The following is a 72,089-nucleotide window of genomic DNA, read 5'->3' on the forward strand; positions in this document are numbered from 1 at the left end:
TAGAGCACTATTGGCTGCTGGAAGAGCTGAATGAACAGGGAGACTCATATGACCCCTACCATGAAGACTTGCAGTTGGGGTACGGGCACTAGAATAATGGCCCGACTCTCGAGACCTCTTGGCCTCCCTCTTCTCTCTCTCCCTAGCATGCATACCCTCAATCCTCCTACCAATGCTCACTACCTGCTAATAAGAAATATCCATCTCCAACTCACGAGCCATGCTAGATCTGATGATGGGAATAAGACCCTCAATAAACCGGCGAACCTTCTCGCGAACAGTAGAAACCAAGGTTGGTGCATGCCTAGCCAATCTGGTGTAACAGACAGCATACTCTGAAACAGTCATAGCACCCGGGCGCAAATGCTCAAACTCTGCACGCCATGCGTCCCTGAGGCTCTGAGGAATAAACTCTCTTAGGAACAGATCTAAGAACTGGGTCCAAGTCAGTGAAGCAGCCTCGTCTGGACTGTCTAACTCATAGGTACGCCAGCACTCATAGGCGGCTCCCCGAAGCTAGAAAGCAGTAAAGGAAACCTTGCTCGATCCTGATATACCCCTAGTGTAAAGAATACGGTGGTACTCCTCCAGAAATCCCAAGGCATCATCTGATGCTAGTCCACTGAATACCAGAGGATCATACTTCTTGAAACCTCTCAAGTCTCAAATGCTCATCCTCTGAAGCAGCTGCCCCGTCCTCAGGCTGAACTGGCACTGCAGGCGGTGCTGGAATGATCTCTAGGACCTAATAAATATGCACTCGCTGCTCAGGAATGCAGGCGGCGGGAGTCTGTGCTCCTCCCCCGGCCTAGGATGTGGCTGCAGCAAGGGGAAGCAACCCTGCCTGAGCCAAGGTGGTGTACATGCACATGAACTGCGCTAGAGTCTCTTAGAGAGCTGGAGTAGTAGTAGAAGTAGGCGTGTAAGGTTCATGGACTCCTGCTGGATCCACTGGTGGTACCTCAACGTGCGCGTCCTCGGCCTCTACCTCGGCCCCGGCCTCTAACGACTATAGTAGGGGCACGAGGGCATAATCATCTCGAGTAGCACATGTCGTCACCATCTATGAGAGAATAGAAGACAGAAGTTTAGGATGGTGATGTCAAAATATTGCACGACAAGGAAATCAAATAAAGTGGATATTTTCCTAACAATTACATAGCCTCTCGTAGATGAGTACAGACGTCTCCGTACCGATCAGAGAGACTCTAATAAATCGGCTTGTGTTCCGTGACTTCTATGAACCTAGAGCTCTGATACCAACTTGTCACGACCCTAGTTCGCCCTCCATGAACCGTCGTGATAGCACCTAATCTCTATGACTAGGTAAGCCTAACAAGTGTGGAAAATAAATAGAAAACTTGCGGAAATGTAAATAAAAGCCGAGATTAACCAAAGGAAAAAGATATATAAAATGTCGCTCGGCATATATATCTCAACATCTCAATAATTCTACAACACTATCCCAAAACTCGGAAACTCACGAGAACACAAGCTGAGAGAAACACTACATAGTTTTAATCTTCGGAATGTCTAACAAGAACAAAAAACGTACGGAAGGCTAAATACTAAATGCTGAAATAAATAGAGACTCCTCGGTCTGCTGACGCGGCAGATATACCTCGAAGTCCCGTAGAATCGCCTTGCCTCAAGAGTGGTAAGACTGAGTAGAGGTACCTGGATATGCACATGAAAATTATGCGCAAAAAGGGCATGAGTACACCACAGCGGTACACAGTATGTCAAGCCTAACCTCGGTCGGATAGTGATGAGGAAGGTCAGGACCCTACTGAGGTTAAATAAAATATAAGAGTTAACAGTATGAAATAAAGCAGTATAATTAAGTGCAACAATAAGAAAATATCATAAAATGGAAGGAATAACAACAACAACTAGCACAAGACCCCAAATCACGGAAGGATATACAGCTCAAGACATTAAATAATAACCGGGGCACCTCCCAGGATACCGTCCTGTAGTCCCAATTACATATATGTCCAAAAGACCTCCCGGGATTCCGTCTAGTAGTCCAACTATCAATGAGCAGGGATCTACCGGAATCCGATCTGTAGTCCCAAATGTAAATACCCAGTACTGGGGAATCTACCAGGTGTATTCCCGTAGTTCCATATAATTGTACAGGGGGATCTACCGGGAATCTAACCCATATTCCCAAAGTAAACAGACAAGGGGGAGATACCGGAATCCCACATCTGTAGTCCCAATATAAATACACAAACAACAGCAAGAAGATATTCAGAACTGAAATTTCATATCAATGCATCAAGTAATTCTAGCCTAGCATGCTGCACTGAGTTCAGGTAAATCAGCTTGAACAATTAAGGCAATAGAATCAATTAGACATGCTTTCCTAGGCTAACAACAGGTTTAATAGCACAAGTAATGAAAGCAGGAAAAAGGAACATACTAGTAAATACTTAATGTAAAATGGATTTCTCAACAGTTTGCACAAGTACGCACTCGTCACCTCACGTACAAGGCATTTCAGTTGCCAAATATACAAATCCTAAGGGGAAAGTCCCCCACACAAGGTTAGACAAGTCACTTACCTGAACCGGCTCAAAAATCAAATCGAAACCACGCTTTGGCCATGAGTATCCAACACCAAATGGCCCAAATCTATTCAATTCAATTGCATATTGTAAATAACACCTCAAGTAATTGATTCTACGATTTAATTCAAAGCTAATACGTGAAATTAGGTAGAATGACCAAAACGTCCCTCGGGCCCACGTCTCGAAATCGGGTGAAATTTACATTTTCAGAAACCTCGTACTCCCACGAGTCCGACCATACTAAAATTATCCAAATCCGATGTCAAAATACCCTATCAAAACCCAATCCCTTGGTCTAAGAACTTTTCCCCCAATTTTCCGCCAAAATTCCGAAATTAAGGATGAATTAACGTAAAGATTCATGGAAATTAGTCTAAACTGAGTAAGAATCACTTACCCAAGTCACCAGGTGAAAATCCCCACAAAAATCATGATCTCCCGAGCTCCCAAGTCCAAAATATGAATTATGGTCTAAACCCTCAATTTTGGGTTTTAAATTTTGCCCAGGTATTTTGTACATCGCAATCGCGAAGAGTAAAAATGAGGGACTCCTGAAATGGCCTATGCGAACGTGACATAATGCATGCGATCACAAAAGAGTAAAAGGTGGCCTTACGCGATCGTGGTTGAAGCCACACGAACGCGAAGGGAAAAAAGGACCACTGAGTCACTGGCTCATGTTTCTACTATGCGAACGCGAAGATGGGAATACGAACGCGAAGAAGAGAGGGCCAGACTTCTGCGATCGTGAGCCAAGTCATGCAATCACGAAGAGAAAATTAGACCCTTTCCGAAAATACACTACGTGAATGCGGGGGAAGGGTTGTGATCGCGATGAAGGAAACCAGATACCAGATTTTCTGCAATTCTACAAGTTCCAAAATTGACTCGTTGAGCATCCGAAACACAATCGAGCCCCCCGTGACCTCAACCAAACCTACCAAAAAATCTTAAAACATCATTTAAACTTGTTTCAACTTTCGGAATGCTACATACAACATCAAACACCTACTTTTCATTGAATTCAAGCTTAAAAATTCCAAAAACTCTAAAAACACATTTTCGATCAAAAAGTCTATCAAACCTCGTCCGAATGACCTAAAACTTTTCTTGCACATCCCAAATGACATAACGAAACTACTGCAACTCTCGAAATTCCATTCCAACCCTCGAATCAAAATCTCACTATCGAACCGAAATTTTCCAAAATTCAACTTTCGGCATTTCAAGCCTAAATTAGCTATAGACCTCCAAACACAATACGAACACGCTCATAACCCCAAAATCGCCCAACGGAGCTAATGGAATCATCAGAATTCCATTCTTAGGTCGTCTTCACACTGTTTCGACTACGGTCAATTTTTCAACACTTAAGCTCTCATTTAGGGACTAAGTGTCCCAAAACTCTCCGAAACTCAAAACCGAACATCCCTGCAAATCAAATTAGCAAAATTAAACTTAGGGAAAGCAGTTAATAGGGGATCGAGGCATTAATTCTTAAGATGACCGGTCGTGTCGTCACAGTACACCCCCAGTGAGCGCGGGTACCCATTGTGATGTGAGATATAGCCTGAGGGTCTGGTATTGTTCTATGTGATTGCCCGAGGGGCTGGTATTGTTTTGAGATATTGCCCGAGGGGTGGATTTGTTGACATTATGCCGATGGGCGAACCTTATGTGCTTATCTTTCTTATATGCCTGTCAATTACCTGTTAAATTGTGTATTTGTGCCCGATGGGCGGATTTCTGTGCTTATCAGCACTAGTTGTTCTGCATTCATTTGCGTAACTATTGAAAATGTCATTTTCAAAGAAGTTTAAACTGAGCTAAGATGTTTTAAGGATTTTACAGCTTTATTGCTTTCTTACTGGTTTTTGAACTGCTTCTATACAGCATGTGGATGATATTTTCGTGATTTCTTACCATTCAGACTTTAGTTATGATTATTACTCACTGGGGTAACCACTTTACTCCCTACACCTTGTGTGCAGATTTAGGTATTTCTACACCTGGTAGAGGGTTTTGGCTAATCGAAGGTAGAGTTATCGGAGTTTAACAAGGTAGCTGCCGGCATTCGCAGCACTACTTTTCTCCCTCTTTACTTCATTAGTCTGTATTTTGTACACTTCAAACTTTCAGTTATATTTAGACCCTAGTAGATGCTCGTGACTTGTGACACCCCGATGTCGGGCTGTATTTATTTCTGTAGTATTCATTTAAACTCATATTATGCAATATTTGATTAATTGAAAAGGCATTAAATTGACTTATTAAAATTATTTAATTGAATTTGGGAATTGTGTCAGATGGCCTTGTCTTCACGAGAGGCGCCATCATGACCGAGTCCGATTTGGGGTCGTGACAAGTTGGTATCAGAGCCTAGGTTACATAGATCTCATGAGTCATAAGTAAGTTTAGTAGAGTCTCGCGGATCAGTATGGAGACGTCTGTATTTATCCTCGAGAGGCTGCAGAACCTTTAGGAAAACTTCACATTCTTGAATTCTTATCGTGCGTCCTTTGATTCAGCTTGAAATGTAACTCTTTGAATTCCTTACACGCATTCGTGTGCGCACATGAGCTCACAGTATCAGATGTGCGTCGATGGCTTGTGATTCCCTGATCGAGGGGTGAGATGTGATCTTTGTGAGTTGATGTTGGTCCAGTCTATAGGACTTGAGGCCGGATCTTTGCCTATAGCTTGAGCACCGAGGTACTGATTGTGTGACAAGTGTTTTTGAACTTATATGTTCGGTAGTGTCCCTATTAGTGGAAGTGACGGTTGGATGACTATGTGATGAGTATGTTAGTACTGCGAGATATATCCATATGATTTGGAATCGACGAGAAGGGTCTGCTGGAGGATAGAAGAACTATTAGGTGCTTGAATTCCATTTTGATTCGAGGTATAGTTGGGAGTGAAGTAAATCTCATGTTGTGGTATGAGTTCAGACTCAGGGAGACTAAGTGACTGCGTAATGTTTATGACGGTGGAAGGTATACAGAAATGTTAGTTGGAGGCAAAGTAGGTGGGTTATCTCCTGCGAAGTGTTTTGAGGTTGTGTGATCCTTATGTTGTCTGTTAGAAGATCTCACTTACAAGTGAAATATATGTGTTTAAATTTATATTTGGGTCGCGTAAGAGAGTAGGCTTGACTATTGTGAGAGTGAATGCGAATTTGCAGAAGATTTAAAGTACCAGATTGTCTGTATTTTATGAGCTTATGAAGGATCGAGTTTAATATCACTATGGTATTATGGCAGCAATAGTGTATATGCGTTATGAGTTATTGAGTATGTTTTGATCTATGACTCCGGGCCAAGTGGGGGAGTTTGTTATTGATTAGTTGATTGCACGGTTATGTGCTATGTCGATTCCAGTTTGAGGCATCTAAAGTGAATCAGTTATGGCCTGCGGAGATTGAGACCGAGGATGGTTCGAGTAAAGTAAAATTCTTAACAAAGGTTATAGGATGTTTCACCGGTGTGTGAGAATCACGGGATGTCTTGAGTCGTTGTTGGTAAAGGATGCTCGGTGCATAGAGTAGAAAGTTCCTTGGTTGTAATGGAATGATATCACATTCTACGGTGTCAGAGTACTAATGAGGCACGGGTTGTTCAGTTCGTTTGATAAGGCTAATTGCAATTTGAGTAGAGTGGATAACTCTCGAGAATGGTTCTAATGGGTTCAAGATTTTACATGTATCAGTTGGGTATCTTCAAGTTGTATAGGTGGCTAGATACTGAGCTTTCATTGGAAGATGTCAAGACTTGTGGTATTTTCTATATTAACTATGGGAGTCTATATATCAGTATCAGGAAGGTAAAGGTAATAGCTTTGGACACGTAGGAAGTCTCTTCAAGGTAAGCATTTTGAATGTGGTGCTGTTGGGAACATCTAGAGAGTATTCTGCGACTTATGGACCATAGGACGGTCTGGTTTTATGCTTGGGTATCGTGTGGTAATTCTGGGTTGAGGAATTGCGATGTTACGGAAAGAAGGACTATCAAGTTGAAGGTAAATCAGAAGGGAGCTCGAATAGATAGAATAGCTTGGTAGTGGACCAGATCGGTATGGTAAGGATATGATTAGTTCATTGGGTGTTTTACGAGGTAATAAGTTTCTACAGGTATTTCGCGGCAGTGCTCTTGGGTTTTAGTGGCCAGCGTAGGTTGGTTTAGTTAGGAGGATTCAGTCCTAACAGACTTGTTTGTGCAAAGGGGAGTCGGAGACTTCTTGTTGATTTCTACCGTGGCTAGAGATGTATATTTTCTACTGGCATGACGAGCGTGTGATGTATAGTGATTTTCTTCCAGATGGGTTCAATGGAAAGTCTTGGTTGGTTGAGTACATAGTTGCTAGTGGCTCGGAAGGGATATGAAGTCCTCATGTTATCCTAGGATGGTAAGGTATATGCAGTATGTTGTGGAGGATTGAGATTGCATGTGTAAGGCTACGGTTCAGTTCTGAACGGAAGGTCATAAAATTCTTAGGCAGCACGGGCAGTTTCAGATGATTAAAGAAATGAGCTCCAGATGATTAGGGGAATGATCTTCAGATGATTAAGGAAATAGTATTGCTAATAGGAGTTATTTGAGGAGGGTATATGTTTCAGAAAAGGCAATGTGATTAAGTTGATGGTACTTCGGTAGTATTGCGGTGCCTTCTTGTTAGATCGACTGCTCATATTCGAGTTTGCTTGGTGGTACAGAGGAATTGTAGAGTATCTTTTGTGGAATGATTGGGTATTTGAGGTGTGGTATGCATTCAGACGGCAGAATTGGGATCAGGTATGTTGATTCATGTGCCATATGGATTTGGAGACGGAAAGTTCTCACATTCAAGCTATATTGTAGTTGTGAGTTGTGTGTATCAGCACTGTTTAGCGACTATCAGGGTTTGGAGACCCGAGCGGATCTTTTGTGCTTGGTATGTTAGATTTTGGATGTGATATTGGGTTCAGACTAGTTGTCTCCGTGTTGTGTCATTCTGGACTGTTGCACTAAGGCGGCGTTGTTGGCTATACTGGAAATGCCACATATTGAGTGGCGAGGTTCGATGGATTATGTCCTAGTGGAGTGGTTTTATATTTCAAAGACCCAACGGACGGTTGGGAAGGACTATTTTTCTTATTTGGGCTTTCATGATGGATATCAATGTAGAGGCTTCTACCATTGATTCAGTTCCGGTGGTGAGGGACTTTTCGGATGTGTTTCTTGTGGCCGGGCATGTCGTCGGGCAGGGTTGTTGATTTCGATATTGATTTGATGTCAGGCACCGTATCGTATGGCACCGGCAGAGTTAAAGGAGTGGAAAGAGCAGCTTCAGGATTTTCTTGATAAGGAGTTCGTTGGCAAGCCAATGTGGATGCATGTTCTAACTTGTGTCGGCTTGGTTGGCTCCAAATTGTATTGTTGAGAGATGTGTTGATTCGTCTGTTATTGAGCTTATTAGTAATCTGGAGAGACATATGGGTTACCTTTTTGTATTGTGAGGCGTTAGGATTTGTTGGTTATCGGTACATGTGATGCGGTGTTATTGGGGTCTCTCAGTAGGATTCGAGCGGGAGGAGTATTGGATATTGCTTGGCGGATGGCGCATCGGTTATGTCATTTCAGGTTGTGTGGTGTTATGTATTTGCTTTACTGTGGGTATGATGAGTTGCTTTGGTTCTAGACACCAAATTGCGCGTGGTTATCGATTTCAAGCATAGTAACCTGAGGTGTTTCATATGGAGCAGTATTTGGATAGGATCGCGCATCGCAGCGAAGTTATGTGGGGGTATGACCTTGCGGGTTAGATTCGTATGTTTTGTTCCTATGATGTAAGACGGGTTCTCAGCCTTGTGTTGTGGTGGTACTGGTGAGCTTGAGGTACAACTCTTTCATTTGAGTCATTTTTCATAATTTGAGTATGTTCGGACTGTTGCTTATAGGTGCACGTATTGCGCAAGCGGTGTCTTAGTCTGTATTGAGGTGTCATGTCACCAGAGTAGTTGTGTTGGATTAGATGAGATCATTGGGATCTTTAATGAATACTACGGACTCGATCGCATCATGTTGGAAGGATAATATCGAGATCCGGCTCAGAAATTTGCTATAGTCTTTGCCAAAGGAGAGGTGACTTCATGAATGATTGATTTGAGAAAAGGGGTTATGGTTTACTGCGTGTTTCATTATCATTGGCACCATATGGAAGTGTTGGAATGAGACCTTAGTGATAAGAGTTTTTCTATTGGTATTCGAGTGTTGTGTGCTGCTATTGTGATTAGAAGTTATCATTACAAGTGTTTGAGTTATGTGGTATATCAGGTGATTGCACCTGAGATAGCAGGTATGGGTTATTACAGCTTATTCGGGCTTGTGCAGAGTATAAATGTGAGATTTGGATTTTGTGGATGGTTTCAGGAGTGGAAATGTGGTTCTGAGATTTATGGGCTAGGTTTGATTGTGAAATTTCAGTTGCATTATGTTATTGGACCTATATGAGATAAGGTGACGTGGGATCACCCCCGGGTATATGCATGGTAAGGTTATTCAGCGATTGGTTGGCTTTTGGAATAACTCTGGGCACGTTCGAGGACGAACGTATGTTTAAGTGGAGGAGGATATAACGACCCGACTGGTCGTTTTGAGTTTTGCACTTTGATCATCATCTCTCGGGCATGACTTGCCCCGTGTGATATATTATGACTTATCTAAATCGTTGGTTTTGGTTTTCAGGGAAATCGGAATGAATTTGGAAGAATAGTTCTCAGTTTGTAGCTTGAAATTTGAAAGGTTTGACCAAGATTTGACTTGTTTGTATATGATCTCGGATCAGAATTTTTATGATTTGGTTAGCTCCATTGGGTGATTTGGAACTTAGGAGCGTGATCGGAATGCATTTTGGAAGTCCGTGGCTTGAATTGACGAAATTGAGATTTTGGTGTTTCCCAGTTGATAGGTGAGATTTTGATATAGAGGTCGGAATGAAATTTCGGAAGTTGCAGTAGTTCCGTTGTGTCATTTGGGATGTGTGTGCAAACTTTCAGGTCATTCGGACGTGGTTTGGTTGGGTTTTTGATCAAAAGCGGAAATTGGAAGATTTTAGAAAGTTTGGCTTGAATCCGATGTGTTTTGGGTGATTTGATGTTGTTTGAGGTGTTTTGATGATTGGAACAAGTTTGAATAAGGTTTTAGGATATGTTGGTGCCTTTGGTTGAGGTCCTGGGGGCCTCGGGTGAGTTTCGAGTGGTCAATCGGATCATTTTGAAGTTGGAAAAATTGCAGAAGTTGCAGGTTCAGCTGTTGCAGGTTTTTACTCTTCGCTTTCGCGAAGAGTCAGTGGAGGTCAGTGGAAGTTTAGCCTTCGCGTTCGCGTGTGAGGCTCCGCGTTTGCAAAAGGCTGGATGCTCGTGCATCGCGTTCGCTAGATGGAAGTCGCGTTTGTGTAGGGTCTTTTCGATCAGCTGGTCTGAGGTCGTATTTGTTCTTCGCGTTCGCGAGAGGTAGTGTGCGATCGCGATGGTCGTGTCGCGTTCACATAGAGGAAAAATTGGTCAAAGTAAAATTGTGCTTCCCGAACGCGAGGGCTTGAACGCGTTCGCGAAGAAGGAAATAATGCCTGGGCAGAATGTTTTTAAATTCGTCTTGTCCGTGAGGATTGGGTTTATTTACTCCATAGTTGGTCATTTTTGGATATTTTTGAAGGATATTAAGAGGGATTTAAGGGGAATCGTTGGGAGGTAAGATTCTTGGACTTAAAACCCGATTATTATGTGAATTCCATCTAGAAATCATGGAAATTAAGCTAAAAATTGAAGAGCTAGGGCTTGGAAATTTGGACTTTTGATTGAGGATCTGGAGGACCATTTGGGGTCGGATTTGAGAAATTTTGATATGTATGAACTTGTGGGAAGATAAGGAATCTATTGGTAAAAATTTCTGATTTTTGAGATGTGGGCCCGAGAGACGGGTTTTGGTAATTTCGGGATTTGTGCCCTTTATTAATTGTTTTTGCTTGGGCTTCGTTCCCTTAGCATATTTTGACGTCCTAGTTCTGATTTTGGATAGATTCGACGCGTGTGGAGGCCGATTCGAGGGCAAAGACGTCGCAAGCTAGAGATTTAGCCGGTTCGAGGTGAGTAATAATTGTAAATGATGTTTTGAGGGTTCGAAACCCCGGATTGCACATCGTAGTGCTATATTGAGGTGAGGCACATGCTAGATGACGAGCGTGGGGTCGTGCACTATTGGGGATTGTGATTTAGTCCATCTCGATTGACTATTTTACCGCGTATTTGACTGAAATTTATTTGCTATCATCATTATTTGGGTTGAATGCCAAATTTGGGGCCTCGTACCAACTATTTGAACCCTTCGGGGATTTATATTGATATTTCCTCACTGTTTTGACTTTATACTTGAACTCAGTCATGTGATTTTTCACTGTTTTTCAAAGATCAGCCATGTTTATTCAGTTTTAATACTTAAATAATATTTTAAATAATATTTTGGGCTGAGCGTCATGTTTTACTGATGCCAGAGTGGCTTATGTGATTTTTGAATAAGTAAGGCCGAGGGCCTGTATTGTGAGGATACTTTTGGGTCAGGCTGCACGCTGCAGCAGTGAGATACTGGTTATGATAATGAGGCCGAGGGCCAAAGATTGTGCGCCACGAGGTGGCTTGATATTGATATGAGGCCGGGAGCCTATTTATGATGCCACGAGATGGCTTGATATTGTGTTTGGGCCGTAAGGGGCCCCTCCCGGAGTCTGTACACCCCCAGTGAGCGCGGGTACCCATTGTGATGTGAGATATAGCCCGAGGGGATGGTATTGTTCTATGTGATTGCCTGAGGGGCTGGTATTACTTTGAGATATTGCCCGAGGGGCGGATTTGTTGACATTGTGCCCGAGGGGCGAACCTTATGTGCTTATCTTTCTTATTTGCCTGTCAATTACCTGTTTAATTGTGTATTTGTGCCCTAGGGGCGTATTTCTGTGCTTATCTGCACTAGTTGTTCTACATTCATTTGCGTAATCGTTGAAAAAGTCATTTTCAAAGAAGTTTAAACTGAGCTAAGATGTTTTAAGGATTTTACAGTTTCATTGCTTTCTTACTGGTTTTTGAACTGCTTATATACATGTGGATGCACTTTTCGTGATTTCTTACCATTCACACTTTAGTTATGATTATTACTCACTAAGTTGGAGTACTCACTTTACTCCCTGCACCTTGTGTGCAGATTTAGGTATTTCTACACCCGGTAGAGGGTTTTGGCTGATCGGAGGCGGAGTCATCGGAGTTTAGCAAAGTAGCTGCTGGTGTTCGCAGCACTGCTTTTCTCCCTCTTTACTTCATTAGTCTGTATTTTGTACACTTCAGACTTTCAGTTGTATTTAGACCCTAGTAGATGCTCGTGACTTGTGACACCCCGATGTCGGGTTGTATTTATTTCCGCAGTGTTCATTTAAATTCATATTATGCAATATCTGATTAATTGAAAAGGAATTAAATTGACTTATTAAAATTATTGAATTGAATTTGAGAATTGTGTCGGCTGGCCTTGACTTCACGAGAGACGCCATCACGATCGGGTCCAGTTTGGGGTTGTGACAGTTCCATTAGCTCCGTTGGGTGATTTCGGGCTTAGGGACATGTTCGGATGGTGATTGGGAGGTCCATAGCCAATCTAGGCTTGAAATTCCGAAAGGTCGAATTTTGAAGTTTCCGGTTCGATAGTGAGATTTTGATCCGAGAGTCTAAATGGAATTCTGGAAGTTGGAGTAGCTGTGTAGTGTTGAATGTGATGTGTGTGCAAAATTTCAGGTCATTCGGACGAGGGTTGATAGACTTTTTAATCGAAAACGTAATTTTGAGAATTTTGGAGCTCTTAGGCTTAAATCTATGGTTAATTGGAGGTTTTGATGTTGTTTTAGGTGTTTTAAGGATTGGTACAAGTTTGGATAGTGGCTTGTAACTTGTTGGTGCCTTTTCTTGAGGTCCCGGAGGCCTCGAGATGATTTCGGATGGTTGACGGGAAGATTTTGGAATTTAAGTTGCAGCTTCAGCTGCTGGTTCTGTCATAACTGCACTTGCGGTTTGGGTTCCGTCGGTGCAGTGCCGCAAAAGCGGCTAAGTGGCCATAGAAGCGAAATTTAGCCATCTCTTCAGGAACCGCAGATGCGGGGAAAAGTTTGCAGAAGCAGAACTGCTCCTGTTGTTAAAGCTCCACAAATACGGAAATTGGACCTTAAGTGTAAGTCACAGATACGACCCCTTGTTCCGCATATGCAGGACCGCAGAAGCGGTCCCAAGGACGTAGATGCGAAAGCTACTAAGCAGATTATTTTAAAAAGGGTTCCGCAACTTTGGGGTTTATTTCACCATTTTTATCACGGCCTGGGAGCTTTTGGGACGATTTGATAAAGGGATTTCAAGGTTCATTGAGGCAAGGAATTTGGACCTAAAACTCATTTCTATGCTATTATTTCACGGATTAGAGCTAGAAATCATGAAAATTAAGGGTGAAATTTTGGGGAAACTAGGGCTTAGTATTGGAAACGTTTGAGTAATGATTTGAGGGACCATTTGACGTCCGATTTTGGTAATTTTGGTATGCATGAACTCGTGAGAGTGTGAGGATTCTAAAAATATAAATTTTACCCGATTCCGAGACATGGGCCTGAGGGGCATTTTGGTCATTTTACCTAATTTCGCGTATTAGCTTAGAATTTAATTGTAGAATCAGTTGATTGAAGTGTTATTTATATTATAAAATTAAATTGAATAGATTTGGGCCATTTGGAGTCGAGTACTCGTGACAAGAACGTGGTCTCAGGCTGATTTGAGTCGGTTTGAGGTAAGTAGCTTGTCTAACCTTGTGTGGGAGACCTTCCCCTTAGATTGGTATATTTGGTATTTGAAACACCTTGTACGTAAGGTGATGAGTGCGTACTTGTGCAAATTATTGGAAATCCGGTTTTCATTAAGTATTTACTAGTATGTTTCCTTTCCTGCTTTTATTACTTGTACTATTAAGCCTGTGTTAGCTTAGGAAAGCATGTTTAAGTGTTTTAAATGTTTTATTTGTTCAACTTGCTTTACCTGAACTCTGTGCAACATGCTAGGCTAGAATTATTTGTTGCCTTAATATGAAACTTCCATTTCTGAATATTTTCTTGCTGCTGCTGTGTATTTATATTGGGACTACGGATGTGGGATTCCGGTAACTCCCCCTTGCCTGTTTATTTTGGGTCTATGGATGTGGGATTCCGATAGCTCCCCCTTGCTTGTTTATTTTGGGACTACGGATGTGGGATTCCAGTAGATCCCCCTGCACAGTTATATAGAACTACAGGAATGCACCCGGTAGATTCTCCTAGTACTAGGTATTTATATTTGGGACTACGGAACGGGATTCCAGTAGATCCCCACGCACTATAAATTAAACTACGGGACGGTATCCCGGGAGGCCTATCGGATATGTGGATTTGTGACTACAGGACGGTATCCTGGGAGATCCCTGATTTGTTACTATTGGTACTGAGCTGTATTTCCTTCCGTGTTTACTCTGCTTCTGTTTAGTTGTTGTTGTCCTGTATATCCTGTTTATTTCACTGTTGTACTCATTTATACTGTCTGTTTTATACTGTTGAACTTTATATTTTTGTTTAACCTCAATAGGGCCTTGACCTTCCTCGTCACTACCCGACCGAAGTTAGGCTTGGCACTTACTGAGTACTGTTGTGGTGTATTCATGCTCTTTCTGTGCATGTTTTTAATGTGCAGATCCAGGTACTTCTACCCGGTCTTATCACCCCTGAGGCGAGGCGACTGCCCTAGCAACTTCGAGGTATATCTACCGCGTCCGCAGACCGAGGAGTCTCTTTCTATTCATGTTTTTGTACTTAGCCCTCATGTATCTTCTGTTCTTATTAGACTTTCCAAAGTTAGAGCTATGTAGTAGTTATTAGCTTATGATTCGTGGGTTTTTGGGTCTTGGATTTATGTATTGGTAGTGAGAGTTAAACATGGTGTATGTCGAGCGGCACATCTAAACACTGTTATTACTTATCTTCTGTTTTAAATTGTTTTACTTCCGCAAATTTTGGTTTTTCTTCCGCAATTTAGTCTTACCTAGTCGTAGAGACTAGGTGTCATTACGATGGTTCACGGAGGGCGAACCAGGGTCGTGACAAGTTTGTTTCGGAGCTCTAGGTTCGTAGGAGTCATGAATCATAAGACGGTTTATTAGAGTCTCGCTGATCGGTACAGAGACGTCTGTACTTATCTACGAGAGGCTATGTAACTGTTAGGAAAATTCCACTTCATTTGAATTCCCTATTGTGCGAGATTTTTCACATCACAATCCTAAACTTCTGTCTTTAATTCTCTCACAGATGGTGAGGACACGTGTTGCCAGAGATGATCAGATAGTTGCGCCCCCTACGAGAGTTATCAGAGGTCGGGGCCTTGGGTAGAGGCCGAGAACGCGCACGTGGTGCAGTTAGAGCACCCACGCGAGCTGCCACTGAGGAGCCACCAGCAGTTCTAGCCAGAGCCCGGGCACCGGATACGCCTACTGCTACTACTACTCCAGCACTTTAGGAGACATTAGCACAGTTCCTGAGCACGTTTAGGACATTAGTTTAGGTGGGGTTGATTCATGTTGTACCAACTACTTCACAGATCGGGCCAGACTTCTACCACCCCCACTCCAAAGCAGTGAGTTCTTATTGGTCAGGTTCCAGGTGTCATGGCGACACAGCCTGTGATCCTAGTTTAGCGAATTGTGAGGACCTCTCTCCGAGTAGAGGACAGGTGGGTCCAGTTGGGAGAGGATAGACGAGGTCAGGAGAGAGGGTAATGGGAAGTAAGGAGACCTCGTAGACTAGAAAGACCCACTGGTCCTTATTTTGGAGGAAGCATGGTAGAGGTTTTGTGAGTCAGCCAACTCAGTTTGTATCTCAGATTTCACATAGTGTTTCAGGTGTTTAGGGGTCTCAGAGTACCCGTAGCGCACAGTTTCCACTGCCACGTCCTTCCAGAGCTTGTTTTGAGTGTGGTGACACATGCCATGTGGTGAGGGATTGCCCTAGACTTAGGAGGAGTGCACCTCCATAGACTTATCAGCCACAATGCGCTCCACAGAGTTCTCAGGCTATGATCACTGCACCAGTTGCTACCCCACTTGCTCAGCAAGCTAGAGAGGAGGGACATGCCAGATATTATGCCCTTCTTGCCCGTACCGAGGCTTTTGCCTCCGATTCTGTCATCACAGGTATTGTTATAGTTTGTCATAGAGATGCATCGGTTTTATTCGATCCTGGCTCCACATATTCTTATGTGTTTTCTTATTTTACTCCGCATTTGGGTGTACGTCAGGATTCTTTGAGTTTCCCTATTTATGTTTCTCCTCCTATGGGAGATTCTCTTGTTGTGGACCATGTTTATTGGTCGTGTTTGGTTGCTCTTAGTGGTTTTGAGACCAGAGCTGATTTATTGTTATTCAGCATGGTCGATTTTGATATTATCTTGGGCATGGACTGGTCGTCGCCCCATTATGTTATTCTTGATTGTCACGCCAAAACCGTTACGCTGGCTATGCCAGGTGTACCGCATGTTGAGTGGAGGGGTACTTTAGATCACACTCCCAGTAGAGTTATTTCTTTCCTTAAGGCTCAGCGTATGGTTGAGAAGGGGTGTGACGCGTATTTAGCTTATGTGAGAGATGCCAGTATTGATACCCCTTCAGTTAATTCAGTCCAAGTAGTACGGGATATTCCCAATGTGTTTCCAACTGACCTTCCGGGCATACCGCCTGATAGAGATATTGATTTTGGCATTGATCTATTGCCGGGCACTCAGCCCATTTCTATACCTCCGTATCGTATGGCTCCTCCTGAGTTGAAGGAGTTGAAGGATCAGTTACAGGAATTGCTTGATAAGGGTTTTATTCGGCCCAGTGTATCACCTTAGGGTGTTTCAGTCTTGTCTGTGAAGGAAAAAAGGATGGTTCTATGCGTATGTGTATTGATTAGCGCCAGTTGAACAAGGTTACAGTGAAGAACTACTATCTTTTGCCTCGTATTTATGATCTGTTTGACCAGCTTCAGGGCGCACAGGTATTTTCTAAGTACTTGCGCTCAGGTAACCATTAGTTGAAGATTCGGGAGCCAAATATCCCAAAGACTGCTTTCAGGACTCGGTATGGTCATTACGAGTTCCTTGTCATGTCATTTGGGCTGACCAATGTCCCAGTAGCCTTTATGCATTTGATGCACAGTGTGTTCCGGCCATATCTTGACTCGTTCGTCGTTGTTTTTATTGATGATATTTTGGTGTATTCCCGGAGTCGGGAAGATCATAAGCAGCACCTGAGGACTGTGCTTCAGACTCTGAGAGAGAAGAAATTATATGCTAAGTTCTCGAAATGTGAATTTTGGTTGGATTCAGTGGCATTCTAAGGCCATGTGGTGTCGAGTGAGGGTATTCAGGTAGATTCGAAGAAGATAGAGGCCGTGTAGAGTTGGCCCAGACCATCCTCAACTACCGAGATCCGTAGTTTCTGTTATTTGGCGGGCTACTACCGTCGTTTTGTGGAGGGGTTTTCATCAATTGCATCCCCTATGACCAGGTTAACCCAAAAGGGTGCTCCTTTTCAGTGGGCGGAAGAGTGTGAGGCGAGCTTTCAGAAGCTCAAGATAGCTTTGACTACAGCCCCAGTTTTGGTATTACCTTTAGGTCCGGGGTCTTATACAATCTATCGTGATGCCTCAAGGATTGGCCTTGGAGAGGTGTTGATGTAGGGCGGTAGGGTGATTGCCTACGCATCTAGGCAGTTGAAGATACATGAGAAGGACTACCCTGTTCACGACCTTGAGTTAGCTGCCATTGTTCACGCCCTGAAGATTTGGCGCCATTGTTTATACGGGATTCCCTGTGAGATTTATACTGACCATTGGAGCTTGTAGCACCTGTTCAAGTAAAAGGATCTAAATTTACGCCAGAGAAGATGGTTAGAGTTGCTGAAGGACTATGATATCACTATTTTGTATCACCTGGGCAAGGCCAATGTGGTGGCCGATGCCTTGAGTCGCCGGGCAGAGAGTTTGGGGAGTTTGGCATATTTACCAGTAGCATAGAGGCCTATGGCGATGGATGTCCAGGCCTTAGCCAACCAGTTTGTGAGATTGGATCTTTCGGAGCCCAGTCAGGTTCTAGCTTGTGTGGTTTTTTGGTCTTCTTTATTTGATCGTATCAGGGAGTGGCAGTATGACGACCCTCATTTGCTTGTCCTTAAGGACAAGGTTCAGCACGGTGATGCCAAAGATGTGACTATTAGTGATGATGGAGTATTGAGGATGCAGGGTCGGATTTGTACCCAATGTTGATGGGTTGCGAGAGTTGATTCTAGAGAAGGCCCATGGTTCGTGGTATTCCATCCATCCGGGTGTCGCAAAGATGTATCAGGATTTGTGGCAATACTATTGGTGGAGGCAGATGAAGAAAGATATAGTTGCATTTGTAGCTTGGTGTTTCAACTGTCAGCAGGTGAAGTATGAGCACCAGAGACTGGGTGGGTTGCTTCAGCAGATAGAGATTCCGGAGTGGAAGTGGGAGAGGATCACCATGGACTTTGTAGTTGGGCTTCCACGGACTTTGAGAAAGTTTTATGCTATTTGGGTAATTGTTGAACGGCTGACCAAGTCCGCTCATTTCATTCCTGTGTGTACTACTTGTTCTTTGGAGCGGTTGGCGGAGATTTATATCCGGGAGATTGTTCATCTGCATGGTATTCCCGTGTCCATCATTTTAGATAGAGGTACTCAGTTCACATCACAGTTCTGGAGGGCCGTTCAGCATGAGTTGGGTACTCGAGTGGAGATGAGTACAACATTTCACCCTCATACGGACGGACAGTCCAAGTGCACTATTCAAATTTTTGAGGATATGCTTCGTGCATGTGTGATTGAGTTTGGAGGGTCTTGGGATCAGTTCTTGCCATTGGCGTAGTTTTCTTACAATAACAGCTATCAGTCCAGCATTCAGATGGCACCGTATGAGGCTTTATATGGTAGGCGGTATAGATCTTTGGTGGGTTGGTTTGAGTTGGGTGAGGCTAGACTATTGGGCACAGACTTAGTTCAGGATGCTTTGGAGAAGGTTAAGGTGATTCAGGATAAACTCCGTACAGCCCAGTCCAGACAGAAGAGTTATGTGGTCTAGAAGGTTCGTGATGTTTCCTATATGGTTGGAGAGCGGGTTCTACTTCGAGTTTTGCCTATGAAGGGCGTTATGAGATTTGGGAAGAAAGGGAAGTTGAGTCTGCGGTTTATAGGACCTTTTTAGATATTGAGGCGTGTTGGGGAGGTTGCTTATGAGCTTTCCTTACCTCCCAGCTTGGCAGGAATTCATCCGGTATTTCATGTTTCGATGCTCCGGAGGTATCACGGTGATCCGTCGCACGTGTTGATTTCAGTTCGGTTCAGTTGGACAAGGATCTATCTTATGTTGAGGAGCCAGTGGCAATATTTGACAGGCAGGTTAGAAAGCTGAGGTCAAAGAACATTGCATCGGTAAAGGTCCAGTGGCGGGGTCAGCTGGTCGAGGAGGCGACCTGGGAGACCGAGCAGGATATGCACAGCCGTTACCCTCATCTTTTCACTACTTCAGGTATGTCTTTATGCTCGTTCGAGGACGAACGAATGTTTAAGTGTAGGAGGATGTGATGACCCGACCGGTCGTCTTAAGAATTAACGCCCCGATCCCTTATTAGCTGCTTCCCCCAAGTTTATTCTGCTAATTTGATTTGTCGGGATGTTCGGTTTTGAGTTTCGGAGAGCTTTGGGATACTTAGTCCCTAAATGAGAGTTTAAGTGTTGGAAAGTTGATCGTAGTCGGAACAGTGTGAAGACAGCCTTGGAATAGAAATCTAATGGTTTTGTTAGCTCCGTTAGGTGAATTTGGGCTTAGGGCGTGTTCGGATGGTGATTTGGAGGTTCGTAGCTAATTTAGGCTTGAAATGCCAAAAGGTCAAATTTTAAAGTTTCCAGTTCGATAGTGAGATTTTTATTCGAGGGTCAGAATGGAATTCCGGAAGTTAGAGTAGCTCCGTAGTGTTGAATGTGATGTGTGTGCAAAATTTCATGTCATTCGGACGAGGGTTGATAGACTTTTTGATCGAAAGCGTATTTTTGAGAATTTTGGAGCTCTTAGGCTTAAATCAATGTTTAATTCAAGGTTTCGATGTTGTTTTAGGTGTTTTAAGGATTGGTACAAGTTTGGATAGTGGTTTATGACTTGTTGGTGCCTTTGGTTGAGGTCCTGGAGGCCTCAGGATGATTTCGGATGGTTGACGGGAAGATTTTGGAATTTAAGTTGCAGCTTCAGCTGCTGGTTCTGTCATAACTGCACCTGCGGTTTGGGTTCCGCAGGTGCGGCACCGCAGAAGCGGTGAAATGTTCGCAGAAGCGGAACCGCTCCTGCGGTTAATGTTACCGCATATGCGGAAACTGCTGGGCAGATTATTTTAAAAAGGGGTTCCGCGACTTTGGGGTTTATTTCACTATTTTTATCACGGCCTGGGAGGTTTTGGGACGATTTGAAAGAGGGATTTTAAGGGAACTTCATTAAGGTAAGGAATTTGGACCTAAAACTCGTTCCTATGCTATTATTTCACGGATTAGAGCTAGAAATCATGGAAATTAAGGGTGAAAATTTGGGGAAACTAGGGCTTAGTATTGGAGACCTTTGAGTGATGATTTGAGGGACCATTTGAGGTCTGATTTTGGTAATTTTTGTATGTATGAACTCGTGAGAGTGTGGGGATTTTGAAAATATCAATTTTACCCGATTCCGAGACGTGGGCCTGAGGGGCATTTTGGTCATTTTACCTAATTTCGCGTATTAGCTTAGAATTTAATTGTAGAATCAATTGCTTGAAGTATTATTTACATTATGAAATTGAATTGAATAGATATGGGCCATTTGGAGTCAAGTACTCATGGTATGAACGTGGTCTCGGGTTGATTTTGAGCCGGTTCAAGGTAAGTGGCTTGTCTAACCTTGTGTGGGGGACCTTCTCCTTAGGATTGATATATTTGGTATTTAAAACGCCTTGTACGTGAGGTGACGAGTGCGTACTTGTGCAAATTATTGGAAATCCAATTTTCATTAAGTATTTACTAGTATGTTTCCTTTCCTGCTTTTATTACTTGTACTATTAAGCCTGTGTTAGCTTAGGAAAGCATGTTTAAGTGTTTTAAATGTTTTATTTGTTCAACCTGCTTTACCTGAACTATATGCAACATGCTAGGCTAGAATTATTTGTTGCCTTAATATGAAACTTCCATTTCTGAATATTTTCTTGTTGTTGCTGTGTATTTACATTGGGACTACGGATGTGGGATTCTGGTAGCTCCCCCTTGCCTATTTATTTTGGGTCTACGGATGTGGGATTCCGGTAGCTCCTCCTTGCTTGTTTATTTTGGGACTACGGATGTGGGATTCCAGTAGATCCCCCTGCACAGTTATATGGAACTACAGAAATGCACCCGGTAGATTCTCCAAGTACTGGGTATTTACATTTGGGACTACGGGACGGGATTCCGGTAGATCCCCGCACACTATGAGTTGAACTACGGGATGGTATCCCGGGAGGCCTATCGGATATGTGGATTTGGGACTACAGGACGGTATCCTGGGAGATCCCCGATTTGTTACTATTGGTACTGAGCTGTATTTCCTTCCGTGTTTACTCTGCTTCTGTATAGTTTTTATTATCCTATATATCTTGTTTATTTCACTGTTGTACTCATTTATACTGTCTGTTTTATACTGTTGAACTTTATATTTTTGTTTAACCTCAGTAGGGCCTTGACCTTCCTCGTCACTACCCGACCGAGGTTAGGCTTGGCACTTACTGAGTACCGTTGTGGTGTACTCATGCCCTTTCTGCGCATATTTTTCATGTGCATATCCAGGTACTTCTACCCAGACTTATCACCCCTGAGGCGAGGCGACTGCCCTAGCGACTTCTAGGTATATCTGCCGCGTCCGCATGAGTCTCTTTCTATTCTTGCTTTTTAGTACTTAGCCCTTCTTTATTTTCTGTTCTTGTTAGATATTCGGGAATTAGAGCTTTGTAGTACTTCTTAGCTTGTGATTCGTGAGTTTTCGGATCTTGGATTTATGTATTGGTAGTGAAAGGTAAACATGGTGTATGCCAAGCGGCACATCTAAACACTGTTATTACTTATCTTCTATTTTAAATTGTTTTACTTCCGCAAATTTTGAATTTTCTTCCGCAATTTAGGCTTACCTAGTTGTAGAAACTAGGTGCCGTCAGGATGGTTCACGGAGGGCGAACCGGGGTCGTGAAAAATTCAAATAACTCAAATATTTAACATGGTTAATGTCAAATATCAAAATTGAGTAAAAAAATTCACTAACTAATTTTTTATATATATTTTTAGATAGCCAACTAAAATGAGTTTTGAATTAAGAATAATATTTTCAATTACATTATTATAAAAATAATTATTATTGAAAAATAATATTTTAGAAACTAAAATTTTAAGAAAGAAATATTTTTTAAGAGATATCAACACACCAAATAAGAGTTCAAGTAGTAGTAAAATGTCAAATCTTATCCAAAGAGTCATTCATTGTCTCAACATTTGATTGTTTTGCCATAAATATGAGTTATTATTTTGTTTCCTGACTATTTTTAGAATCCAATGATACCGGCAAGAATGGTATCAGAAAAGAAAAATAGAAGAATGGTTAATTTTTTTCATGTAGTTAATATCCAATGATTATCTATATTTACTGAGAAAGTGTAAATTTTAAGTTTATTTACATACAATCCAAATAACTTAAATATTTGACATGATTAGTGACTGCGCATCCGCGCAGGTACTAATACTAGTATTAGCTTAAAACAGTGCTTTCTTGAAACAATGAAACCTACCACCATGCGGCGCTATTTGTATTAAATTAACCGACTACGAATTTCTTTCTTACTCAACTATTGTGTAAAACCAGTGGTGTTGGAAACACTGTACAAACATCGCCGTTAGCTACTTCAATAGCCAGGCAATGGCGATAGCCTCAAAACCTAATCAATTTCTTTTTTTTTTTTCTTTTGGATCGGCTCCAAGCAAACAATAATATTTGAGCTGAAAGTATTGTGATTTTTAGATCAATTAATGAGTCTGTTATGTACTTTAATTTCATAGGTAAAAGGACCAATACAAGAGATTAAAAAAACATTGAGACTTAATTGATTTGTAGCCATAATAGAGATTAAGACACAATTATGCAATCAATCTAGAGCTAGAGTCTAAAAAAAGTGTACCGTTAAACTTCATGGATTAAGCAGCGACAACAAATGCCGATTAAGCCTGAGACCAACTTCCACAATCTACTAGCTACGCACTCTCACAGCTCAGAGAACTCGACCGATGAGACTTCTACCTTTACCACGTATTCAAGAGGCAGAATACGTTTTTTTCTAATAGATAGGGAAAGAGTGGTTGACCTCTATTTATATGGAGTGTCTACCAATCACAAGCCAATGATTATTGGGCCTCACTTATCGACACACACAATATATAATATTAGGCCTTTTATTTGTCCACAACTTGGGCCACATCACTATCCTTTCAGGCTATAGCCAATTAACGTAAGTCCAAATTCCACATGTAAACCTGACTTTGTTGGTTTGGTTTGGTTTGGTTTATAAATTTAAAAATCCGACACCATTGGTTTGGTTTGATAATTAAAAAATCCGAACCAACTCGGCCAATGTACACCCCTACTCTCAACAAAGTAGCCATTAATGAAGGGGTTTTGACACTGTTACCCACATAAACAAAATTATTTACCCTTGTCTACCCATTTGTTTTCCTACCCATAAACTAATTACATTTCCTACCCATAGTAGGTTTTGTGGAAAAAAATTTCCTTATTCTCCATTTCTTTTTTATTTCTATGCTTATTTTCTTTACTTTTTTCTTTTTTTCTTTTCTCCTTTTCTTTTTTCTCGTTTTCTTCTTATTTTTTTATTTTTTCCTTTTCTAATTTCATTTAACTTCTTTTTTTTATATTCTTTTTCTCTTCATAATCTAATTTCATTTACTGGTTCACTATTTTTTATTATTTTTTTATATTATTACTAAAGAAAAATCAAATTGTGTACCAATTAAATGTAGCTAATACAATCAAAAAATATTAACTAACATATGATACCAGTATAGTATATAACTATACCAACAAGGTATACAATTGTATGCAATGCGTTAAAAAAAATTAATTCAATTATTAAACTAAAATAATATCAGTTGTCAATAAAAATTTAAAAATTTCTAAAAGGATCTAATTGTAAGAGTATATCGTTACATCATATAGCATACTATAATTTTTATGTTTATTTTGCATTTTCAATTTACCCCTCACGCCGGGTAAAAACTTAAAACAAATTAAAAGGGAAAAGACAAGTGAATTTATGGGTAATAAGTATATTATTATAGTATATTGTATACTATTACAGCATATTGTTACAGTATCTTGCATATTATTACAGTATACCATAACAATATACTGTATACTATAATAGTATATAGCTGCAGTATAACTATATACTCCTATAGTATATCAGTATACTGTAGCGGTATACTGTTTTGTAAACTATAATAGTGTACTGCTGCAGTATAGCTATATACTCCTACAACAACAACAACAACGACCCAGTATACTCCTACAACATATTATATATTTTAGTTGTGTTCTTCTTCAATTTTCAACTGAAAATTTCGATCTCAATCACCTCAAATCAGGTCCAAATGCTATCAAATTTCAGTATCAACTTCCAGAAGGTACTATAAACAATATTTAACAGCACTCACTTTGAATCAAACAAGAAATCTTCAAAAATAAAATTGAGCTTCAAGCCCAACAATGATGGATATTCAAATACACACAAAAATTTAGATCTGGGAAGCTTACTCGAAGATACTATAAGCAATATTTTATAGAACCACATCGAATCAAACAATAAATCTTCAAAAAAACTATTTTCTTCCTTAAAACTTTACTATAACATATAAACTTGTTACCAGATTATTGGGGCGATTTAGAAGGAGAAGATATTGGGGCTTGAGAAGGTGCTTTTATGATTTGAGCCCCACCGGAATTTAACACAAAAAATAAAAGAACTGCAATAGCAAATAATTTAGACATTTTGCAGTGCAATAAAATGAGAAAGAACTGAATAATGGCAGGAAAATTAGAAGGAGGAGAATAAATAAATTCTGATGTTTTGACTGATGATTAATGTGCGATGAACACGAAGGGAATGTTCGGGCAGATATATAGGAAGTGAAACTAAACGTTGCGTTTATTAGAAAATTTAAAAGTAAAGGGACCGTTGGTAGTCGCTGGCTCCCTTGCTACGGTCAACATCTGGTAATAAAGTGAGGAAGGTAAAATGAGGATGAAGAAGAAGAAGAAAGACGGGTAAATAGTTTGGGAGTATGGGTATGAGTAGTAAATAGTTTGGGTCTAAGCATTAAAAGGTAAATATTTTGGAATTAATTGGTATAAAGTGAGATTTTCTCATTAATAAAAGCGGCTGTTGGATATTTGGTTTTTAACTGGTTCCCTAAGTCCAACTTCATTGACTATCCCAGAAATTCATCGAAGATGTTTTTGTAACAAAAAAATTATTCAATTTTGACCAAGTATCGTAGAAAGTAACTAGCAGTTGCAACACCTTGTTATGGGTAAATATAGTTATCGACTTTATTTGATAATTAGATAACGTTAAGTGACCTTTTATTATAAAAATAATTGTCCAGGAGCTCGACAGATCAAACAGCGAATAAGAAAAAGAATGATTAATCTCCGAAACTTCGTACTGAAATTACTTTTAGAAGGTTCAGATCACGAAGAATTCCAGATAGGAGATGAAGGTCCAGGTGACACACAAAATATTTCAGACGAAGGAGGCCAAGAAATTTTCGCAAAAAAAAACAATGGGATAATTATGAATTTTTTATGATATCAAGATAGATACAAATCGCATATAATACGCTATAGGTGTGAGATCGGGTACAATAATAAGTTAGACAGAAATGAACCACTCAATTGAAGAAAAGGGAGAGAAAAAATTTGTATGTTGATCGCAATATATTTTAGTATTTATTTTGAGGGATATTTTCATATCAATATACTATTTGAAACACTATTATGAAAAAATGTTCATGTGTTGGTATTTATCCGACCTAAACATATTTTAGTTACAAAATATATACAATCCACTTTAAAAGACTCCCAATCCATTATTTGTGCCTTCAACCAAGGGATTTAATTACCCTTTTCCCTTTTTTCTCTCCTCTTTCCCCTCTTCTTTCTAGAATCTCTCTTTCTCCCTATATCTCGAGTAAAAAATTTCCCAACTAAATCTGCTAACTTCACCCATAGTGCACATTTACACCAATCCATATTCCTTTTTGTCCAAAAAAAAAAATTCTCTGTTTCTGAAACTAAATAGATGTAAATTTACTAACTTCACTACAAAAGCTGTTGAATCTTCACAAAAATACTTGCAGAGGTATACAACAAAAAGAATTAACGAAGTAATGTTTATACCGATGCTGAGAATTAGCTAAATTAAATAACTCTGCAGTCTTGTCACTGTGTGGCAGAGAAGGTATATTATTACCTTAAGTTGAGACTATATGCCACAATCTTTCTTACATTATTCTCATTTCTTATAATTCTTTGTTTGCCAACTTCAAAGTTTTGCACATGCAGAGGCATAATAAAGTTAATACTAGCTAATTCGTTTCTAAACAAATGATTTCAACTGTTCAATTATAACTTCAAACTCTAATACAAGAAAAGGGTATAGTCATTACTTGCATGTGCCACTTAGAATAGATAGGGTACAAGTTTTCTTTAGTTTTATGTTAAAAGTAAGGAGGAATTTGTCATTTTACACGTAAGAAATCTGAAAATAAAAATCAAATGATCTTTACAAGTTGTTTAAAAATAATTTATACATAGTAAAAATCAATTTCATACAATTAATTATATATTATACAACTAATCTACAACTTTCATACATTATTTCCACTCAGTTATATGCAACTACAATATCATACCACATAAATATAATTTTTACACAAATTTTATACAATATGTTTTTGTATATTTTGTATCTAATTTATACATAGTAAAACCAAATTTCATACAACTAATTATATATTATACAACTTATCTACAATTTTCATACATTATTTCTACTAAGTTATATACAACTACAATATCATACAACTTAAATACAATTTTTATACAATATTGTTCAACTTTCATACAATAGTTAAATAAATATATATATAAACAACAAAATACAATTTTTCTATAATTTTACTATAATTTCGTAAGTATAATGTATGTCATGTCTTCTTCTTCTTCTTCTTCTTCTAAAATTCAACCAAAATCAAGTCTAATCTTCATCAAAACACCCTCAAAATTGCTCAGTTGTTTGCAACAACACTCATCCAAACAAATAATGGTTTTTGAAAACCCAAATTCAAATTCAAATTCAAAGATTCAAAGCTTCGTAATGACCATCAATGGTGGAATTGCTGCTCTATTTTTCTTTGCTCTACATTACTGGAATTAGGGATTGAGAGATAGAGAGAGACATAGAGAGAGAGACGGAGAGAGAGCGCGCATGAAGGAGAGAGAATAAAGATGAGAAATAATTGATTCCTAATATAAAGTGATACTAATTTAATTCCTAAAGTGTATTTAAATGGTAAATTTGTATATAAGATGTAATTAAATTGAAACTTGAATAGGGAGAGTAATAAAGTTTTCAATAGTGTATAAGTATCTAAAAATTCCTTATTAGCTGTAAAAAAATTATGATTTACATTATCCTACTTAATACATCAAAATAACTTAGAAAGTTAAAAAGCGAAATACATAAATGATCCCTCCAAGTTGTCCACAACGGTCATTTGAACACCTAACTGACCTATTTATCAAGTAGACACCTCAAATTATTTTTTCAGTGTATCTCTTAAACCCTTCAAAGTGACATGGCAAAATGCATGTACTACACTCGCATTGAAGCAAGTGAAACTTTCAAAATTGTGTTTATTTCTTTTCTTTTTTAATTTAACTGGTGGAGCCCATTTTTCCTCACTCTTTCTCAAGTAAGAAGTTGCTTTCTTTGAGTGATTTTGTTGTAAGAAAGTTTAGAACCAGGCAACCAAGTATTGCCAGGGTTATCAAAACTTTGCCAAAGTGGTAGTGTTGAATTCGAACCATCTCTCAAGATTAAATTACCATCATCCCGGAGAACTGCTACCACATAATTGGACTTGTTTGAACTGATATTTGTGGACCAAATTGAAGTATTAGACCCATTAACCAGTACCAAATTACCATCTAAGATTTTTAGCTCTGCAGAGCTTTTATCAGAAATTGGTGTTCCCTGTTTGCAACCCAAACAGGAGTTTGTTCAGTCACTTTTTTGTACCATATGCCTGTGTAATAGTTGGAACTATTACCCGGTCTGAAGAATCCCATCACAATTAATGGAGCTCGCCGGAACAGATTTTCCGGCAAAAATTCTGCTAGCAAATAAGGTCAACGAACAACGACGCTACTGCCACTGTTACATCGGCTACTTCTAAAACCCGACTCAGAAGCAAAAACAACAGACCCTAAAAATTCGAAATTTTGCAGCAACATGGACGATAGACAGGGAGTGGTTCATGATTGTTGCCGGCGGTCATGGCTGTTGCCCGCGGTCATGGCTATTACCGGCGTCAATGGCTGTTTGGAAACGGTTGAAGGCACTTCGAGGAGGAAAGGGTCGTTTGGACAGATGCAGCGGCGCCTTGGAGAGGAGGTTGGGTGACTGGAATTCTTAGGGGGATTAGGGTCTGCTCTTGGTTGAAGAAGAAGAGGGGGTGGCTGGGAGGGGTCTAGGTCTCTAGGGTTTATTTATTATTATTGTTTTTTTTTGTTTTTGTTTTATAATAGGTGACAAATTTTTTAATTAAAATTACACGTGGCATTTTCTCATTGGCAAAATGTACACGGATTAAATGTCATCATTCTTTAGTTTTGAGTCAAAAAGAATCTAAACTAAAAATAGCACTTTTGACAATCCGAGAGAGAAAGAGAGAGGGAGCAAGATTACAGGAAACACAAGGCATCTATCTATAAAAGGAAGTATTTTTCTATTGTTGCAACGTTAATAGAAAAATAGCTAAACGATATGCTCATCAGTTTCAGAGGCAAAGCTGTAGCTGTATCCACATTTCAGGGTTTCAAATCCCGATTTGTCTATTCAACAAGCGCTACACCTGCCCCGACCCATTTCTTGGTGAAATACCTGGTTGATTCACTAGGATTTTCCAAACAAGAAGCAACCTCTACATCTTCCAAGGTAACTTCATTCAAAACCTTTAAGAATCCCGATTTAGTCCTCAATTTCTTCATACAAAGTGGTTTGGACAATACCCAGATTAAAAAAATAGTTTCTAGAGAACCCACATTGCTATTACGTGATGTTTCCAAATTCCAGTGCCTTATGGATCTTGGGTTATTCGGGTCCGACCTGGTGAATGTAATTGCTAAAGATATAACAATTTTTGATCGAGGTTTAGATACTCATTTGAGACCTACCATTGATTGTCTTAGGAAAACCTTGGGCACTGATGAAAATGTAGTTAAGGCTATAAAGAAAACTCCTTGGTTGCTTTCTTTTGGTTCTCATCATACTATTGAGGCTAATGTGTTATTGTTGAAAAAAGGTGGTGTTTCTGATGTGAAGCTAAAAACACTTGTGCTTAGAAATCCTAGGTATATTATCCAAAAGACTGAGTGGGTTAAGGATTTGTTGCATAGGATGGAGAAGGATTTCCGAGTTCCGCTTCACTCTCCTATTTTTCCTTACGGATTTCATACGTTAGCCTGTCAAAGGAAGTCTACATTGGAAAGAAAGATTGGAATTTTCAAGAGTTTTGGATGGTCTGATAATGATATACTCGAGATGTTCAGAAAGCTACCGCTTTGTTTTACTCAGTCAGAGGTTAGAATTAAGAAAGCATTGGACCTTTACATGAAGGAGCTTGGTTCCGGACCTGCTTACTTAGCTTCTCATCCTGCAATTTTGGTCTATAGTCTGGAAAAAAGGGTGATACCTCGGATGCAAGTCTTGAAAATTTTGGATGAAAAGAAGCTTAAGAGGAGAAAGTGGAGTCTTTATCCTGTGCTGATGTTAACAGAGTCAAAGTTCAGAGAGTATTTTGTGCTGCCCTACAAGGATCAGATACCTGATCTGTATGAACCACACATGAAAACTGTGGCTCCTTAACAGTTATGGTCAGTGTTAACAAGAGTCATTACTGTCCCAATAAAGCAAACATATCATTATAGTATTGTTTGTCATTTCAGTTTATTTTTCTTTCCAGTGACTATGCGTTTTCCGGAGAAAGGCACCAATATAAGTATCTCTAGTATTTGATAAACATCTAGCTAGCTCATAAACATCTCTCTTTATGTCTTAAATGCCTTACTTTATAAGAAAAAGTGTATCTCTTTATATCTTGTTGCTTTCGGTTCACATTTGGATTACTCAATGGTATACCTAGTTTTTTAGTTTTTTTTTTTAAAAAAATGAGAAAAAAACAAAACTTACTCAACTGCCATAAAAAACGGATGGTTTGCTTTTCTCTCTCGGTGCATGTTAGCTAACCTGCGCCAGCCATGGACAAGAGAGCTCGCATCCCATCCCAGAAGGCTCTAATGGCCAAGGAAATATCCACATCATATGGAATTGCTCAGCGAGGGCAGAAATCAAGTAATAGTAGCAAGGAATTAGCAAGGAAAACTCAGCCAAGTCCAAAAACCAATGAAACAGTAACCCTAAACAGAGAAACAGAGAAATCTCAACGAATATGGTCTGAGGTGTTACAAGCTTCACCAAGCGAGGACCAAGCAGCACCTACCAGTAGTGGCAAAAAATCATGGGCAGATGAGGTTGAAGAGGAGATGGAAACGCAGAAGAAGCAAGGATCAATCTGGGATGACTTCGACATAGCAAAAATCTCAAATGCAGGCTATAAATTGGAATATGTAGAACCTAAAACTCATGGTGAGTCCTCAATAATAGAAATTGAATTGGATGATATTAGTTCTGGAATTGAATATTGGGGAAAATCAGTAATATGTTATGTGCTAGGGGCACATCTGGCGCTGTGCATAATTTGGTAAATACCGAATTACCGTATTGAAACCGAAAATTTTGGTATTTGGTATTTGATATTATGGTATTCGGTATGGTATTTGGTTTAAGTTTTAAAAAAAATGGTATTAGGTATGGTATTTGGTATTTTAAAATAAAATATCGAAATATCGCTATCGTACTGAAATATATATTATATTACACAATACACATGTTATTAGTTATAACATAAATATAAGAAATCTAAAGGTTTACTTTCCTTTATTCTCTAAGTTCATCAATTAACTCTAAGCAAGTAACAAGACATTTCTAATGATCAAATTTATTCTTTTATGTACAATTTTTTCTCTCTGGGTTGGTATTTACTGGCTTTGGACAAAACTTTTAATTTGTCAACAAACGTTTTTAGTTTTGTACTTTCGAGTACAATAATTAAGAATATTACCATCTATGACTCTATGCACTAGTTAATATTCAAACCAAATAAACCGAACTGAATAAACCGAAAGCGAAATGAGAAAAATCAAACCATACCGAATTTAATTAGGTACGGTATTGGTATAGCATTTTAAGAAATGGAATACCGAAAATACCGAACCGAAATGTTTAAATATCGTACGGAACCGACCGATGAACACCCCTAAGCATATCCCCCATTCACAGTAATACAAGGGTACATCAAACGTTTGTAGGGGAAATATGGCATTGATAGAATTGCTATGCTTAAAAATGGAGTGATAGTGGTTTGATTTGAGACAGAGGTAGGGAAGCAAGAGGTGATTCAAGGTGGAATTTATCACTTTGATAACAAACCTTTCATTGTAAAAGCCTGGACACCAGAATTGGAATTCACCAAAGAGGAATTGCAAACAGTTCCTGTGAGAAAGCACGGGAGAAAATATTCTTGATTAATATTGACAATGATACAATGAGCCATATATATAACACATGTCCTACTCCTAATACATATGAGATTAGGGTTTTTACTACTATTTAACTATCAATCTTAAACTCCCCCTCAGGCTGGTGCATATAAATCATATGTACCGAGCTTGTTACATATGTAACTAATACGAGGACCAGTGAGAGACTTGGTGAAAATATCAGCAAGCTGATCATTCGACTTCACAAATTTTGTAGCAATATCTCCCAAGAGTGTCTTTTCTCTAACAAAGTGACAGTCAATCTCGATGTGTTTAGTTCTCTCGTGGAACACTGGATTTGACGCAATGTGAATAGCAGCTTGATTACCACACACAAGTCCCATCTGACTAATCTCACCAAATTTCAACTCTTTGAGCAACTGTTGTATCCAAATTAGCTCACATGTGGCCATAGCCATTGCTCGATATTCTGCTTATGCACTAGACCGAGCAACCACATTCTGTTTCTTGCTCTTCCAAGACACCAAATTTTCTCCTACTAAGACACAATATCCAGACGTAGAACGTCTACCAGAAAGTGATCCTGCCCAATCAGCATTTGAGTATCCAACGATCTGCTCATGGCCTCGATCCTCAAACAATAAACCTTTGCCTGGAGATGATTTTATATACCGAAGAATGCGAACAACTGCATCCCAATGACTATCACAGGGAGAATCCATAAACTGACTCACAACACTCACAGGAAAGAAAATGTCAGGTCTAGTCATTGTGAGGTAATTTAATTTACCAGCAAATGGCACAAGCAAAACCTAATGATAATAAAGAAAACGAACAAATCCAGGTGAACTCAGAACAAAGGAAGGAGGCAATAAGTACTAGAACTGATGGTAATAGACAGCGAATGGTGGGGAGACAAATAAGGAAGCAAAGACAAGGGGATATTGCAAGCTGGCAGACCCCATTGAGAGTAGGAAAGCCACAACAAAAGCAACAACAACAAGTTCAGAATTCAAATTCTTTTCAAGTCCTGCATAGCAAAGAGGTCAACATAACAGATAAGGAAGGGAAAAACACAAATGTGGGTGGCCAAACAATTATCCCCCGAGGATGATTAATATGCAAAGTTGGAATGTTCGGGGGCTTAACGCCCCTAATAAGCAAAATGAGGTGAAGCTCCTTTGCAATGAGGAAAGAGTAGGCTTTGACTGTGAAAAGCGGAAAATAGAGGGTTGGTAGGTCTACTTGAAACAAAAATAAAAAGCAATAGAATTGAGAAGTTAGCAAAAAACATGTTTGTGGGATGGAAGTACCTTACAAACCTAGAGTATCACTATAATGGTAGAATTTGGGTTACTTGGAGACCTGATTACTACAAGGTCACTCCTATGAGTATGCAACTCAAGTAATCAACTATGAAGTTCATTACATTCTCTTTCAAATGACATTTGAATTGTCTTATGTCTATGCATTGAATACCAGAGAAGAGAGGAATGAACTATGAGAGAAGTTAGTGACTCATAGCAGGAGATGTACAAGGCCTTGGATGGTTTTAGGGGACTTTAACTCAGTCCTCAAAGCAGGAGACAGAATAGGAGGAAACCCTGTGACCCGGGCAGAAGTGAAGGATTTCCACAGCTGTGTAGAAGAATGTGGCTTATTGGAGGTACCAGCACAAGGCAATAGGTACACTTGGAAAGACAAACATGAAGAACAAAGGATATTCTCAAAGATTGATTGGGTGTTCACTAATGGGGAATGGCTAGATGTAATGCCAGCATGTAGGGCCATATTTCTTCCAGAAGGAATTAGTGATTACCGTCCTGCAAAAGTGTCACTGATAGAGGAAAGAAGGAACTTCAAAAAATCATTTCAATTCTGTAACATGTGGGCTCAACATCCACAATTTAATGCTATAGTACAAGAAGGATGGACTGACTGAATTGAGGGCTGCAAAATGTATCAAGTAGTGAAAAGGCTAAAACAACTCAAGAAGAAATTGAAGGTTCTGAAGTCACAATATTCTTATGATATTGTGAGAGAAGCAGAAGAAGATATGAAGCTGCTTAAACAAAGTCAGTTGAAACTCTAAAGGGATCCTTCAAGTAAAGAGGTTCAGCACGCTGAATCCTTGGCTTATAAGAAGTTCAAACAGTCTTCACAGTTGGCAGAAATGTATCTACAACAAAGAAGTAAAGCTACATGGATCAAGTTAGGAAATGATAACACACGATATTTCTACTCAATTATAAAGCATAGGAAGCTGAAACAAGCTACAACTCAAATTAAGGATGATGTAGGCACATGGCAAACTGATCCAGGGGCTATTGCAAACTCATTTGTGTTACTACTCTGAACTACTAGGATTCTAAAAAATGGTCCTACTTTGTCTAGAGTGCAAGCTTTTACTAGGATTCTAAAAAATGGTCCTACTTTGTCTATTGCTCAATAGCTGGAGTTGCTAACGCCAGTTGTAGACACTGAAGTTAAAGAGGAAGTGTTCCATATTGATAGCAACAAGTGTCAAGGTCCAGATGGCATTGGAAGTGGTTTCTACAAGGCTGTTTGGCCTATAGTGGGGAAGGATATCACAAAGGTAGTAATAGAATTTTTTCACAATGGCAATTTTCTCAAGCAACTCAACTCAGCAATCATAGCTCTTATACCAAAGGCGGACAATCCAAAATTGGCCAGCCAATATCATGTTGCAATGTACTCCCTCTGTTCCAGTTTATGTAAACCTATTTTCTTTTTGGTCCGTTCAAAAAAGAATGATCCCTTTTCTAAATTTGGTAATAATTTAGCTTAAACTTACAATTCTAGCCTTAATGAGAAGCTTTTATAACCACACAAATACTTTGGGCCCCTTTTTGACTTGTTTAGGACCACAAATTCTAAAAGTCTTTATTTTTTCTTAAACTTCGTACCCAATCAAACAGGTTCAAATAAATTGGAACAGAGGGAGTACTATATAAGTGCATTTCCAAACTGCTATGCAACAGACTGAAGGGGGAAGTTGATCATTTAGTAGCAGAGAATCAGTCTGCATTTGTACAAGGGAGATCAATGTTGCACAATGTCTTAATATGTCATGACATTCTAAGTCATTATAACAGGAAGACAACTCCAAGATGTCTTATGAAGATAGATCTTAGGAAGGCATATGACATGGTGAGTTGGGAGTTCCTAGAAGAAGCACTGAGGGGCTTTGGGTTCCCAGACAAATTCACTCAGTGGATCATGGTGTGTGTCTACTCCAGTGTTTTCAGTTAAAGTAAATGGATACTTTGCAGGGAAGAGAGGGCTAAGGCATGGAGATCCTATCTCTCCACTTCTATGTGTGCTGGTCATGGAATATCTATCAAGGATGTTGAAGACAGTTAGCAGACTTCCTGATTTCAAATATCATCCAATGTGCAAAACATTGAAGCTGACTCATCTCATTTTTGCGGATGATTTCATGATCTTTTGTAAAGGAAATGAAAGCTCAGCTAAAAGGATTATGGAGGCAATAAATCATTTCAGCAGTGTAACAGGATTGACAGCAAATATGAATAAGTCTAGTATCTTCATGGCTGGAGCGGGTGATAATACCAAAAAGAAGTTGCTTGAAGTAACTGGTTTTGTGATAGGTCATTTTCCATAAGGTATCTTGGACTTCCCCTCTCCCCAAAGAAATGGAACAAGCTTGATTGTCACATGCTGGAAGGGAAAATAACTCAAAGGATCAGAGTCACCTATTCAAGGTTACTATCATATGCTGGCAGACTGCAAATTATTAATGCAGTGTTGTTTTCCATCCATAGCTTCTGGGGTGCAATATTCATATTACCTCAAAGTATACTTAAGGAGGTAGACCAGATATGCAGAGAATACTTAGGGGCCAGCACGGAGGAGAGAAAGAAACTATCCTTGGTTGCGTGGGAAAAGATCTGTTATCCTAAAAAGCTAGGAGGATTGAATATAAGGGTTGATGTAAAGAAGCCTTATGGGTGAAATGGGTACATGGGGTGTACAGGAAGGCAGAAACAAATGTTTGGACTCATCAGGCCCCGGCGGATAATAGCTGGTATTGGAGAAAGATAAATGGTCTGAGAATCAAAATGAAGAGCTGGTATGAGCAAGATAATTACAAGCTTACTAGAAGTGGTGAATACTCAATAACTAGTAGTTAACTTGCTCTCATTGGCGAACATCCTAAGTTGAAGATTGCAAACCTGATATGGACTTCAATAGCTCAACCCAAGCAAAGGTTTATAGTATGGTTTGCAGTGCATGGGAGGCTACTCACAAAGGAGAGATTACTCAAGTTGAAAGTCCCAGTGGAGGATAGCAGATGATGTTTATGTAATGCACACATGACAGAAACTAGCATCCACTTATTTGTGGAGTGTACATGGATCACAGCTCTCAGGCAAGAAGTAAATCAATGGACACACATAAAGACACCATCAGGAAATATCACACAGTCTTTGGACAGTATAAATAGGAAACATTGGAAGGTCTATAAGAAAAAATTGGCAGCTGCTATCAATGGAGCTGTGATTTACCACACATGGCGTGCAAGAAACTGGAAGATTTTCAGAGGCATTACTGTACTTAAAGAGGATGTAGTACAACAGATAAAGCAGGAGATCATGGAAAGAATACAGGTTACCAAGAATTCAAATAGAGCACGTAGATGTAGGAATTTAGTACAACAACTCCTATGTAATTAGAGCAAAGTGTAGCTAGTTTTTGCTTTCGTTAGAGGCCAAGTTTCTGATGTAAAAAGGGGGTGCTCTTTATTTGTAATATTTTTTGGAGTTAACCGGTGTTGTTTATGATGTGAAGCTAAAAACACTTGTGCTTAGAAATCCTAGGTATATTATCCAAAAGACTGAGTGGCTTAAGGGTCTGTTGCATAGGATGGAGAAGGATTTTCGAGTTCCGCTTCACTCTCCTATTTTTCCTTGCGGATTTCATACGTTAGCCTGTCAAAAAAAGTTCCACATTGGAAAGAAAGATTGGAATTTTCAAGAGTTTTGGATGGTCTAGTAATGATATACTCGAGATGTTCAAGAAGCTACCGCTTTGTTTTACTCAGTCAGTAGGTTAGAATTAAGAAAGCATTGAATCTTTACATGAAGGAGCTTGGTTCCTGACCTGCTTACTTAGCTTCTCATCCTGCAATTTTGGTCTATAGTCTGGAAAAAGGGTAGTACCTCGCATGCAAGTCCTGAAAATTTTGGATGTAAAGAAGCTTAAGAGGAGAAAGTGGGCTCTTTATCCCGTTCTGATGTTAGCAGAGTCAAAGTTCATAGACTATTTTGTGCTGCCCTACAAGGATCAGATACCTGATCTGTATGAACCACGCATGAAAACTGTGGCTCCTTAACAGTTATAGTCAGTGTTAACAAGAGTCATTTCTGTCCCAATAAATCAAACATATCACTACAGTATTGTTTGTCATTTCAACTTATTTTGCTTTCTACTGATTACATGTTTGGCACCAATCTAAGTATCTTTAGTTTTTGATAAACATCTAGGCTCTAGCTAACTCATAAATTTCTCTCTTTATGTCTTAAATGCCTTCATAAGAAAAATTGTCTCTCCTCATATCTTGTGGCTTTCAGTTCACAAATGGATTACTCAATGACATACCTAGTTTGTTAATTTTGAAAAAAGACAACAAAAAAATGGGAGGTACTATATTTCCATTAAGTAGAAAAGTAAGTGAATTAACTATTGTAGGAATTACTATTTTACCAAGATGATATATGCCAGGTTTCAGGACATAATGCGCAGAGTGGTCAACTCCTTTGGCGCTTCTTGATTGTAACTTGGGCATGTTCTTCTGTGGAGTTTATGTCTTTGCTTAGATTAGTGAGGCGCTTTTAGAAAAGAAATTTGCATTTTCAGGAGTTAATTAGGATATAATTACCATGGTTCAGAATGTACCTTGTTGTTTAACTCTCTCAGGCTACAATCAAGAGGAAGTAAGATTTTCTTATGAAGGATTTGGGATTAAAATCGTAGAGCTTGGGTTTTTCTTCCCTTTTATCATAAAATTTTGGACGAGAAGTTGGGTATGAGAGAACATTGTCACTATCAAGTTCTCTGGTTAAGTGAATAAAAGTTTGTAGAGCAATCTGTGCTGCCTTACAGCAATCAGATTCCCAATTTGTATCTCACACAAGAAAATAGTGAGAAAATCGTATTTTGAGGAACATTTTTTTTGCTATTAGATGCAAAAATTTATATCTTTGTCTTCACATTCATTTTGGTTGTTGAATATTTTTGCTGGAATTCATCTCTTCAATTCTGAATAATGCATATATGTAGTCAAGAGATTAGTGGAAAAGCATTTTCACATGTAAGTCAATGATCTTTTGAGTTTGCCTGATAGTTATACATATCATATAATCAAGAAACAACTTTTGAAAAACGACTCGTTTGTGTTGTTTTTTTGTTTCTCAGTTTCTTTGCAGTTGTTCCAGACTTCCAATGGCTAACTCCACATCGTTGGTAAACTGTCAGCCTCCTTCTTGTAATATTTTAAGCTAGTGTAAGTATCAACCCTTTGCTATATCACTATATCTCATACTTCTCATTGTTTTGAATAATTTAATATTGCCATAATCCCAAAGATGCATGTTTCAGTATCTACTTCTTCAGATAATCTGATCCACTTATCCAAATTCACTTTGTACAAGGCTCTCGCATTGTGAAATCTGTCAAAGATGATATTTTTCCTTGATGAAGACCTAATGGCCATCTAAAGGATTTGTGTGCTTGCACCTTTCCATGCCGACATCTTTCCCAAGAATCCAAAGAGGACTAAAATTCTCATACAGTAACTTGAGCACCATGGAATTGCTTGTTCTGTACTACACTTTGGCTAACAGTTTGGTGCCTAGGTATGAGGTCATTAACAGATTCAGTTGCGTCTCTGCACTGAATGTGCTTTTATCTGAATCAAAGTTCAGTGTGAAATTCATTCTTTTCCCAGAGAAAGAAGATGTTTGGTCAGGTCAATTGGTCATCTGGCCCATTACAAATTTGTTTTATGCCAAATATCCCAAAAGAACTGAATATGAAATGCAAGAGATCTATTTTCTTCTATTCAAACTGTATAGAGTTATGTTAAACCATTTTCGCTCATATTATATGTGGAGCCATTTGAAATCATCATACTTGTATCGATTAATCTGTCTATACTTTCATCTATCACGGTAGGGTTGTCTTTTGGATTCTATACTGCTATATACTGACGTTGTTCAAGATGTCTTTTTGAACTAAAGGTACCATATTTATGTGGAAAATATCATATTTTGACTCCAGATAGCAATGTGTTCTAGCTCTGTACAGCAAAAGGCATGTTCAAATTTTGCAAATTACACCATGGGTCTCACCAGTCAGCAAATTCCTTGGCTAGTCACCACGGGGGGCGGATTTTGGGGGATGGGGGAGGAGGGTGTCCACCAGAACCTCCTTCACCGAAAAATTATATTGTGTATATAAGACAAAATCTGTTTTTTACCTCTATATATTATGTTCTGAATCCCCTTGACATAGCCCAAAAGCAGTGGTCAAGGGGGTTCAAAACCTTTGCTAGGTCATTGGTTCCATCTCACTAGATACAACCTTTTTAACATTTTTCTTTTTTGAACCCCCTGAGCAGAAATTCTTTCTCCGCCAGTGGTCGCCACAAAGTATTTTTTCTGCAAGAGCCTTAACGGAGAACAACATAGGTCCCTCCTTAACATTACTTCTGAATATGCAATTATTTTCGTCTTGTTATAGTTATTCAAAGGTAGCTCTGGCTATTTCTTTGCTTTAGTAAAAGAGAATGAGCGATGCCTCGTGAGCATCTTTAACCATAATGCTCTCTCTTTAGCTTTCTTAGATCCCGGCCTAAAAGAACAGTTTCTTCAGTATTCATTTGATCTCTTCAGCATTTCAAAAGAAAGTATTATTTCTTTCTTCTATACAACAACAACCACCTAGTGAAATTTCATATGTGCTGTCTGGGGAGGGTAATGTACGTAGTCTTTATCCCTACCTTGAGAAAATAGAGATGTTGTTTCCGATAGATCCTCGGCTTAGAAAGGATACAAAAGTAAAGCAGATAAAAGGCTCAGGAAAGGTAAAAGCAAGAAATAACAACAAGCAACATTACCAGCAAGGCAAATAGAAAATTAAAATGCAAGAATCAACAAGTAATAGCATAAATCCGAGAACAAGAAATACAAGACTAAAACTAAATAGTGCGCTAGATCTACGGGTATGAAGAAGAAGGTGCTCGGCTACTTAACCTTCTATCCTAATTCTCGACCTCCACACCTTCCTATCAAGGGTCATGTCCTCGATAAGTTGGAGCATCGCCATGTCTTGCCTAATCACCTCTCCCCAATACTTTTTCGGTCTACCCCTACCTCTCCTTAGGCTCTCCATGACCAACCTCTAAACCTCCTTACCGGGGTATCATCGCCTCTCCTTTTGACATGTTTGAACCATCTAAGTCTCACTTCTCGCATCTTGTCCTCCACCGGAGTCACTCCCATCTTGTCCCGAATAACTTTATTCCTAATCCTATCCAGCCTGGTGTGCCTGCACATCCATATCAATATCCTCATTTTAGCCACTTTCATCTTCTGGATATAGGAGTTTTTGACTAGCCAACACTCAGCCTCATACAACATAGTCGGTTGGACCATCACTCTGTAGAACTTACCTTTAAATTTTGGTAGCACATTCTTATCACATAAAACACCGGAAGCGAGCCTCCATTTCATCTACCCCGCCCCAATACGATGTGTGACATCATCATCAATCTCCCTGTTCCCCTGTATAATTGACCCAAGGTACTTGAAACTATTTCTCCTAAGGATGACTTGTGAATCCAACCTCACATCTCCGTCAACTTCCTGATCCGCACCACTGAACTCGCACTTCAGATATTTTGTCTTGGTCCTGCTCAACTTGAACCCTTTGGACTCTAGGGTCTGCCTCCATTTCTCTAGCCTTGCGTTAACACCGACTCGCGTCTCATCAATTAGAACAATGTCATCTGCGAATAACATGCACTACAACACCTCTCCTTGAATGTAGCGCGTCAACACGTCCATAGCCAATGCTATTTCTTTCTTCTATCTCATTCTGGATTTCATCTTGTACCATAGTTTTTTGCTAATCTAATAATTTAAAAGATATTGCAGTTTTGTTCTTGAGTTCTACGTTCACCACTGATAAACGTCTGAAGTAATTTACTGAAACCTATAAGCTTCAGCCTTATTATCTGTGGTGCCAGTATGGAAGTCACATAACTAAGTTCTGGCAGAAATAGAAACACAAGAGAAATAATTTAATACCCCTGACTATTCTACAAATTGGCCGGTTATATGATTTGACCCTATGACATCTACTTGCTAAAAAAAAATATGACATCTTGTTTTTAGGAGACCCACGTTCTATGCGCTTCTTTTATAATACATAAGAATCCAAGCTACATGGTGTGACAAGTTTCATTTTATGAGTGTAACTTGATTGATTGTATAAAAGAATGTTTACATCAGGAGGTTACATAAAAGATAAACTATTCATAAAGTAAGATTAGTAACGTGAAAAATAAGGCGAGTTATCTGATCAAATATAAATATATATTGATACATTTAAAAAAAATCGGCCCCGACTAAAAGTTAAATCCTAATTTACATTGTCAAATTGTACATTTTGTTATAAATATATTATATTATGGATGTTCATTTAGTACTCCGTTGTAAATAAGTTTCCTGAAGAAGTTTATCTATATGAGACTTCGCCGTAAATATGTTTATCTATTTAGTACTCTATTGGAAATAAGCCTTCTGAAGAAGCTTATCACTTCGGTACTCGGTTATGGATAAATATTACCCACGGTTGAAGATTATCCATACTGGGTACAATAAGCTTATCCTTTCGATACTCCGTTATGGATAAACATTATCCCCGGTAGAAGTTTATCCATGCCTGCTACAATAAGCTTATACTTTCGATACTCCGTTATGGATAAACATTATCCCCGGTAGAAGATTATCCATGCCTGGTACAATAAGCTTATCCTTTCGGTACTCCGTTATGGATAAATATTATCCCCAGTTAAAGATTATCTATATCTGGTACAGTAGCAACTTACACAACAACTTCCTTTCTTCTATAAATAGAGGAAATTTCAGTTTATTATGTATATAACTTTGAAGTTGAATAATATATCAGTTTCTCTCTATACTTGTCTTTAATTTATAGTCTTTATTTTATAACACGTTATCAACACGAGACTCTGCCAACTCGAGCAAATATTTTGAAAGTATCAGAAGTACGAACTTTTTTTCAAAATAACGTCAAATCTCTCTAAACATGAATTTGTAACCCTGGATATATCAGGAAAATGCTACATGTCTTGGGTACTTGATGCTGAAATTCATCTTGATGCGATAGGTCTAGCAGACACCATCAAGGATAAAAATCAGGCATCAAACCAAGACCGTGTCAAAGCAATGATATTCCTACGCCATCACCTTGATGAGAGCCTGAAAATGGAATACCTCACTATTAAAGATCTAGTCATACTGTGGAATAATTTAAAAGATAGATATGACCACCTGAAGATGGTCGTTTTTCCACAGGCACGATATGATTGGACTCATCTAAGGCTACAAGATTTTAAATTTATAAGTGAGTATAATTCTGCTATGTTCAGAATTATTTCCCAATTGAAATTATGTGGTGATAATATTACTGATCATGATATGTTGGAGAAAACTTTCACCACTTTTCATGCCTCGAATATGCTCCTGCAGCAGCAATATCGAGAGATGGAATTCAAAAAGTATTCTGAACTTATCTCACATCTTCTTGTAGCTGAGCAACATAATGGGCTATTAATGAAAAACCATGAAAACTGACCTACTTGTTCTTGTCGATTCACTGAAGTGAATGAGACGAACTTCCACCAAGCTAACCGTGGAAGGGGTCGTGGCCCCAGTCGTGGTCATGGTCGTGGACAGAGAAGAAACTTTAATCATGGTAATAATAATGCACCAAAGAACCCTCCTTACCACCAGCAGTGGAAAAGAAAGGAACAAAAGCATGAAGCGGTGCAAGCACCAAATGTAGAAAATGCATGCTATAGATGTGGAGGAAAAGAGCATTTGTCACGTACCTATCGTATGTCAAAGCACCTGGTTGAGCTTTATCAAGCTTTCCTGAAGAAGACAAAGAAAAATGCTGAAGCAAATTTTATTTCTGAAGATAATTTAGACTTCATATATTTAGATGTAGCTGATTACTTTGCACTCCCAGCAGGAGAAACAAGTCATGCAATCGGTGGTGAATATGTAGAAATGTAAATATTTTAATTTTTGTTGTTTGTAATAGATAGTATGGTTATGTAATTGTTGTACATAAATAAAAATTATACTTTAATAATGATGTTTACTATAATATATTTTATTTATGTCATTTTGAAGAATATGGATAATTCTCAAATTATGTTTGGATCAAAGATAAATCATAAAGTTATTTGTGTAATTGATAGTGGAACAACTCATGCCATATTCAAGGATCAAAAATACTTTTCTTATTTGCATAAGGAAAAAGCAAATATTTCAATAATTTCTGGTAATATAAGTTTGATTGAAGGCTCCGAAAGAGCAAATATATTCCTGTCTAAGGGAACAAAACTTATTATAGACAATGCATTTTTTCCCCAAGTCCCGAAGAAACTTGTTGAGTTTTATAGATATCCGCCGAAATGGGTATCATATTGAGACAATAGATGAAATGAATGCAGAATATCTTTGTATTACAAAGAATATTTCTGGCTAGAAATGCATTGTAGAAAAGTTACCGACTTTATCTTCTAGCTTATACTATTCAAAAATTAGTACCACTGAATCACACTCTATCGTAAACTAGAAGTTTACGGATTCAAATACTTTTGTGATTTGGCATGGCCGTTTGGGCCATCATAGATCAATAATGATGAGACAAATTACTGAAAATTCAAGTGGGCATCCATTAAAGAACCTGAAGATTCTTACAAATGATGAATTTTCTTGTGATGCTTGTTATCAAGACAAAATGATCAGTAGACCATCACCAATGAAGATTGGCATTGAATCCCATGCCTTTCTAGAGCGTATACATGGGGATATATGTGGATCTATTCACCCACCAAGTGGGTTGTTTAGACATTTTATGGTCCTAATAGATGCATCTTCAAGATGGTCTCATGTGTGCCTACTATCATCTCGTAACCTGACCCCAAATCGGCCCGGTAGTGATGGCGCCTCTCGTGAAGACAAGGCCAGCCGACACAACACTCATAGTAACCCTTTAATCATTAAGAGTCATTTTTAAATCTTTAATTAAACAATATTTCATAATATAAGTTTACATGAACAGTGCGAAAATAATATACAAGCCCGACATCGGGGTGTCACTAGCCATGAGCATCTACCAAAGTCTGAATACAACAAGAGCAAAAATGTACTAAGTACGGAAATGAAAGTGAGAAGGAAGAAGCGGTGCTGCGAACGTCGTGCAGCCACCTTGCTATCTCTGATGACTCCGCGTCTGAGCAACCAGCACCCGCTACCGGGTTCCGAAATACCTGAATCTGCACACGAGGTACAGGGAGTAATGTGAGTATTCCAACCCAGTAAGTAATAAGAGTAAATAAAGACTGAGCAGTAGGAAACAATGAATCCACATTTACGTTAGGCTCAATAAGCACAACAGGCTTCCAAATCATAATACGAGTCAATCTTCCCATTTAAAATCCAGCTTTTAGTAAAATCATTTGAAATACCTTCCAACAGTTTTAGTAGGGGTTCAATACCATTTATAAATGAAGAGATGAAAACCATAATCCGCCCCTTGGGCAAAACATAATTCGTAAACAACCCCTCGGGCAAAACATAGTTCGTAAACACCTCATAACAAGAAGATCTCAGTGGAAATAACAAAAGCCAAATCAGTGATTAAGTTATGAACATCTCATAAACCCTAGCTTAAATGAAAGTTGTTTAAAAATCATTTATTCAATGTTTTCGACAGAGGCTCAGTGTAAAGATGAGCGAAAGCAGTCAATAATTCAACATATTCGATAGAAACTCACTTAAAGGGAGTGAAAATCAATAAGTTCATAACGAGGCCCCTCAGGCAAACATTACTCATGTGCATATATATATCTATCGCCCATCGGGCTAGCCTCTCAGTCACTCGCGACTCAATTCTTACTAATCAGTACTCACACTCAGCACTTACGCTCAATAGGTACCATATAGTAACCGCTGCGGCGTGCAACCCGATCCATATATCCATATATCGTTGCGGCGTGCAGCCCGATCCATATATCTCGTCGACGGTGCTCACTGGGGGTGTACAGACTCCGGAGGGGCTCCTATAGCCTAAAGCGCTATATCGCTGCGGCGTGCAGCCCGATCCATATAAGTATTACTGGGGCGTGCAACCCGATCCATATATATATATATATATATTGCTACGGCATGCAGCCCGATTCATAGATATATAATCCTCATAACTAGGCCCTCGGCCTCTCTCAGTCATTAACCTCACCATCAGACTCTCAGTCTATATCAGTCATCAATCTCACAATCAGACCCTCGGTCTATCTCAGTCATCATCTCACGATCACTTGTACCATCAGTAAAACAGGGGACTCAGCCCAAAATAGTTTCCCCATTTTTAAGAATATAGTGATAAAGCCAAATTTGAGAAATAAACAGGTAAAACATAACTGAGGATATACTTTCAAACAAATAGAGTAAGGAAAGATAGTAAAAATGCCCCTAAGGGTCTCAACAAGTCTGCACAAGGCCCCAATCATGGCATACTGCCCAAAATATAATAACATCAAACAATTAACTATCAATTACGCATTAAATAATCGTTCGGGATGGACTAGGTCACAAATCCCTAGCGGTTCTCTACCCCATGCTCGTCATCTAGCGTGTAAGTTACCTCAAAGTAACACAACGATGTGTAATCCGAGGTTTCAAACCCTCAGGACAGTATTTACAATCATTAATTACCTCAAACTGGCGAAATCTCTAGCTCGTGACACCTTTGCCCCTCAAATTGGCCTCCACGCGCGTCGAATCTATCCAAAATTAGAACGAATACATCACAATATGCTAAGGGAACAAAGCCTAAGCGAAAACAATTAAGATCGGGCACAAATCCCGAAATTACCAAAACCCGAGCCCCGGGCCCACTTATCGAAACTGGACAAACTTTATACCAAAATGTCCTTCATCATCTCACGAGTCCGTACATATAAAGAACTCGAAAATCGGAGTTTGTTTGACTCCTCAAATCATCTCTAGAAGGTCTCATAATCTCAAGCCCTAACTCCACTTTTTTCTACTGATTTTCATGTCTAAATCCATGTAAGATCACATATTTAACTCAAAAATAGGAAGAAATCAATTACCTAGTGTTGCTTGGTGAAAATACCTCCTTGAGCTCTCCAAAATCGTCCAAGCCAAATGAAAGGAATGAAAGAAATGAGCTAAAACTCGTGTTTAAAACAATCTGCCCAGACTTCATCGAGTTGTACATTGCGTTGTACAGGTTGTACATCCTCTTAACATTTTCCCTTGCTGTACACCTTCTGCTAAATCGCCCAGAACCCCTTGTGAAAATATCCAAATGACAAACGGTTTAAAGATTTAGAAACTAGACTCGAAGATCTTTCATTTTATAGGTTGTACACCATATAACTCTTTATATATTACGAGATATGAGCTTCTAAAATGCATCAGAAAATTCTGTCGAAATTGCTCCACCAGCCATTTTCGATCCATAATAACTTTCTGAGATAATATCCAAATCATGAATAGTTTAACTTTCTGGTAACTACAATTCAAGAGCTACAACTTTTGTGTTTTACAATTTTTCTGATTCCTTATAGATTGAATGATATGAGCTTCCAAACTGGACTCCTCCCAGAAATTTTCTGGTGCACAGCTGAAGCTAAAAAATAATCTGCAATTTTTCCAAAGATGAAATAGTCCGTTTAACCACCCAAAACTCACCCGAAACCACTGGGACCTCAACCAAACATGCCAACATATCCCACAACATCATTCAAACTTGTTCCAACCTTCGGAACGCTCAAAACAACATCACAACACCAAATTCGCATCGGATTCAATGCTAAGAATTTCAAAATCTTCTAAATTACTTTTTTGATAAAAAACCCAACCAAACCACGTCCGAATGACATTAAATTTTGCACATACATCCCAAATGACACAACGGAACTACTGCAACTCTCGGAATTCCATTCCGACCCCTATATCAAAATCTCACCTATCAACCGGAAAACACCAAAAATATCAACTTTGCCAATTCAAGCCTAAATTTACTACGAACCTCCAAAACTCCTTCCGATTACGCTCCTAAGTCATAAATCACCTCCCAAAGCTAACCAAACCATCAGAACTCACATCCGAGCCCTCTAACACATAAGTCAATATCTGGTTGACTTTTCCAACTTAAGCTTCCTTAAAAGAGACTAAGTGTGTCAAACCTTACAAAAATCATTCCGGAATGACTTCAAATTTTGCACACAAGTCACATTCGATATTACAGACCTATTCTAACTTCCGAAATTGGAATCCGACCCCGATATCAAAAAGTCAACACTCGAAGAAACTTCTCAAAAACCTTCAATTTTCTAACTTTAGCCAAATGACTCCAAAATGATCCACGGACCTCCGAATTTACTTCCGTTCGCGCTCCCAACACCAGAATCACCTTACAGAGCTATTCCCAGACTCGAAATACCAAACGGACATCGATAACACTGATATGCACTTCAACCCAAACTTATGAAATTCTTTCAAAAATGCCAACTTCCACAATAGGTGCCGAAACGTTCCCGGGACTTCCAAAACCCGATCCGGACATATTCCCAAGTCCGAAATCATCATACGAACCTGCTGGAACCTTCGAATCCAGATTCCAAGGTCGTTCACTCAAAAATTCAATCTTAGTCAATTCGTTCAACTTAAAGCTTCCGAAATGAGAATTCTTTCTCCAAATCAACTCCGAATTTCCCGGATTTCAATTCCAACCACGCGTACAAGTCTTAATACCTGAAGTGAAGCTGCTCTTGGCCTCAAACTGTTGAACGACGCGCTAAAGCTCAAAACGACCGTTCGGGTCGTTACATTCTCTCCCACTTAAACATACGTTCGTCCTCGAACATGCTAAGAACTACTCTGGAGTTATCTGAAATCACTGTTTAATACCTCGTGCACCTGCCCGTGCTACCACAACCCAGTTGAGTACACTTGCTCGAACAATTCTAAAGATATCCTCTTTTATTTAGGAAGATGGGCCTTAGAACCAGGTATTCAACATCCGAAATCCTCTGCCAGGCCTATTTCCAATATATAAACACCTTATCAACTACCACACGATGTGCCAAAACATGACTGCATACATTTGCCGAATTAGCACCATGCACCGCATAATTCATCATCTAACCACAATGACACTCCCTGAACCTTAATAGCCAAAATTCCATGAATCCGATACTCCCAGTGCACCTTATGATATATATATACATACATCCTGCTATAATGCTGGCGATACCACCACAACGGAGGAAATATGTAGAAATTTCTAACCAACTACAGAGCTAACAAAACATTGAATCTTTCCTCTCGACTAAAATCATTATCTCATTACGAACCAAATAATGGTAATTGTCCTGTAATATACTTCTACATAGTCTTATCGCACCGATCCCTGATACCATAATTTTGTCTCGCTAGTATGAACTGCTCAGGCAATAAGTCACCCAAGGCATGACCAACAGTCTCACATGATGCCACAACGCGTCAATAGGCCTCAACTCGAACATGATGCATAATGAAATGACTCAGGAAGGGACTACTCAACTTACGCAACTAACATGGATTTCCTTAGAAAATAGGAAGCAAAACACAAGAAAAATATATATAGGAGCCTTACTCAACATCACCCTGTTGCGGCATGCAGCCCAATACAAATAACATACTCGTGGTGGCGTGCCACCCGATCCCATCATAAAATTCACATAAGGAGATATACACGGAGCTGAATTTCTCACCATTTCAATTTACCGAATATCGGTCACAAGCAAGCTAAGCGCATAATACCATCCTGGGGAGACCGATAGAGCTATACGCTACAAAACTCTAGCACAACTGAGGTGCGATATATATACTCTGAATCCCAAGAGCTCTCCTTCTCACATAACATCATCACTACACAGAGACTCAACACACAGGGATCTATCGAGCCGTTTCACAACTCACACGGCACAATCATAATATACATGAATTTGACGACGACAGAACAACATCTGATATTCCAACACCCCCCTTGAGGAACGCTATACTGAAACTAACACATCTAACTCACATGGGCCCCATAAGTCTGTTTACATCCTTTCACACACTTCAAGCCGATTCCGCTCACACTGAACTAGGCTAATAGCTTTACCTGGGTCCATAATAACCCGCTTCCTCTTATAACACACAAGGACAACCATCATAGCCGGGACAAACACATAAGAACTTCATATCTCTTCCGAGCCACAAACAACTATGTACTCAACTAACCAAGAACTTTCCATTGATCCCATCTAGAAGAAAATCGCTACACATTCCATGCTCCTCACGCTCGTAGAAAACACACATCTCTAACCGTGGCAGAGACCATCAAGAACTCTCCGAACTCCATTTCACAAACTAAACTGTCAGGACTGAATCCTTCTAACTCAACCAAGCTACGCAGGTCACTAAAACTCAAAAGTATTGTCGCGAAACACATGTAGAAACTCTTTACCTCATAAGCACCCAAAGAACTCATCACATCATTTCCCATGCCGAGCTGACCTACTACTAAGCTATCCCATCTATACAAGTTCCTCTGAATTTACCTTCAACTTAATACTTGTTCCTGCTATCACATCACAATCCTCGACCCAAAATTGCCACACGAGACCCAAGCATAAAGCCACACTATCTAAGGCTCATAAGTCGCTGAATACTTCCTTAAATGTTCCCAAAAACACCACATTCAAAATACCTACCTCGACGAGACTTCCTGCGAATCCGGAACCATTACCTTCCTAACCCTGATATATATAGAATCCCATAATTGATATATAAATGACACAAGTCTTGACACCCTCCAATGTAACCCTCAGTTTTTAGCTGAATCATACACTTGAAAATTTCCAATTTTTACACGTACAATCTCGAACACATTCGAATCATTCTCGAGAGTCATTAACTCTACTCAAACTGCAATTAGCCTGATCATACGAACCGAACAACCTGTGCCTCATTAGCATTTCTGACACTGCAGCATATAACCTTACCTTAGTCAAAAATTTTCCTTTACTCAAGCCATCCTCGGGCTCAATCTCCGCAAACCAGAACTGATTCACCACACGCCTCAAACCAGAACCAACATAGCACATAACTGTGCAATCAACTAATCAATAGCAAACTCCCCCACTTGGCTCGAAGCCATAGATCAAAACACAGACAATAACTCATAACACATATACTTTATTGTTGCCATAATACCATAGTGAGATTAACTCAACCCTTCATAAGATTGTGGAACACATACCATCTGGTATTTCATATCTTTCGCAAATCTCGCATTCACCCTCGTATCAGCTAAATCCACTCTCTTGAGCGACCCAAAATTTAGATTTCAACACGTATATTTCACTTGTAAATGAGATCTTCTAACAGACAACATAAGGATCATACCACTTCAGAACACTCCGCAGGAGATAACCCACCTGCTTCGCCTCAATCTAACATTTTTGTATACCTTCTACCGTCATACACATTACGCAGTCACTTAGTTTTCCTAATTCTGTACTCATACCGCAACATAAAATTTACTTCACTCCCAACTAGGAGACATAAAAAAATTCTTCACGCACCCATAACTCGGGGCTACACATCCAATCACCATGGAAATCAAACACTTAATAGTTCATCTATCCTCCAACAGACCCTTCTCGTCATTTCCAAATCATATGAATACACCTCACAGTCATAACATACTCAGCACATAGCTATCCAACCGCCGCTTCCACTAATATGGACAATACCGAACATATAAGTTCAAAAACACTTGTTCACACAATCAGCACCTCAGTGCTTAAGCCACATGCAAAGATCCAGCCTCAAGTCTTCCAGACTGGCCCCAAACATCAAACTCATAGAGGTCACATTTTGCCCCTCGATCAGGGAATCATAAGCCATCAAGGCACATCTGATACTGAGCGCTCATGCGCGCATGCGAATGCGTGGAAGGAGTTGCAAGATCTTTTCAAGCTGAATCAAAGACGTATGATCAGAATTCAAGAATGTGAAGTTTTCCTAAAGGTTCTGCAGCCTCTCAAGGATAAATACAGACGTCTCCATACCGATCCGCAAGACTCTACTAAACCTGCTCATGACTCATGAGACCTATGTAACCTAGGCTTTGATACCAACTTGTCACAACCCCAAATCGGCCCGGTCATGATGGCGCCTCTCGTGAAGACAAGGCCAGCCGACACAACACTCACATTAACCCTTTAATCATTAAGAGTCATTTTAAACCTTTAATTAAATAATATTTCATAATATAAGTCTACATGAATAGTGTGAAAATAATATACAAGTCCGACATCGGGGTGTCACTAGCCATGAGCATCTACTAAAGTATGAATACAACAACAACAGTAAAAATGTACTAAGTAAGGAAATGAAAGTGAGAAGGAAGAAGCGGTGCTGCGAACGTCGTGCAACCACCTTTCTATCTCTGATGACTCCTTGTCTAAGCAACCAACACCCGCTATCGGGTTCCGAAATACCTGAATCTGCACACGAGGTGCAGAAAGTAATGTGGGTACTCCAACCCAGTAAGTAATAAGAGTAAATAAAGACTGAGCAGTAGGAAACAATGAATCCACATTTACGTTAGGCTCAATAAACACAACAGGCTTCCAAACCATAATACGAGTCAATCTTTCCATTTAAAATCCAGCTTTTAGTAAAATCATTTGAAATACCTTCCAACAATTTCAGTAGGGGTTCAATACCATTTATAATAAAAGACATGAAAACCATAATCCGCCCTTGGGCAAAACATAGTTCGTAAAAAGCCCCTCGGGCAAAACATAGTTCGCAAACACCTCATAACAAGAAGATCTCAGTGGAAATAACAAAAGCCAAATCAATGATTAAGTTCTGAACATCTCATAAACCCCAACTTAAATGAAAGTTTTTTAAAAATTATTTATTCAACGTTTTTGACAAAGGCTCAGTGTAAAGATGAGTAAAAGCAGTCAATAATTCAACATATTCGATAGAAACTCACTTAAAGGGAGTGAAAATCAATAAGTTCATAACCAAGCCCCTCAGGCAAACATCACTCATGTGCATATATGTATCTATCGCCCCTCGGGCTAGCCTCTCAGTCACTCGCGACTCAATTCTTACTAATCAGTACTCACACTCAGCACTCACGCTCAATTGGTACTACATAGTAACCGCTGCGGCGTGCAGCCCAATCCATATATCTCTCACAATAACTGAAATCAAAGTAACCGCTACGGCGTGCAGCCCGATCCATGCATCGCTATGGCGCACAGCCTCCTACAGCCCAAGCGCTATATCGCTGCGGTGTGCAGCCCGATCCAACATATCGCTGCGGCGTGCAGCCCGATCCATATAAGTATCGCTGCGGCGTGCAGCCCGATCCATATACATATATATATTGTTGCGGCATGCAGCCCGATCCATAGATATATAATCCTCACAACTAGGCCCTCGGCCTCTCTCAATCATTGCGTGCAGCCCGATCCATATACATATATATATACATTGTTGCGGCGTGCAGCCTGATCCATAGATATATAATCCTCACAACTAGGCCCTCGGCTTCTCTCAGTCATTAACCTCACCATCAGACTCTCAGTCTATCTCAGTCATCAATCTCACAATCAGACCCTCGGTCTATCTCAGTCATCATCTCACGATCACTCGGACCATTAGTAAAACAAGGGACTCGGCCCAAAATAGATTCCACATTTTTAAGAATATAGTGATAAAGCCAGATTTGAGAAATAAACAGGTAAAACATGACTGAGGATATGCTTTCAAAAAAATAGAGTGAGGAAAGATAGTAAAAATGCCACTAAGGGTCTCAACAAATCGGCACAAGGCCCCAAACATGGCACACAACCCAAAATATAATAACATCAAACAATTAACTATCAATTACGCATTAAATAATCGTTCGGGATGGACTAGGTCACAAATCCCTAGTGGTGCTCTACCCCACGCTCGTCATCTAGCATGTAAGTCACCTCAAAGTAACACAACGATGTGTAATCCGAGATTTCAAACCCTCAGGACAGTATTTACAATCATTACTTACCTCGATCCAGCGAAATCTCTAGCTTGCGACGCCTTTGCCCCTCAAATTGGCCTCCATGCGTGTCGAATATATCCAAAATCAGAACGAATACATCACAATATGCTAAGGGAACAAAGCCTAAGCGAAAACAATCAATATCGGGCACAAATCCCGAAATTACCAAAACCCTAGCCCACTTCTCAAAACTGGACAAACTTTATATCAAAATGTTCTTCATCATCTCACAAGTCCGTACATATAAAGAACTCAAAAATCGGAGTTCGTTTGACCCCTCAAATCATACCTAGAAGGTCTCATAATCTCAAGCCCTAACTCCACCTTTTTCTACTGATTTTCATGTCTCAAAAATAGGAAGAGATCAATTACCTAGTGTTTCTTGGTGAAAATCCCTCCTTGAGCTCTCCAAAATCGTCCAATCCAAATGAAAGAATGATAGAAATGAGCTAAAACTCGTGTTTAAAACAATCTGCCCAGGTTTCATCGAGTTGTACATTGCGTTGTGCAGGTTGTACATCCTCTTAACATTTTCCCCTGCTGTACACCTTCTGCTAAAATGCCCATAACCCCTTGTGAAAATATCCAAATGACAAACGATTTAAAGATTTAGAAAGTAGACTCAAAGATATTTCATTTGATAGGTTGTACACCATATAATTCTTTATATATTCCGAGATATGAGCTTCTAAAATGCATCAGAAAATTCTGTCGAAATTGCTCCACTAGCTATTTTCGATCCATCATAACTTTATGAGAGAATATCCAAATCATAGATGGTTTACCTTTCTGGAAACTAGAATCCAAGAGCTACAACTTTTGTGTTTTGCAATTGTTTGGATTCCTTATAGATTGCAAGATATGAGCTTCCAAACTGGACTCCTCGCACCAGAAATTTTCTGGTGCACAGCTGAAGATAAAAAAAATCTGCAATTTTTCCAAAGATGAAATAGTCCGTTTAACCACCCAAAACTCACCCGAGGCCACTGGGGCCTCAACCAAATATGCCAACATATCACATAACATCATTCAAACTTGTTCCAACCTTCGAAACGCTCAAAACATCACAACACCAAATTCGTATCGGATTCAAGCCTAAGAATTTCAAAATCTTCTAAATTACTCTTTTGATCAAAAACCCAACCAAACCACGTCCGAATGACATGAAATTTTGTACACACATCCCAAATGACACAACAGAACTACTGCAACTCTCGGAATTCCATTCTGACCCCCATATCAAAATCTCACCTATCAACCGGAAAACACCAAAAATATCAACTTTGCCAATTCAAGCCTAAATCTACTAGGAACCTCCAAAACTCCTTCCGATCACGCTCCTAAGTCATAAATCACCTAGCGAAGCTAACCGAACCATTAGAACTCACATCCGAGCCCTCTAACACATAAGTCAATATCCGGTTGACTTTTCCAACTTAAGCTTCCTTAAAAGAGACTAAGTGTCTTAAACCTTAAAAAAATCATTCCGGAATGACTTCAAATTTTGCACACAAGTCACATTCGATATTACGGACCTACTCCAACTTCCAGAATCGGAATTCGACCCCAATATCAAAAAGTGAACTCTCTCTGAAACTTCTCAAAAACCTTCAATTTTCTAACTTTAGCCAAATGACTCCAAAATGACCCACGGACCTCCGAATTCACTTCCGTTTGCGCTACCAACACCAGAATCACCTTACGGAGCTATTCCCAGACTTAGAATCCCAAACGGTCATCGATAACACAGATATGCACTTCAACCCAAACTTATGAAATTCTTTCAAAAATGCCAACTTCCACAATAGGTGCCGAAACGTTCTCGGGACTTCCAAAACCCGATCCGGACATATGCCCAAGTCCGAAATCATCATACGAACCTGCTAAAACCTTCGAATCCCGATTCCGAGTTCGTTTACTCAAAAATTCAATCTTAGTCAATTCTTTCAACTTAAAACTTCCGAAATGAGAATTCTTTCTCCAAATCAACTCCGAATTTCCCGGAATTCAATTCCAACCACGCGTATAAATCTTAATACCTGAAGTGAAGCTGCTCTTGGCCTCAAACTTTTGAACGACGTGCTAGAGCTCAAAACGACCGTTCGGGTCGTTACATCTCGCAACCTGGCATTTGCAAAGATACTAGCCCAATTAATTCGAATAAGGGCATAATTCCCATATTATCCTATAAAGGCGATTCGCCTTGATAATGCTGGAGAGTTCTCATCTCAAGTTTTTGATGATTATTGTCTATCAGTTGGAATAAAAGTTGAACATCTTAGCTTATGATCATACTCAAAATGGTCTTGCAGAGTCATGATTAATCGCCTGCAATTGATAGCAAGACCACTACTTATGAAAACGAAATTGCCCACTACTGTTTGGGGCCATGCTATCTTGCATGCACCATCACTTATCCGTCTCAGACCGACACATTATAATAAATATTCTTTGTCACAATTAGTTTTTGGTCATGAACCAAATATTGCCCATCTACGAATTTTTGGATGTGATGTATATGTGCCAGTAGCACCACCACAGCGCAATAAGATGGGCCCCCAAAGAAGGTTAGGAATATATATTGGGTTTGAATCACCCTCTATTATTCACTATCTTGAACCATTTATGGGAGATTTATTTACTGCTCGATTTGTAGATTGTCGGTTTGATAAAATAATTTTCCCATAATTAGGGGGAGAGAAAAAGGAAATCAAAAGAGAAATTGTGTGGAAAGTTTCATCATTATCTCACTTTGATCCAGTACCCCTACATGTAATCAGGAGGTCCAGAAGATCATACAGAATATAGCAAATCAAATGCCAAACGCATTTACTGATTTGAAAAGGATAACTAAGTCACATATCCTTGCAGAGAATGTGCCTATCCGAATTGATGTCCTAGTAGGACCATCTACTAGCATGAGAGCTAGTGAACCTAAAACACACTTGAAGCGTGGTAGGCCTTTGGGTTCTAAGGATCAAAATCCTCGATAAAGAAAATCGACAAATGATCAAAATGATACTATGAATGGATTTCCTGAAGAGAGTCAAGATCTGATTAGTTTTGAGATTCCTGAAGAAATCAATGAACCTGAAGTTCAAGTGAGTAAAAAACTTTTAATAACTTCTTCCGGTGATAGGATTAATTTAAATCGATCTGAAATAGTGGTGGATAATATTTTTGCATATAATGTTGCACTTAATATTATGCAAGATAGTAAGGATATTAAACCCCAATCTATTGAAGAATGTCCACAAAGATCTGATTGGCTAAAATGGCAAGAGGCAATTCAATCATAATTGAAGTCACTTGCTAAAAGAGAAGTCTTTGGACCAGCAGTCCAAACACCTGCTGGTATAAAGCCAACTGGCCATAAGTGGGTTTTTGTGCGAAAAAGGAATGATAAAAATGAAGTTGAAAGATAAAAAGCTTGCCTTGTTGCAAAAGGATTCTTACAATGACCTGGAGTCGATTTTGATGGAACATATGCAACTGCTATGGATGCCATAACATTTCGATATCTCATCAGTTTAGCACTACATGAAAAGCTTGAAATACATCTAATGGATGTAGTTACAACTTATCTCGGTTCACTTGATAATGAAATTTTATGAAAATCCCTGAAGGATTTAAAATGCATGAAGCATATCCATAATCTCGAAAAATGTACTCAATCAGATTACAAAGATCTTTGTACGGTTCAAAGCAATTTGGGCGCATGTAGTGTAATCACCTTAGTGGATATTTGCTGAAAAATGATGTAATTTGTCCATGTATTTTTATAAAGAAAATGGCTTCAGAATTTGTTATACTTGTTTTTTATGTTGATGACATAAATCTTGTTGGAACTCCAGAAGAGCTCCAGAAGGTAATTGAGTATCTTAATAAAGAATTTGAGATGAAAGATCTTGGAAAGACAAAACTTTGTCTTGGTCTGCAAATTGAACATTTAGCAGATGTAATCTTTATCCATCAATCTGCCTATATGGAAAGGGCTTTAAAATGATTTTACATGGACAAAGCGTACCCATTGAGTAAACCAATGGTTTTACGATCACTTGAAGTAAATAAGGATTTGTTCTGACCTCCAGAAAAGGATGAGGAAATCCTTGGTCCCAAAATACCCTATCTCAGTGCAATTGGTGCACTAATATATCTTGCTAATGCTACAGAGCCGGACTTAGCATTTTTTGTTAATTTACTAGCAAGATATAGTTCATTTCCGACATGGAGACATTGGAACGAGATTAAACATATATTGTGATATTTAAAGAGAGCTCTTGATATGGGTTTGTTTTATGCTAACAAAGATAGTGCGAATTTTGTTGGTTATGCAGATGCAGGTTATTTATCTGATTTCCACAAAGCTTGATCTCAAACCGGGTACATATTTACATATGTAGGTATTGTCATATCATCGCGCTCCACAAAGCAATCTATTGTTGATACTTCTTCAAATCATGCTGATATAATAACTATTCATGAAGCAAGTAGGGAATGCATATGGTTGAGATCAATAATTCATTTTATTCGAGAAAGATGTGGTTTGGAATGCGATAAAAGACCCACAATATTATATGAAGACAATGCTGCATGCATAGCCCAATTGAAGGAGGGAATTGTGCGCCCTGTTTTTCCCTTCGCGGGGAGGTCCGAGTTTTGACATTCATGGGGAACAACTCGTTTCCTTTTGGGAATTGGGTGTTTGAAGAGTCGCCACCTGACGAATTAAGGTACGCTAAGGCACCTAGAGTAATTAACTCATGTAACCAGTTTGCATTACCAGAGATTAGGGTAAGGGCTCAAAGTAACCTTGAGGGGAAGGTGTTAGGCACCCCTCGCGGTCCACAACGGTGGATCCTAGCCGAACGTAAACTATGTGAATTAGTCAATTAGCAAGTAAGCAGTCTCAACACATATTTGCAAATCAAGGTACTTTACACAATCTAGATACATATATGATCAAGGAGGTTTAGACAGTTTAAATACATATGTGAATTGGGAAAGGGAAGTCCTAAGTTGATTAGCCTATAGGATCAATCTTTGCAATGCTCGGTAATCCTCCTAAACTAGAGGGGCTATATATGACATTAACGTGCAGGTTATCATATCTTCTTACTACCCATTACCCTCCCCTTAGTGGTTATACGCGAGTTTAATTAACGAACTCTAAGCGTGCTTTACCCGTCCCTTCCTTGTGGTCCCGGAGGAGTTTAGGACCTCTAGACTTAGGTAGTTCTAGACAATCCTAAGATATTTAAAAGGGGAAAAGTCTAGGCAACAACAAATAACACATAGGACTGTCAATTAAGGAAGTAGATAAAAGGCTCATATTTACCTCCACATATACATAGGAAAATAAGCAGCACGTCTCAAATAACTGATTTAAAGAAATTCAGAAAGCCTAGGAACATGATATCTAGATGAATATTACAGAACAAAACATGCAACGTTTGTTTTAAGGGAAGTGGCAGAATCCTAACCAGTTTGCCTACTGGTTTTATAACCTGTTAAGCCTGGACAATTTCACACATGAACAGAACCTGATTTCACAGTTATCTAACGGCTTAAGGCTTGCCTAGGCATGTATATGCAGTCATGATCTAGCAACCACTTAAACAATTTGAAGTTATTTTATCCTATAGGCATGCTAATCTAAGTGACAAAACTGATTTTAGGCATGTTAACAGTAGGACATGATATCTATGTGTTGGGACTATTTTAAACCCTTTTATAGACAAGTTATTTATTTAAGCAATATAGACATGATTTAAAGCAAATGCAAACAGAGTCCTGAGGAAGGATTACTAATGCACATAGAGATGGTCGTTTGTTTAAGCAGTATTACTAACTTAATATCAGGATTTCTAAGCGTAGCGACTTATGCAGAATCAGAAGTGAAGTGATGAACTATAACATGTAATATGCAGAAGCAGTAAAACATGATTGTCCAAAGACAGGGTATCTAATGCACAAATTTAGCATGGTTTAATGCAAATAATAATAGAAATCCTAAAGCATGATATCTGATGCATCACACAAACCTAGAACATGTTTTTTACAGCAACTCAACATAATGTAGAACCTAAAACATGGTTTATACCCAGTTTACCCCATAGAATCATATAGCTACCCTCCCTTTTTTACTAGTTACCTCAATATCTTTTTACAAAGAATTATTACAGACCAGGATTACATAAATTACATAAATGAGAAGTATATTTATACTATAGAAAGCCTGAAGCAGGCCCAAAATAAACCTCGGAGTACCAGACCTTCAACGTAGTCTCAAATGCCTAGAAATTCATAGCCAACAAGTGTCCAGGTGTGTCAGAGTTCCCTAAGGACCTCAAGGATCCCATGTAGTGCTCACACCAAGACCTTTCTCAAATAGGGACTGGTTATGTGCAGTGTAGAAGGGCCAACCATGGTATGCGAGAGTTCAGAGAGATATCAAGGATCCCTAAGCAGTACACATACTAGAGGGGCAGAACTTAATAATCTAAGAGTAGGATGAGAGTGTTGGACATAGTGTTGAAAGACTTAGTAAAACAGTTAGAAGTAAAAGAGATTTAGAAACAGTTTTTTAAAAGATACTAGGAGTGACCAGATTTTGAGAAGAATACTAGGAGTAAAAGCAGTAGTTTTGAAATCATCTTGAAGAAAGCATACTCAACAAACAACCTAATTGATCATAGAGTACCTAGATTCACTCAACAAGTAGACATACAAACAAGGGTGAAGGGGATTGTGCACATATAGGGGTGAAACCACATAATCAGGGAAGCAATTGATATAGCAAATGTACAGAAACACTAGGAGTCTACTGAATCAGGTTAATCATGGTTCTAGTAAGTTAAGACATAGAGAATGGATGTAGCAGATCATGTTGAAGACAGAGGTGTTGAACAACATAGGACATACAATCAGTACTAATTGAATGCACTAGAAAACTAAGTAACTACATAGTCATACCCATTAAAAGGGAGAGGGTAAGGGAACTAAGTAAACATGCTAGGCATGTATCAAAGAACTAAGTGAAATTAGACATGTTGATTACACATAAGGCATAATTTAGACATGCTTAATAACAGCAAATAGAGAAACAAGTTGAGTAACTAATGCAGGAATAAACATGGGTGTATTGTAACGACCCGACCGGTTGTTTTGAGCTTTTGCACTTTGCTCGCCAGTTCTCGCGCATGACTTGCCCCATGTAGTGTATTATAACTTATGTAAATCATTAGTTTTGGTTTTCAGGGTGATCAGAATGAATTTAGAAGAACAGTTCTCAGTTTGAAGCTTGAAATTTGAAATTTGAAAGGTTTGACCAAGTTTTGACTTATTTGTATATGATCTCGGATTGGAAATTTTATGATTTGGTTAGCTTTTTTAGGTGATTTGGAACTTAGGAGTGTGTCCAGAATATATTTGTGATGTCCGGTGTAGAATTAGGCTTGAATTGGCAAAAATTAATTTTTGGCAATTTCTGGTCGGTAGTGGAAAATAGGCTATCGGGGTTGGAATGGAATTTCGACAGTTGGAACAGGTTCGTAATGTCATTTTGGATATGTCTGCAAAATTTCAGGTCAATTGGAGTTGTTTTGGATAGTTTCAGCGTCATTGGTGGAATTTAGGAGTTTAGAAGTTCTTAGGCTTGGATTCGAGGTTGATTTGGTGTTTTGGTGTTGTTTTGGGTGTTCCGGTGGTTCGACTAAGTTTGGATAGTGATATATGATTTGTTGGAATTATTGGTTGAGGTCCCGAGGGCCTCAGGTGAGTTCGAATAGGTTTGGGTTGTGTTGTGCTCGTTTTTCTTATGTTTCGACATCGTTTCTTCAAGCATAAATGATATCATATTGAACAAATGAGCTCCGATTTCTTTTTTAATTAAAGTATTAGATCTGTATCGTAATTACAGACCCGTAGAAAAAAGAATCATAGAATTTGGACATCGTATGAGGATTTTATGGTCATTTTACTAAGAATTAGGTTTCTAGATTTTTTTCAATTTAATTACGAAATTATCACTGACGGCGTATTTAAAAATCTACACTATTTGCAAATATTAAAACCTACATATCTCATTCATTATATTGTCAAATTGAGTGATTCAATAGCCTAACGTGACTATCATTTCCCAAGAAATCCATTGGAGGCATAAAATACGAGTTTCAGAATTCTTTGGCACGAGAAGCGAGGCAGAATAGCTGGCAGAAATATATATATAATTAGGGTTTGTTCATTCGGTCATATTTTGAGTTGGGGAGCTCGGATTTGGGCGATTTTCACCATAGGGACTGGGGTAAGTGTTCTGTACTCGATTTTAATTGTATTTCATGAATCCGTCTTCGTTTTTGGGATTTGATTGATGATTTCAAAGTGAAAAGGTGGAGTTAGGGCTTGAGATTATGAGACCTTCTAGGGACGATTTGAGGGGTTAAACGAACTCCAATTTTCAAGTTCTTTATATGTACGGACTCGTGAGATGATGAAGAACATTTTGATATAAAGTTTGTCCAATTCCGGAATGCGAGCCTGGGGGTCAGATTTTGACTGATTTCGGGGTTTGTGCTTAAAATCGATATTTTTCAATTGGAATTCATTCGCTTAGCATAATTTGATGATAAAAATCTGAACTTGGTAGATTTGGAGCACCCTGAAGTTAGGTCGAGAGGCAAGCGTGTTGTAGAGTAGCTTTTCGGGCTAGTTCGAGGTGAGTAATAATTTTAAATGTTGTTCTGAGGGTACGAAACCCTGGATTACATAACATTCGGCTGTGTTGAGGTGATGCACACGCTAGATGACGAGCGTGGGGTCATACACTGTTGGGGATTGCGACTTAGTCCATCCCGAATGACTATTTTTCTGTATATTTGGTAGCTAATTGTTTGATATTATTATACTTTGGGCTAAATACCATATTTGGGCTTCGTGCCAACTGTTTGAACCCTTAGGGGATTGTAATGATATTTTCCTCACTGTTTGATTTTATACTTATGCTCAGTCATGCAATATTTTATTATTTTCAAAACTCAGCTATGTTAATCGGTTTTAAATACCTTAAATGATATTTTAAAGATATTTTGAGCTGAACTTCATATTTTACTGATGCCTGAGGGGCTTATGAGATTCTGACTGAGTAAGGCCGAGGGCCTGTATTGTGAGGACACTTTTGGGTCGGGCTGCATGCCGCAACAGTGACATACTGATTATGATAATGAGGCCGAGGGCCTGAGATTGTATGCCACGAGGTGGCTTGATATTAATATGAGGCCGAGAGCCTGTTTATGATGCCACGAGATGGCTTGATATTGCGCTTGGGCCGTAAGGGGCCCCTCCAGGAGTCTGCACACCCCCAGTGAGCGCGGGTACCCATTGTGATGTGAGATATAGCTCGATGGGCTGGTATTGTTCTGAGATATTGCCTGGCAGGCGGATTTGTTGACATTGTACCTGAGGGACGAACCTTTATGTACATATATTTCTTATTTACCTGTCATGTACCTGTTTAATTGTGTAATTGTGACCGGGGGGCGGATCTTTTATTCTTATCTGTTCTAATTGCTTGCATTCAATTCCTTAAGTGTTGAAAAGCCATTTTTGAAGAAGTTTAAACTGAGGTAAGGTGCTTAAGAGATTTCTTAACTTCATTGCTTTCTTACTGGTTTTGTACTACTTCTATACAGCATGTTGATGTACTCTTCGTGATTTCCTATCACTCAGTCTTAATTTATTTTTATTACTCACTGAGTTGGAAGTACTCACTGCTTGTGTGCAGATTCAGGTATTTCTGAACCTGGTAGTGGGTATTGGTTGCTCAGAGGCAGAGTCATCAGAGTTTACCAAGGTAGCTGCCCGACGTTCGCATCACTGCTTTTCTCCCTCTCGATTTCATTAGACTGTATTTAGTACATTTTTGACTCTAGTTGTATTCAGATCTTAGTAGATTCTCATGACTAGTAACACCCCGGTATTGGGCTATGTTGGGTTTGTTTTTCCGCAAATTATACCGTTAACTGCTTATTTTTGAGATTTTATCATGTTTACGATTTAATACTTATTATTTTATTGCTTAAGATTGAAATGGGAATGTGTCGGCTCGCCTTGTCTTCACGAGAGGCGCCATCACAACCAGGTCCGGATTTAGGGTCGTGACATATATTCAGAATTTAACTAGAGACATACTAGTTAAAGAAGAAAAATGCAGAATATGAAAGAAGCAGGTGCAAATCTACTGTCTAGCCTTGGCTTTCAGCCGGCTAGGCCAACAATCAGCACAAGTAGCAAAGAAAAATAGAGAGTTTGAGCGTATGTGTGTGGATTCTGAACTACTGTTCGTGTGTTAATAAGTTAAATAAGAGAGTTTATATAGTAGTTAAAGAGTAGAGCTGTACCGACCCGACCGATCGTATTGAGCTTTTGCACTTTGCTTGCCAGTTCTCGGGCATGACTAGCCCCGTATGATGTATTATGATCAATGCAAATCGTCGGTTTTGGTTTTCAGGATAATCAGAATAGATTTGGAAGAACAATTCTCAGCTTGAAGCTTTAAATTTGAAAAGTTTGACCAAGTTATGAATTTTAATATTCAATCTCGAATTTGGATTTCTATAATTTGGTTAACTCCATCAGGTGATTTTGGACTTGGGAGCGCGTCCGGAATGTATTTTGGAGGTCCTTGGTAGATTTAGGTTCGAATTGGCGAAATTAGAAATTTGACATTTTCCGGCCGGCAATGAAAATTTTGATATCGGGGTCGGAATGGAATTTTGGAAATGGGAGTAGGTCCGTTATGTCATTTGTGATGTGTGTGAAAAATTTTAGGTCATTCGGACGAGGTTTGATAGACTATTTGATCAAATTCAGAATTCGGAAGTTTTGGAATTCTTAGGCTTGAATCCGAGGGTGATTTGATGTTTTGATGTTGTATTGAGTGTTCCGAAGGTTGGAACAAGTTTGAATTATGTTATGGGGTGTGTTATGGTTGGTCGGGGTCCCATGAGTCTCAGATAAGTTTTGGAAGAGTTTTTGGAAGATTTTTGCCGTTTTGAGCATAAACATGTAATGATCCAAATGTCCATTTTTAGTTCTAGAGATCGAAATTTGATTTCAAGACTTCCAAAATTTTGATAATGAATTATAGGAGTAATCTAGAAAGTTTGGTCTAATTTCATCATGTCGCGATTGGGTTTTTGACGCGAAGCATGTGTTAATTGTTTAACGAGCAAAATAGATATCGCACTGAACAAACGAGCTCCGAATTGAATTTCGATTGAAGGACTATGTTCGTATCATTATTTGTGACTCAGAGGAATAAGAATCATCGAATTTCGAGTTCGTTTGGTGGAGTTAGAGCCTTTTTAGTGAAAATAAATATTGCTGATGCAGCAGGATCTGGTGCGCACATTTAGCGACCAGATTTGGAACTTTTATCGACGAGAATGGGTCTTTTAGCGACCATAATCGGGTTAAATGCTGTTCTGTTTTCTTGCTCATTTTCACGTTTTTTGGTGAAAGAACGCGACTTGAGGTGATTTTTGAGCAAGAAATCATGGGAAATCTTGAGGTAAGTCATTTGTAATCATTTGTAATCATTTGTACTCCATAATATTGAATTATCATCGAATAATCCGACTAGATTACATGATTTGAGGTGTAAATTGGGGATTTGGACCTAGGGATTTGAAAATAAGATTTGAAGATTTGGAGGCCAAATTGTTATCAGAATTGAAAAATTTTGGTATGCTTGGACTCGTAGTTGAATGGGTTGTCGGATTTCATGAGTTTTGCCGAATTTCGAGACGTGGGCCCAGGGGCCAGGTTTGAGCAATCTCGAGATTTTTGATGCAAATTGGATATTTTCGAGCGGGCTTTGTTCCCTTAGCATATTTAATGATTATGTACTGATTGTGGCTAGATTTGGAGCCTCCGGAGGTCGATTCATGGGGGCAAAGGCATTGCGGTCTAGAGTTTGGACCGAATCGAGGTAAGTAATGATTATAAATACTGTCCTGAGGGTTTGAACCCTAGATTACACATCGTTGTGTTACTTTGAGGTGACGAACACGCTAGATGACGAGCGTGGAGTTGTGCACCGTTAGGGATTGTGACTTGGTCCGTCCCGTACGACTATTAAGTCGCGTATTTGATTTTAAATCTTATTATATTCCATGTTCTAGAGATTTATATTATAATTTGGGTTGTATGCCATGTTTGGGGAATTGTGCCGACCTACTGAGACCCTTAGGGGCAATTTCACTATTTTTCGTCACTCTATTTGTTTGAAAGCATATCCTCAGTCATGTTTTACCTGTTTATTGTTTAAATATGGTTTTATCACTTTATTTCTTAAAAATGTGAAAATTATTTGGGCTAAGTTCCCTGTTTTACTGATGGTCCACGTGATCGTGAGGTTGATGACTGAGATAGACCGAGGGTCTGATTGTGAGGCTGATGACTGAGATAGACCGAGAGTCTGATTGTGAGGTTAATGACTGAGAGAGGCGGAGGGCCTGGTTGTGAGGATTATATATTTATGGATCGGGCTGCACGCCGCAACAATATATATATATATGGATCGGGCTGCACGCCGCAGCGATATGTTGGATCAAGCTGCATGCCGCAGCGATATAGCGCTTGGGCTGTAGGAGCCCCTCCGGAGTCTGCACACCCCCAGTGAGCGCAGTCGACTATATATATGGATCGGGCTGCACGCCGCAACAGTTACTATATGGTAGCTATTGAGTGTGAGCGCTGATTGGCAAGAGTTGAGTTAATAAGAGTTGAGTCACGAGTGACTGAGAGGCTAGCCCGATGGGCGATAGATATATACATGCACATGAGTGATGTTTGCATGAGGGGCCTGATTGTGAACTTATTGATTTTCACTTCTCTTTAGAGTGAGTTTCAATCGAATATGTTGATTTAATGACCGTTTTCACTCATCTTTATACTGAGCCTCTGTGGGAAATGTTAGATAAATATTTTTAAACAACTTTCATTTAAGATGGGGTTTATGAGATGTTCAGAACTTAATCACTGATTTGGCTTTTGTTATTTCCACTGAGATTTTCTTGTTAGGAGGTGTTTATGACTCCTGCTTTGCTCGAGGGGCTATTTACGAACTATGTTTTGCCCGAGGGACCGATTATGGTTTTTAGATCTTTTATTAAAAATGTTATTTAACCCCTACTGAATCTGCCGGAAGGCATTTTAAATGATTTTTACCAAAAGCTGGATTTTAAAAGAGGCGATTGACTCGTATTCTGATTTAGCATCCTGTGTGCTTATTGAGTTTAACTTAAATGCGGATTCATTGTTTCCTACTGCTCAGTCTTTATTTACTCTTATTACTTACTGGGTTGGAGTACTTACATTACTCCATGCACCTCGTGTGCAGATTCAGGTATTTCGGAACAAGGTAGCGAGTGTTGGTTGCTCAGACATGGAGTCATTAGAGTTAGCAAGGTGGCTGCACGACGTTCGTAGCAGCGCTTCCTTCCTCTCATTTTCATTTATGTACTTACTACATTTTACTGTTTTGTTGTATTCAGACCTTGGTAGATGCTCATGACTAGTGACACCCCCTTGTCGGGCTTGTGTAATTATTCTGCATTTTTCTTTTAAATGTTCATTATGAGATTAACGGTTTATAAATAGTATAAAAATAACTTTTAATAAAAAATGGTTTACTTGGGGAATTGTGTTGGATGGCCTTGTCTTCATGAGAGGTGCCATCACGACCAGGTCCGGGTTGGGGTCGTGACAAGTTGGTATCGGAGCCTAGGTTACATAGGTCTTATGAGTCATGAGCAGGTTTAGTAGAGTCTCGCGGATTGGTACGGAGACGTCTATATTTATCCTCGAGAGGCTGCAGAACCTTTAGGAAAAACTTCACATTCTTGAATTCTTATCGTGCGTCCTTGATTCAGCTTGAAATGTAACTCTTGAATTCCTTCCACGCGTTCGTATGTGTGCATGAGCACTCAGTATCAGATGTGCATCGATGGCTTGTGATTCCCCGTTCGAGGGGCGAGACATGATCTCTGTGAGTTGATGTTGGGCTAGTCTGGAGGACTTGAGGCCGGATCTTTGCCTATAGCTTGAGCACCGAGGTGCTAATTGTGTGAGCAAGTGCCTTCGAACTGATATGTTCGGTAGTGTCCCTATTAGTGGAAGTGACGGTTGCATGGTTATGTGATGAGTATGTTGTGACTGCGAGATGTATTCTTATGAATTGGAAGCGACGAGGAGGGTCTGCTGGAGGATAGAAGAACTATTAGGTGCTTGATTTTCATCTTGATTTGAGGTATAGCCCCGAGTTATGGGTGTGCGAAGAGTCTTTTCATGTGTCTTAGTTGGGAGTGAAGTAAATTTTATGTTGCGTTATGAGTTCAGACTTAGAAAGGCTAAGTGACTACATAATGTTTATGATGGCGGAAGGTATACAGAAATGTTAGTTGAAGACAAGGTAGGTGGGTTATCTCCTGCGAAGTGTTCCGAGGTTTTGTGATCCTTATGTGTCTTTTAGAAGGTCTCATTTACAAGTGAAATATAAGTGTTGAAATTTGAATTTTGAGTCGCTTAAGAGAGTGGGCTTGACTGTTGCAAGGATGAATGCGAGATTTGCAGAAGATTCAAGGTAACAGATGGTCTGTGTTTCACGAGCTTATGAAGGTTTGAGTTTAATCTCACTATGGTATTGTGGCAGCAATAGAGTATATGCGTTATGAGTTATTGTGTGTGTTTTGTCTACGGCTCCAAGCCAAGTGGGGGAGTCTACTATTGATTAAGCGATTGCACGGTTATGTGCTATATTGGTTCCGATTTGAGACATTCGGATAAATCAGTTATGGCCTACGAAGGTTGAGACCAAAGATGGCTCGGGTAAAGAAAAATTTTGACGAAGGTTATATTATGCTTCATAGGTGTGTGAGAATCACGGGATGTCTTGAGTTATTGTTGGCAAGAATGCTCGGTGCATAGAGCATGAAGTTGCTTGGTTGTATTGGGATGAGGTTACATTCTGCGGTGTCGGAGTGCCAATGAGGCACGGGTTGTTTGGTTCATTTGATCAGACTAATTGATGTTTGAATAGAGTGAATGACTCTCGAGAATGGTCCTAATGTGTTCAAGATTCTACATGTAACAATTGGGTATTTTAAAGTTGTATAAGTGGTTAGGAACTGAGTTTTCATTTGGAAGATGTCAAGACTTGTGGTACTTTCTACATTAACTATGGGATTCTATATATCAGTATTAAGAAGGTAATGGTTCCAGATTCGCAGGAAGTCCCTTCGGGGTAGGTATTTTGAACGTGGTGCTTTTGGAAACATTTAAGAGAGTTCTCAGTGGCTTATGAGCCTTAGACAGTGTGGTTTTATGCTTGGGTCTCGTATGGTGAGTCTGGGTTGAGGAATTGTGGTGTTAAATTAAGAAAGAGTATCAAGTTGAAGATAAATCAAAAAGGAAACTCGGATATTTGGGATAGCTTGGTAGTAGGCCGTATTGGCATGGTAATGGATATGATCGGTTCTTGAGTGCTTATGAACTAGTGGGTTTCCATAGGTGTTTCGTGGCAATACTCTGAGGTTTTGATTGCTTGTGTAGCTTGGTTGAGTTAGAAGGAGTCAGTTCTGATGGTTCGGTTTTGTGCAAAAGGGGATTCGTAAAGTTCTTGATAGTTTCTACCATGGTTAGAGATGTATAATTTCTGCTGTCATGAGGAGCATGGGATGTATAGTGATTTTCTCCTAGAGGGGATCAAATGGAAAGTTCTTGAGTAGTTGAGTATATATCTGATTGTGGCTCGGAAGGGATTATAAAGTTCTCATATTTAGCATAGGATGGCATGGTATATGTGGTATGTTGTGTAGGGTTGAGATTGGCATGTGTAAGGTCACAGTTCAGTTCTGAAAGGAAGGTCATAAATTCTTAGACAGCACGACAGTTTCAGATGACTAGGTAAATGATATTACTAAATGGTGTGTCTTGATAAGGGTATAAACTTCAAAAAAAGGGCAATGTGTTTGAATTAATGATATGCACTCTCTTATTAGATCGACTGTCGATATTCAAGTTGGCTTGGTAGCACAGAAGAATTATAGGAGTATCCCTCGTGGAATGATCGAGTATCAGATGTGTGTTAGATGTTCGGGCAGTGTAGCTGGGATCAGATATGGTGATTCGTGTGCTTTATGGATTGGGAGAATGAGAGTTTCTGTGATTAGATGGCTTTGTAGTTGTGGACCGTGAGAAAATAGCTATGGTTGGTCAGAGGGTAGTATGTGCTATGATTCAGTCATTGTGAACCTTCAAAGAGTTAAATATCTATTGTGGGTGACCAGAGTTGATTTGGGGTTCATTGGTAGGTCCAACATGGATGTGTGTTCTGCACCTGGTCAGATTTGTTTACTGTGAACTGCTATTGTTGAGAGATGTGCCATTCGATTGTTGTTAAGCTTATTCGTGATCTATGAGTTACTCTCCTATGTTACGAGGATTTGAGATTTGGTGGTTATATGCACAAATGGTGCGGTTTCAGTTGGGCTTTATAGCCGGATTTGAATGAGACGGGTGTTTGGGTGTTGCATGATTTGTTGCACATTGGATATGTTCCTCCAGACGAGTGTGGCATTGCGTCATTTACTTCTCCATGGTTATGGTGATTCACTTTTTGGGTGCTAGGCATCAAATTGGCTTGGTTGATGATTTTGGGCATGGTGACTCGAGGTGTCTTATGTGGACCAGTGTTTGGATAGGGTCCTGCATTGCAGCGAAGTTATGTAGAGGTATGATCCTTCGGGTTAGATTCATGTGTTCTGGTTCAATGAAGGGTGATGGGTTCTCAGCATTGTGTTGTGGTGGTACTGGTGAGCTTGCGGTACAGCTCTCTCATTTGAGTTATTTTTCCATGATTTGAGTACATTTAGACTGTTGCTTATTAGTGCACGAGTCGCACGGGTTGTGGCTTTAAATTGTATAGATGTGTCATGTTACTATAGTATTTGTGTTGGATGAGATGAGGTCATTGAGATCTAGAATGAATACTATCGAATTCGATTTCAGCATGTTGGAAGGATAATATCGGGATTCGGCTTAAAAATTTACTATGGTCCTTGCCAAAGGAGAGGGAGCTCCATGACTGGTTGATTCGAGGAATGGTTATGACTTTCTGCATGTTTCATTCATCATTGACAATATACGAAAGTGTTGGAATGAGGCTTTGGTTTGATAAGAGGTTTATTACCGGAATTGGGTTGTTTGATCAGCTGTTGTGATTAGAAGTTATTGCTATGAGTGTTTGAGTAATGCGGTATATCATGTGATTTTCATCTTGGATTGCGGTTATGGCTTGATACAGCTAGTTCGGGCTTATTCAGAATATAGATGTGAGATTCTGATCTTGTGAATGATGTTCGAAGTGGAAATGTGGCTTTAAAGGTTATTGGCTAGGTTGGAATGTGAAAAATGCAGTTTCATTATGTTATCGGACCTATATGAGATAGGGTGACGTGGGATAACCCCGGGTATATGCATGGTAAAGTTATTCAGCGATTGGTTGGCTTTTAGAATAACTATGGGCACGGTCGAGGACGAACGTATGTTTAAGTGGGGGAGGCTGTAACGACCCAACCGGTCGTTTTGAGCTTTTGCACTTTGCTCGCTAGTTCTCGGGCATGACTAGCCCCGTATTATGTATTATAATCAATGCAAATCGTCGGTTTTGGTTTTCAGGATAATCAAAATAGGTTTGGAAGAACAATTCTCAGCTTGAAGCTTTAAATTTGAAAGGTTTGACCAAGTTATGACTTTTTAGTATTCGATCTCGGATTTGGATTTCTATAATTTGGTTAACTCCATTAGGTGATTTTGGACTTGGGAGCGCATCCGGAATGTATTTTGGTGGTCTGTGGTAGATTTAGGTTCGAATTGGCGAAATTAGAAATTTGGCATTTTCCGGCCGGTAGTAAAAATTTTGATATTGGGGTCGGAATGGAATTTCGGAAATGGGAGTAGGTCCGTTGTGTCATTTGTGATGTGTGTGAAATATTTCAGGTCATTCGGACGAGGTTTGATAGACTTTTTGATCGAATTCAGAATTTGGAAGTTTTGGAATTCTTAGGCTTGAATCCGAGGGTGATTTGATGTTTTGATTTTGTTTTGAGCATTCCGAAGGTTGGAAGAAGTTTGAATTATGTTATGGGGTGTGTTGGCATGTTTTGTCGGGGCTCCATGAGTCTCGGATAAGTTTTTGGAAGATTTTTGTCGTTTTGAGCATAAGCATGTAATAATCCAAAAGTCCATTTTTAGTTCTAGAGATCGAAATTTGATTTCGATACTTCCGAAATTTTGATAATGAATTATAGGAGTGATCTGAAAAGTTTGGTCTAATTTCATCAAGTCGCGATTGGGTTTTCGCGAAACATGTGTTAATTGTTTAACGAGCGAAATGGGTATTGCACTGAGCAAACGAGCACCGAATTGAGTTTCGATTGAAGGACTATGTTCATATCATTATTTGTGACTCATAAGAAGAAGAATCATCGAATTTCGGGTTCGTATGGTGGAGTTAGAGCCTTTTTAGTGAAAATAAATATTGCTGGTGCAGCAGGATCTGGTGCGCACCTTTAGCGACCTGATTTGGCACTTTTAGCGACGGGAATGAGTCTTTTAGCGACCAGAATCGGGTTATTAATGCTTTCTATTTTTTTTTGCTTATTTTCACTTTTTTTTGTGAAAGAACGCGGCTTGGGGAAATTTTTTAGAAAGAAATCATGGGAAATTTTGAGGTAAGTCACTTGTAATCATTTGTACTCCATAATATTGAATTATCATCGAATAATCCGACTAGATTACATGTTTTTGAGGTG

General features: G+C 39.3%; 2 protein-coding genes across 3 annotated transcripts; both read left to right on the forward strand.

Annotated features, from left to right (window-relative positions):
• Window positions 1–27,502: 27,502 nt before the first annotated feature.
• On the forward strand, window positions 27,503–30,141 carry LOC107759636 (transcription termination factor MTERF8, chloroplastic-like). The gene has a single exon (XM_016577617.2). It carries the CDS (start codon window positions 28,868–28,870, stop codon window positions 29,966–29,968), a length of 1,101 nt encoding a protein of 366 aa, XP_016433103.1. The 5' UTR covers window positions 27,503–28,867; the 3' UTR covers window positions 29,969–30,141.
• Window positions 30,142–30,294: 153 nt separating this feature from the next.
• On the forward strand, window positions 30,295–38,970 carry LOC142170687 (uncharacterized). Of its 2 annotated transcripts, XR_012700044.1 has the most exons (3): window positions 30,295–30,748; window positions 38,182–38,269; window positions 38,418–38,970. XR_012700044.1 is itself a non-coding variant. In XM_075232798.1 (2 exons), the coding sequence occupies exons 1-2, from the start codon at window positions 30,361–30,363 to the stop codon at window positions 38,214–38,216; spliced, it is 423 nt and encodes a 140-aa protein (XP_075088899.1). In that variant the 5' UTR covers window positions 30,295–30,360; the 3' UTR covers window positions 38,217–38,970. The 2 variants fall into 2 exon arrangements, 1 of the variants encoding a protein (XP_075088899.1); XM_075232798.1 differs by having other exon boundaries at window positions 38,182–38,970.
• Window positions 38,971–72,089: the final 33,119 nt, after the last annotated feature.

This window comes from Nicotiana tabacum, chromosome 16 (assembly GCF_000715075.1).
Source record: "Nicotiana tabacum cultivar K326 chromosome 16, ASM71507v2, whole genome shotgun sequence".
NCBI classification, from domain to species: Eukaryota; Viridiplantae; Streptophyta; class Magnoliopsida; order Solanales; family Solanaceae; genus Nicotiana; species Nicotiana tabacum.

What these genes read in the sequence shown, in the direction of transcription:
- LOC107759636 (XM_016577617.2), top strand. Translation starts at nt 28,868, where the DNA reads ATGCTCATCAGTTTCAGAGGCAAAGCTGTAGCTGTATCCACATTTCAG.
- LOC142170687 (XM_075232798.1), top strand. Translation starts at nt 30,361, where the DNA reads ATGGACAAGAGAGCTCGCATCCCATCCCAGAAGGCTCTAATGGCCAAG. An exon ending in TGTAGAACCTAAAACTCATG is followed by an intron (nt 30,749 to 38,181) that starts GTGAGTCCTCAA and finishes TTTGTTTCTCAG; the next exon opens with TTTCTTTGCAGTTGTTCCAG.